The 72089-nt window shown below is 44.9% G+C and overlaps 5 protein-coding genes across 6 annotated transcripts; 1 reads left to right on the top strand and 4 right to left on the bottom strand.

The window, feature by feature from the left end:
• Positions 1-19098: 19098 nt before the first annotated feature.
• LOC125539422 lies at positions 19099-20007 on the top strand. Its single transcript, XM_048702871.1, has one exon. It carries the CDS (start codon positions 19226-19228, stop codon positions 19841-19843), a length of 618 nt encoding a protein of 205 aa, XP_048558828.1. The 5' UTR covers positions 19099-19225; the 3' UTR covers positions 19844-20007.
• Positions 20008-26284: 6277 nt separating this feature from the next.
• On the bottom strand, positions 26285-27976 carry LOC125533142. Its single transcript, XM_048696899.1, has 5 exons — positions 27842-27976; positions 27268-27765; positions 27016-27112; positions 26670-26938; positions 26285-26525 (listed from the first exon to the last, which is right to left on the bottom strand). The coding sequence occupies exons 1-5, from the start codon at positions 27964-27966 to the stop codon at positions 26285-26287; spliced, it is 1230 nt and encodes a 409-aa protein (XP_048552856.1). The 5' UTR covers positions 27967-27976.
• An 8-nt stretch (positions 27977-27984) lies between these two features.
• LOC125533141 (protein MAIN-LIKE 2-like) lies at positions 27985-29921 on the bottom strand. Its single transcript, XM_048696898.1, has 5 exons — positions 29777-29921; positions 29204-29273; positions 28494-29123; positions 28145-28405; positions 27985-28062 (listed from the first exon to the last, which is right to left on the bottom strand). Exons 2-5 carry the CDS (start codon positions 29270-29272, stop codon positions 27985-27987), a joined length of 1038 nt encoding a protein of 345 aa, XP_048552855.1. The 5' UTR covers position 29273; positions 29777-29921.
• A 9995-nt stretch (positions 29922-39916) lies between these two features.
• Positions 39917-41834, bottom strand: LOC125529712 (F-box protein At5g49610-like). Of its 2 annotated transcripts, none has more exons than XM_048694147.1 (2): positions 41530-41834; positions 39917-41422 (listed from the first exon to the last, which is right to left on the bottom strand). In XM_048694147.1, the coding sequence occupies exons 1-2, from the start codon at positions 41674-41676 to the stop codon at positions 40322-40324; spliced, it is 1248 nt and encodes a 415-aa protein (XP_048550104.1). In that variant the 5' UTR covers positions 41677-41834; the 3' UTR covers positions 39917-40321. The 2 variants fall into 2 exon arrangements, with proteins under 2 accessions (XP_048550104.1, XP_048550096.1); XM_048694139.1 differs by having other exon boundaries at positions 39917-41425; positions 41530-41832.
• A 4295-nt stretch (positions 41835-46129) lies between these two features.
• On the bottom strand, positions 46130-48243 carry LOC125539412. The gene is made up of 2 exons (XM_048702859.1): positions 47724-48243; positions 46130-47626 (listed from the first exon to the last, which is right to left on the bottom strand). Exons 1-2 carry the CDS (start codon positions 47816-47818, stop codon positions 46441-46443), a joined length of 1281 nt encoding a protein of 426 aa, XP_048558816.1. The 5' UTR covers positions 47819-48243; the 3' UTR covers positions 46130-46440.
• Between the last annotated feature and the right edge of the window lie 23846 nt (positions 48244-72089).

Here is a 72089-nt window from a genome sequence, read left to right as displayed (position 1 = left end):
CTTCAGTCTCCCACTTGCACTAGAGTCAATAATCTAGATTACACAGTAATGATTCTAACACCCATGGAGCTTTGGTGCTGATCATGTTTTGCTCATGGAAGAGGCTTAGTCAACGGGTCTGCTATATTCAGATCCGTATGTATCTTGCAAATCTCTATGTCTCCCACCTGGACTAGATCCCGGATGGAATTGAAGCGTCTCTTGATGTGCTTGGTTCTCTTGTGAAATCTGGATTCCTTTGCCAAGGCAATTGCACCAGTATTGTCACAAAAGATTTTCATTGGACCCGATGCACTAGGTATGACACCTAGATCGGATATGAACTCCTTCATCCAGACTCCTTCGTTTGCTGCTTCCGAAGCAGCTATGTACTCCGCTTCACATGTAGATCCCGCCATAACGCTTTGTTTAGAACTGCACCAACTGACAGCTCCACCGTTTAATGTAAACACGTATCCGGTTTGCGATTTAGAATCGTCCGGATCAGTGTCAAAGCTTGCATCAATGTAACCATTTACGATGAGCTCTTTGTCACCTCCATATATGACAAACATATCCTTAGTCCTTTTTAGGTATTTCACGATGTTCTTGACCGCTGTCCAGTGATCCACTCTTGGATTACTTTGGTACCTCCCTGCTAGACTTATAGCAAGACACACATCAGGTCTGGTACACAGCATTGCATACATGATAGAGCCTATGGCTGAAGCATAGGGAACATCTTTCATTTTCTCTCTATCTTCTGCATTGGTCGGGGATTGAGTCTTACTCAATTTCACACCTTGTAACACAGGCAAGCATCCTTTCTTTGCTTGATCCATTTTGAACTTCTTCAAAACTTTGTCAAGGTATGTGCTTTGTGAAAGTCCAATTAAGCATCTTGATCTATCTCTATATATCTTAATGCCGAATATGTAAGCAGCTTCACCGAGGTCTTTCATTGAAAAACTCTTATTCAAGTATCCTTTTATGCTATCCAGAAATTCTATATCATTTCCGATTAGCAATATGTCATCTACATATAATATCAGAAATGCTACAGAGCTCCCACTCACTTTCTTGTAAATACAGGCTTCTCCAAAAGTCTGTGCAAAACCAAATGCTTTGATCACACTATCAAAGCGTTTATTCCAACTCCGAGAGGCTTGCACCAGTCCATAAATGGATCGCTGGAGCTTGCACACTTTGTTAGCTCCCTTTGGATCGACAAAACCTTCCGGTTGCATCATATACAACTCTTCTTGCAGAAATCCATTCGGGAATGCAGTTTTGACATCCATTTGCCAAATTTCATAATCATAAAATGCGGCAATTGCTAACATGATTCGGACAGACTTAAGCATCGCTACGGGTGAGAAGGTCTCATCGTAGTCAATCCCTTGAACTTGCCGAAAACCTTTTGTGACAAGTCGAGCTTTGTAGACAGTAATATTACCGTCAGCGTCAGTCTTCTTCTTGAAGATCCATTTATTCTCAATTGCTTGCCGATCATTGGGCAAGTCAACCAAAGTCCATACTTTGTTCTCATACATGGATCCCATCTCAGATTTCATGGCTTCAAGCCATTTTGCGGAATCTGGGCTCACCATCGCTTCTTCATAGTTCGTAGGTTCATCATGATCTAGTAGCATGACTTCCAGAACAGGATTACCGTATCACTCTGGCGCGGATCTTACTCTGGTTGATCTACGAGGTTCAGTAGTATCTTGTTCTGAAGTTTCATGATCATTATCATTAGCTTCCTCACTAATTGGTGTAGGTGTCACATAAACTGGTTTCTGTGATGTACTACTTTCCAATAAGGGAGCAGGTACAGTTACCTCGTCAAGTTCTACTTTCCTCCCACTCACTTCTTTCGCGAGAAACTCCTTCTCTAGAAAGTTTCCGAATTTAGCAACAAAAGTCTTGCCTTCGGATCTGTGATAGAAGGTGTATCCAATAGTTTCCTTTGGATATCCTATGAAGACACATTTCTCCGATTTTGGTTCGAGCTTATCAGGTTGAAGTTTTTTCACATAAGCATCGCAGCCCCAAACTTTCAGAAACGACAACTTTGGTTTCTTGCCAAACCACAGTTCATATGGCATCGTCTCAACGGATTTTGATGGTGCCCTATTTAACGTGAATGCGGCTGTCTCTAGAGCATATCCCCAAAACGATAGCGGTAAATCAGTAAGAGACATCATAGATCGCACCATATCTAGTAAAGTACGATTACGACGTTCGGACACACCATTACGCTGTGGTGTTCCGGGTGGCGTGAGTTGTGAAACTATTCCACATTGTTTTAAATGTACACCAAACTCGTAACTCAAATATTCTCCTCCACGATCAGATCGTAGGAATTTTATTTTCTTGTTACGATGATTTTCAACTTCACTCTGAAATTCTTTGAACTTTTCAAATGTTTCAGACTTATGTTTCATTAAGTAGATATACCCATATCTGCTTAAGTCATCTGTGAAGGTGAGAAAATAACGATATCCGCCACGAGCCTCAACATTCATCAGACCACATACATCTGTATGTATGATTTCCAATAAATCTGTTGCTCTCTCCATAGTACCGGAGAACGGTGTTTTTGTCATCTTACCCATAAGGCATGGTTCGCAAGTACCAAGTGATTCATAAACAAGTGGTTCCAAAAGCCCATCAGTATGGAGTTTCTTCATGCGCTTTATACCGATATGACCCAAACGGCAGTGCCACAAATAAGTTGCACTATCATTATCAACTCTGCATCTTTTGGTTTCAACACTATGAATATATGTGTCACTACTATCGAGATTTAATAAGAATAGACCACTCTTTAAGGGTGCATGACCATAAAAGATATTACTCATGTAAATTGAACAACCATTATTCTCTGATTTAAATGAATAACCGTCTCGCATCAAACAAGATCCAGATATAATGTTCATGCTTAACGCTGGCACCAAATAACAATTATTTAGGTCTAATACTAATCCCGAAGGTAGATGTAGAGGTAGCGTGCCGACCGCGATCACATCGACTTTGGAACCATTTCCCACGCGCATCGTCACCTCGTCCTTAGCCAATCTTCGCTTAATCTGTAGTCCCTGTTTCGAGTTGCAAATATTAGCAACAGAACTAGTATCAAATACCCAGGTGCTACTGCGAGCATTAGTAAGGTACACACCAATAACATGTATATCACATATACCTTTGTTCACCTTGCCATCCTTCTTATCCGCCAAATACTTGGGGCAGTTCCGCTTCCAGTGACCAGTCTGCTTGCAGTAGAAGCACTCAGTTTCAGGCTTAGGTCCAGGTTTGGGTTTCTTCTCTTGAGTAGCAACTTGCTTGCCGTTCTTTTTGAAGTTCCCCTTCTTCTTCCCTTTGCCCTTTTTCTTGAAACTAGTGGTCTTGTTAACCATCAACACTTGATGCTCCTTCTTGATTTCTACCTCCGCAGCTTTCAGCATTGCGAAGAGCTCGGGAATAGTCTTATTCATCCCTTGCATATTATAGTTCATCACGAAGCTCTTGTAGCTTGGTGGTAGTGATTGGAGAATTCTGTCAATGACGCAATCATCTGGAAGATTAACTCCCAATTGAATCAAGTGATTATTATACCCAGACATTTTGAGTATATGCTCACTGACAGAACTGTTCTCCTCCATCTTGTAGCTATAGAACTTATTGGAGACTTCATATCTCTCAATCCGGGCATTTGCTTGAAATATTAACTTCAACTCCTGGAACATCTTATATGCTCCATGACGTTCAAAACGTCGTTGAAGTCCCGATTCTAAGCCGTAAAGCATGGCACACTGAACTATCGAGTAGTCATCAGCTTTGCTCTGCCAGACGTTCATAACATCTGGTGTTGCTCCAGCAGCAGGCCTGGCACCCAGCGGTGCTTCCAGGACGTAATTCTTCTGTGCAGCAATGAGGATAATCCTCAAGTTACGAACCCAGTCCGTGTAATTGCTACCATCATCTTTCAACTTTGCTTTCTCAAGGAACGCATTAAAATTCAACGGAACAACAACACGGGCCATCTATCTACAATCAAACATAAACAAGCAAGATACTATCAGGTACTAAGTTTCATGATAAATTTAGGTTCAATTAATCATATTACTTAAAGAACTCCCACTTAGATAGACATCCCTCTAATCCTCTAAGTGATTACGTGATCCAAATCAACTAAACCATGTCCGATCATCACATGAGATGGAGTAGTTTCATTGGTGAACATCACTATGTTGATCATATCTACTATATGATTCACGCTCGACCTTTCGGTCTCCGTGTTCCGAGGCCATATCTGTATATGCTTGGCTCGTCAAGTATAACCTGAGTATTCCGCGTGTGCAACTGTTTTGCACCCGTTGTATTTGAACATAGAGCCTATCACACCCGATCATCATGTGGTGTCTCAGCACGAAGAACTTTCGCAACGGTGCATACTCAGGGAGAACACTTCTTGATAATTAGTGAGAGATCATCTTATAATGCTACCGTCAATCAAAGCAAGATAAGATGCATAAAAGATAAACATCACATGCAATCAATATAAGTGATATGATATGGCCATCATCATCATCTTGTGCTTGTGATCTCCATCTTCGAAGCACCGTCGTGATCACCATCGTCACCGGCGCGACACCTTGATCTCCATCGTAGCATCATTGTCGTCTCGCCAATCTTATGCTTCCACGACTATCGCTACCTCTTAGGGATAAAGTAAAGCATTACAGCGCGATTGCATTGCATACAATAAAGCGACAACCATATGGCTCCTGCCAGTTGCCGATAACTCGGTTACAAAACATGATCATCTCATACAATAAAATTTAGCATCATGTCTTGACCATATCACATCACAACATGCCCTGCAAAAACAAGTTAGACGTCCTCTACTTTGTTGTTGCAAGTTTTACGTGGCTGCTACGGGCTTAAGCAAGAACCAATCTTACCTACGCATCAAAACCACAACGATAGTTTGTCAAGTTGGTGCTGTTTTAACCTTCGCAAGGACCGGGCGTAGCCACACTCGGTTCAACTAAAGTTGGAGAAACTGTCACCCGCTAGCCACCTTTGTGCAAAGCACGTCGGGAGAACCGGTCTCGCGTAAGCGTACGCGTAATGTCGGTCCGGGCCGCTTCGTCCAACAATACCGCCGAACCAAAGTATGACATGCTGGTAAGCAGTATGACTTATATCGCCCACAACTCACTTGTGTTCTACTCGTGCATATAACATCAACACATAAAACCTAGGCTCTGATACCACTGTTGGGGAACGTAGTAATTTCAAAAAAATTCCTACGCACACGCAAGATCATGGTGATGCATAGCAACGAGAGGGGAGAGTGTGATCTACGTACCCTTGTAGACCGACAGCGGAAGCATTAGCACAACGCGGTTGATGTAGTCGTACGTCTTCACGGCCCGACCGATCAAGCACCGAAACTACGGCACCTCCGAGTTCTAGCACACGTTCAGCTCAATGACGATCCGCGGACTCCGATCTAGCAAAGTGTCAGGAAAGAGTTCCGTCAGCACGACGGCGTGGTAATGATCTTGATGTACTACCGTCGCAGGGCTTCGCCTAAGCACCGCTACAATATTATCGAGGATTATGGTGGAAGGGGGCACCGCACACGGCTAAGAATATGATCACGTGGATCAACTTGTGTGTCTAGGGGTGCCCCCTGCCCCCGTATATAAAGGAGCAGGGGAAGGTGCGGCCGGCCAAGAGGAGGGTGTTGGGTTTCGTAGTAATTTTAAAAAATTTCCTACGCACACGCAAGATCATGTGATGCATAGCAACGAGGGGGAGAGTGCTGTCTACGTACCCAACGCAGACCGACTGCGGAAGCGCTGACACGACGTAGAGGAAGTAGTCGTACGTCTTCACGATCCAACCGATCAAGCACCGAAACTACGACACCTCCGAGTTCGAGCACACGTTTAGCTCGATGACGATCCCCGGACTCCGATCCAGCAAAGTATCGGGGAAGAGTTCCGTCAGCACGACGGCGTGGTGACGATCTTGATGAACTACAGCAGCAGGGCTTCGCCTAAACTCCGCTACAGTATTATCGAGGAATATGGTGGCAGGGGGCACCGCACACGGCTAAGGAATAGATCACGTGGATCAACTTGTGTGTTCTAGGGTGCCTCTACCTCAGTATATAAAGGAGCCAAGGGGGGAGAGGGGCGCCGGCCAGGGAGAGAGGCGCAGGAGGAGTCCTACTCCTTCCGGGAGTAGGACTCCCCTCCAATCCTATTCCAACTTGGATTCCCCGAGGGGGAAAGAGGAGAAGGGTGGCCGGCCACCTCTCCTAGTCCTAATAGGACTAGGGGAGGGGGGAGGTGCGCAGCCCCCTTGGGCTGCCCTTTTCTCCTTTCCACTAAGGCCCATGAAGGCCCATATGGTTCCCGGGGGGTTCCGGTAACCTCCCGGTAACCCGGTAAAATCCCGATTTCACCCGGAACACTTCCGATGTCCAAACATAGGCTTCCAATATATCAATCTTTACGTCTCGACCATTTCGAGACTCCTCGTCAAGTCCGTGATCACATCCGGGACTCCAAACAAACTTCGGTACATCAAAATGCATAAACTCATAATGTAACTGTCATCGTAACCTTAAGCGTGCGGACCCTACGGGTTCGAGAACAATGTAGACATGACCGAGACACGTCTCCGGTCAATAACCAATAGCGGGACCTGGATGCCCATATTGGCTCCTACATATTCTATGAAGATCTTTATCGGTCAGACCGCATAACAACATACGTTGTTCCCTTTGTCATCGGTATGTTACTTGCCCGAGATTCGATCGTCGGTATCCAATACCTAGTTCAATCTCGTTACCGGCAAGTCTCTTTACTCGTTCCGTAATACATCATCTCACAACTAACATATTAGTTGCAGTGCTTGCAAGGCTTTATGTGATGTGCATTACCGAGAGGGCCCAGAGATACCTCTCCGACAATCGGAGTGACAAATCCTAATCTCAAAATACGCCAACCCAACATCTACCTTTGGAGACACCTGTAATGCTCCTTTATAATCACTCAGTTACGTTGTGACGTTTGGTAGCACCCAAAGTGTTCCTCCGGCAAACGGGAGTTGCATAATCTCAGTCATAGGAACATGTATAAGTCATGAAGAAAGCAGTAGCAACATACTAAACGATCAGATGCTAAGCTAATGGAATGGGTCATGTCAATCAGATCATTCAACTAATGATGTGACCTCGTTAATCAAATAACAACTCATTGTTCATGGTTAGGAAACATAACCATCTTTGATTAACGAGCTAGTCAAGTAGAGGCATACTAGTGACACTTTGTTTGTCTATGTATTCACACATGTATTATGTTTCCGGTTAATACAATTCTAGCATGAATAATAAACATTTATCATGATTATAAGGAAATAAATAATAAATTTATTATTGCCTCTAGGGCATATTTCCTTCAGTCTCCCACTTGCACTAGAGTCAATAATCTAGATTACGCTGTAATGATTCTAACACCCATGGAGCCTTGGTGCTGATCATGTTTTGCTCGTGGAAGAGGCTTAGTCAATGTGTCTGCAACATTCAGATCCGTATGTATCTTGCAAATCTCTATGTCTCCCACCTGGACTAGATCCCGGATGGAGTTGAAGCGTCTCTTGATGTGTTTGGTCCTTTTGTGAAATCTGGATTCCTTTGCCAAGGCAATTGCACCAGTATTGTCATAAAAGATTTTCATTGGACCCGATGCATTAGGTATGACACCTAGATCGGATATGAACTCCTTCATCCAGACTCCTTCGTTCGCTGCTTCCGAAGCAGCTATGTACTCCGCTTCACATGTAGATCCCGCTACGACGCTTTGTTTAGAACTGCACCAACTGACAGCTCCACCATTTAATGTAAATACGTATCCAGTTTGCGATTTAGAATCGTCCGGATCAGTGTCAAAGCTTGCATCAACGTAACCTTTTACGGTGAGCTCTTTATCACCTCCATATACGAGAAACATATCCTTAGTCCTTTTCAGGTATTTCAGGATGTTCTTGACCGCTGTCCAGTGATCCACTCCTGGATTACTTTGGTACCTCCCTGCTAAACTTATAGCAAGGCACACATCAGGTCTGGTACACAGCATTGCATACATGATAGATCCTATGGCTGATGCATAGGGAACATCTTTCATATTCTCTCTATCTTTTGCAGTGGTCGGGCATTGAGTCTTACTCAACTTCACACCTTGTAACACAGGCAAGAACCCTTTCTTTGCTTGATCCATTTTGAACTTCTTCAAAATTTTGTCAAGGTATGTGCTTTGTGAAAGTCCAATTAAGCGTCTTGATCTATCTCTATAGATCTTAATGCCTAATATGTAAGCAACTTCACCGAGGTCTTTCATTGAAAAACTTTTATTCAAGTATCCCTTTATGCTATCCAGAAATTCTATATCATTTCCAATCAGCAATATGTCATCCACATATAATATCAAAAATGCTACAGAGCTCCCACTCACTTTCTTGTAAATACAGGCTTCTCCGAAAGTCTGTATAAAACCAAATTCTTTGATCACACTATCAAAACATTTATTCCAACTCCGAGAGGCTTGCACCAGTCCATAAATGGATCGCTGGAGCTTGCACACTTTGTTAGCTCCCTTTGGATCGACAAAACCTTCCGGTTGCATCATATACAACTCTTCTTCCAGAAATCCATTCAGGAATGCAGTTTTGACATCCATCTGCCAAATTTCATAATCATAAAATGCGGCAATCGCTAACATGATTCGGACGGACTTAAGCATCGCTACGGGTGAGAAGGTCTCATCGTAGTCAATCCCTTGAACTTGCCGAAAACCTTTTGCGACAAGTCGAGCTTTGTAGACAGTAACATTACCATCAGCGTCAGTCTTCTTCTTAAAGATCCATTTATTCTCAATTGCTTGCCGATCATCGGGCAAGTCAACCAAAGTCCATACTTTGTTCTCATACATGGATCCCATCTCAGATTTCATGGCTTCAAGCCACTTTGCGGAATCTTGGCTCACCATCGCTTCTTCATAGTTCGTAGGTTCATCATGATCTAGTAGCATGACTTCCAGAACAGGATTACCGTTCCACTCTGGCGCGGATCTTACTCTGGTTGATCTACGAGGTTCAGTAGTATCTTGATCTGAAGTTTCATGATCATTATCATTGGCTTCCTCACTAACTGGTGTAGGTGTCACTGAAACAATTTTCTATGATGAACTACTTTCCAGTAAGGGAGCAGGTACAGTTACCTCGTCAAGTTCTACTTTCCTCCCACTCACTTCTTTCGAGAGAAACTCCTTATCTAGAAAGGATCCATTCTTAGCAACGAATATCTTGCCTTTGGATCTGTGATAGAAGGTGTACCCAACAGTTTCCTTTGGGTATCCTATGAAGACACATTTCTCCGATTTGGGTTCGAGCTTATTAGGTTGAAGTTTTTTCACATAAGCATCGCAGCCCCAAACTTTAAGAAACGACAACTTTGGTTTCTTGCCAAACCACAGTTCATAAGGCGTCGTCTCAACGGATTTTGATGGTGCCCTATTTAACGTGAATGCAGCCGTCTCTAGAGCATAACCCCAAAACGATAGCGGTAAATCAGTAAGAGACATCATAGATCGCACCATATCTAGTAAAGTACGATTACGACGTTCGGACACACCATTACGTTGTGGTGTTCCGGGTGGCGTGAGTTGCGAAACTATTCCACAGTTTTTCAAATGTACACCAAACTCGTAACTCAAATATTCTCCTCCACGATCAGATCGTAGAAACTTTATTTTCTTGTTACGATGATTTTCAACTTCACTCTGAAATTCTTTGAACTTTTCAAATGTTTCAGACTTATGTTTCATTAAGTAGATATACCCATATCTGCTTAAGTCATCTGTGAAGGTGAGAAAATAACGATATCCGCCACGAGCCTCAATATTCATCGGACCACATACATCGGTATATATGATTTCCAACAAATCTGTTGCTCTCTCCATAGTACCGGAGAACGGTGTTTTAGTCATCTTGCCCATGAGGCACGGTTCGCAAGTACCAAGTGATTCATAATCAAGTGGTTCCAAAAGTCCATCAGTATGGAGTCTTCATGCGCTTTACACCGATATGACCTAAACGACAGTGCCACAAATAAGTTGCACTTTCATTATCAACTCTGCATCTTTTGGCCTCAACATTATGAATATGTGTATTACTACTATCGAGATTCAATAAAAATAGACCACTCTTCAAGGGTGCATGACCATAAAAGATATTACTCATATAAATAGAACAACCATTATTCTCTGATTTAAATGAATAACCGTCTCGCATTAAACAAGATCCAGATATAATGTTCATGCTCAACGCTGGCACCAAATAACAATTATTTAGGTCTAATATTAATCCCGAAGGTAGATGTAGAGGTAGCGTGCCGACCGCGATCACATCGACTTTGGAACCGTTTCCCACGCGCATCGTCACCTCGTCCTTTGCTAGTGCCCGCTTATTCCGTAGTCCCTGTTTCGAGTTGCAAATATTAGCAACAGAACCAGTATCAAATACCCAGGTGCTACTGCGAGCTCTAGTAAGGTACACATCAATAACATGTATATCACATATACCTTTGTTCACCTTGCCATCCTTCTTATCCGCCAAATACTTGGGGCAGTTCCGCTTCCAGTGACCAGTCTGCTTGCAGTAGAAGCACTCAGTTTCAGGCTTAGGTCCAGACTTGGGTTTCTTCTCTTGAGCAGCAACTTGCTTGCCGTTCTTCTTGAAGTTCCCCTTCTTCTTCCCTTTGCCCTTTTTCTTGAAACTAGTGGTCTTGTTAACCATCAACACTTGATGCTCCTTCTTGATTTCTACCTCCGCAGCTTTCAGCATTGCGAAGAGCTCGGGAATAGTCTTGTTCATCCCTTGCATATTATAGTTCATCATGAAGCTTAAGCAAGAATCAATCTTACCTACGCATCAAAACCACAACGATAGTTTGTCAAGTTGGTGCTGTTTTAACCTTCGCAAGGACCGGGCGTAGCCACACTCAGTTCAACTAAAGTTGGAGAAACTGTCACCCGCTAGCCACCTCTGTGCAAAGCACGTCGGGAGAACCGGTCTCGAGTAAGCGTACGCGTAGTGTCGGTCCGGGCCGCTTCGTCCAATAATACCGCCGAACCAAAGTATGACATGCTGGTAAGCAGTATGACTTATATCGCCCACAACTCACTTGTGTTCTACTCGTGCATATAACATCAACATATAAAACCTAGGCTCGGATGCCACTGTTGGGGAACGTAGTAATTTCAAAAAATTTCCTACGCACACGCAAGATCATGGTGATGCATAGCAACGAGAGGGGAGAGTGTGATCTACGTACCCTCGTAGACCGACAGCGGAAGCGTTAGCACAACGCGGTTGATGTAGTCGTACGTCTTCACGGCCCGACCGATCAAGCACCGAAACTACGGCACCTCCGAGTTTTAGCACACGTTCAGCTCGATGACGATCCCCGGACTCCGATCCAGCAAAGTGTCGGGGAAGAGTTCCGTCAGCACGACGGCGTGGTGACGATCTTGATGTACTATCGTCGCAGGGCTTCGCCTAAGCACCGCTACAATATTATCGAGGATTATGGTGGAAGGGGGCACCGCACACGGCTAAGAATATGATCACGTGGATCAACTTGTGTCTATGGGGTGCCCCCTGCCTCCGTATATAAAGGATCAAAGGGGGGGTGCGGCCGGCCAGGAGGAGGGCGCGCCAGGAGGAGTCCTACTCCCACCGGGAGTAGGATTCCCCCCCTTTCCTAGTTGGAATAGGATTCGGGAAGGGGAAAGAGGAGAGAGAGAAGGAAGGGGGGGGCGCCGCCCCCCTCTCCTTGTCCTATTCGGACTAGGGGGGGAGGGGCGCGCGGCCCAGCCCTGGCCACCTCTCCTCTCTTCCACTAAGGCCCACTAAGGCCCATATACCTCCCGGGGGGTTCCGGTAACCTCCCGGTACTCCGGTAAAATCCCGATTTCACCCGGAACACTTCCGATATCCAAATATAGGCTTCCAATATATCAATCTTTATGTCCGACCATTTCGAGACTCCTCGTCATGTCCATGATCACATCCGGGACTCCGAACAAACTTCGGTACATCAAAATGCATAAACTCATAATATAACTGTCATCGAAACCTTAAGCGTGCGGACCCTACGGGTTCGAGAACAATGTAGACATGACCGAGACACGTCTCCGGTCAATAACCAATAGGGGAACCTGGATGCTCATATTGGCTCCTACATATTCTATGAAGATCTTTTATCGGTCAGACCGCATAACAACATACATTGTTCCCTTTGTCATCGGCATGTTACTTGCCCGAGATTCGATCGTCGATATCTCAATACCTAGTTCAATCTCATTACCGGCAAGTCTCGTTACTCGTTCCATAATACATCATCTCACGACTAACTCATTAGTTGCAATGCTTGCAAGGCTTATGTGATGTGCATTACCGAGAGGGCCCAGAGATACCTCTCCGACAATCAGAGTGACAAATCCTAATCTCGAAATACGCCAACCCAACATGTACCTTTGGAGACACCTGTAGAGCTCCTTTATAATCACCCAGTTACGTTGTGACGTTTGGTAGCACACAAAGTGTTCCTCCGGCAAACGGGAGTTGCATAATCTCATAGTCATAGGAACATGTATAAGTCATGAAGAAAGCAATAGCAACATACTAAACGATCGGGTGCTAAGCTAATGGAATGGGTCATGTCAATCACATCATTCTCCTAATGATGTGATCCCATTAATCAGATGACAACACATGTCTATGGTTAGGAAACATAACCATCTTCGATTAACGAGCTAGTCAAGTAGAGGCATACTAGTGACGTTTGGTTTGTCTATGTATTCACACAAGTATTATGTTTCCGGATAATACAATTCTAGCATGAATAATAAACATTTATCATGATATAAGGAAATAAAATAATAACATTATTATTGCCTCTAGGGATATTTCCTTCAGGCCTGGCGTGCAGCAGCAGCGTACTACTTCGCCCTTCGTGCGTCTCCGCTTTTTGTTCATGCTAAGGCACGTATCCGGATTCGCCAAGTACACGACGCCCCCCGAAGAGTTCGCGGTTCGACAAGTTCGATGACGCTATTGTACAACCACGTTACCGAGACCGGCAAGACCGATGGAATGAGACAGCCAAGTACACCACCGACAAGACCTTGGATGTCCGAACGAGTACCGAACGAAACGCCAAGTACCACCACCGCCGAGTACGACCACTTCCACGATGATACGAGAACAACTACCATCGACCCTCGAAGCCTCCGTGGACGTCAAGTCCCTCGTCGTGATCCCGAACATCTATGAAAAATTATGCAACTAAGAACGTGAATGACTACCATCGCCGTGAACCACTACCATCGCCGATGAACGATAGGACGACTACTTCGACTACCGTCTTGTGAACCACTACTTCCCTCGACGTCCGAGAACGTCTACTTCCACTACTTCCTCTATGCCGACTCGAACCGCTCCGATAATGCACGCTTCAAAGGTATAACCACCGAGATGACCACCCGTGAACTAATGCATGTGTGATGTATGAGATGCTCGTGCTTGCTCTGTGCTCGAATTGTCGATGCATGTCGCCCCTCTTTTGCCTTGTTACCGTCGTCTCGTGGGACACCCGGAATCCGGGAGCGCCACACCATCTTTTGCACGCATCCGCACAATTCTCTTTGCATCGTATCTCAATCGAGTTACCAGAACCGGAACGCTGTCGTGGCACCGTTTTCATTATCTTTGCCGTGGCACCCCTTCCTTTCCACCACGGTGACAAATGCTTCCATAATGCTCTTATCAACATTTTCATAAAAATTGCATAAACTTGATTCATGCCATCTGCATCATGATAACAACAATTAGAATGTTTAAAATTGTTGTTTGCTTTAAATTGCTAATTGCATATGGGGTTTTACCGGAATTGTTGTTTGGCGTTCCGACCTCATTTAAACTTGCCTAAATAGATGATTTCCTTATGCTCTCCTCTTGCCATGTTTAGCAACATTTAATATTGTTGAGTACCTAAACGAGATCGAACTAAATAAGGCATGTGGTGTTCCGTCAATATGCAACTCATTGCATATTGAGCTCCACTTAATTTGTAGGATTGCTTGTGCACTTTGCCATGCCATGCATATTAAACCGGACATGCATCATACTTGGTTGTGCATCGTGCCATGCTTATGTGGTGGTTGTTTATTATGTTGTTTGCTCCTTTCCGGTGTTGCTTCTTCGGGCTAGTTCCGATAACGTCGCGTTTGTGAGGAACCGTTCGACTACGTCCGTTTGTCTTCTTCAGGGACTCGTTCTTCTTCCTTGCGGGATCTCAGGCAAGATGACCATACCCTTGAAATCACTTCTATCTTTGCTTGCTAGTTGCTCGCTCTTTTGCTATGCCTATGCTGCGATACCGACCACTTGCTTATCATGCCTCCCATATTGTTAAACCAAGCCTCTAACCCACCTTGTCCTATCAAACCGTTGTTTGGCTATGTTACCGCTTTGCTCAGCCCCTCTTATAGCATTGTTAGTTGCAGGTGAAGATTGAAGCTTGTTCCATGTTGGAACATGAATATTTTGTTGGGATATCACGATATATCTTATTTAATTAATGCATCTATATACTTGGTAAAGGGTGGAAGGCTCGGCCTTATGCCTGGTGTTTTGTTCCACTCTTGCCGCCCTAGTTTCTGTCATATCGGTGTTATGTTCCCGGATTTTGCGTTCCTTACGAGGTTGGGTTATAATGGAAACCCCTTGACAGTTCGCTTTGAATAAAACTCCTCCAGCAAGGCCCAACATTGGTTTTACCATTTGCCACCTAGCCTTTTTTCCGTTGGGTTAGGCCAGCCCAAGGGTCATCTTTATTTTAAATCCCCCGGGCCAGTGCTTGTCTAAGTGTTGGTCCAAACTAGAGCCCCTTGCAGCGCCACCTCGGGGAAACTCGGGGGCTGGTTTTAGTTGTACAGATTGCTTATCCGGTGTTGCCCTGAGAACGAGATATGTGCAGCTCCCATCAGGATGTCGGCGCATCGGGCGGTCTTGCTGGACTTGTTTTACCATTGTCGAGGATGTCTTGTAACCGGGATTCCGAGTCTGATCGGGTCTTCCCGCTAGAAGGAATATCCTTCGTTGACCGTGAGAGCTTGTGATGGGCTAAGTTGGGACACCCATGCAGGGTTTTGAACTTTCGAAAGCCGTGCCCGCGGTTATGGGCAGATGGAAATTTGTTAACGTCCGGTTGTAGAAAACCTAAAGTTGACCTTAATTAAAATACATCAACCGCATGTGTTACCGTGATGGTCTCTTCTCGGCGGGGTCCGGGAAGTGAACACGGTGTTGGAGTTATGTTTGACGTAGGTTGTGCTAGGATCACTTTTTGATCATAGCTTCTCGAACGTGCTTTGCCTTCTCTTCTCGCTCTCATTTGCGTATGTTAGCCACCATATATGCTAGTCGCTTGCTACAGCTCTACCTCATACCACTACCTTACCTTTAAGCTTAAATAGTCTTGATCGCGAGGGTGTGAGATTGCTGAGTCCCTGTGGCTCACAGATACTTCCAAAACCAGCTTGCAGGTGCCGAGGTTACCGTGCAGATGACGCAACCAAGCTCAAGGAGGAGCTCGATGAAGATCTTGTCCTTCATGTTGTTTCGTTTCCAGTTGATCAGTAGTGGAGCCCTGTCGGGACGATCGGGGATCTGTGTAGCTTTTGGGATAGTCTTCTTTTATTTTGGTTCCGTAGTCGGACCTTGATTGTATCTGGATGATGCAATGCTTTATTCATGTATTGTGTGAAGTGGCGATTGTAAGCCAACTATGTACCTCTGTCCCTTATGTATTACATGGGTTGTGTGAAGATTACCTCACTTGCGACATTGCTTTCAATGCGGTTATGCCTCTAAGTCGTGCTTTGACACGTGGGAGATATAGCCGCATCGAGGGCGTTACAGACGACTTCCCGATTGTCTACTACAACAATGTTTGCCCGGATCTGACGAGGGAAGGGCAATGATGGTGGCGCGCCTTCGGCTCGCTTTAGTGCTTGTAGTCGTCGCTAGATGGTTTATGGACCTAGATGTAAATTTTACTTCTAGTGTGTTTTGTACTACCTTGACTGTTGATGAATGGATTAAAAGTTTTCTCGTGAAAAATATTTTATTTATGCATTCCTTCCTCTCCCGCAGCAATGGGATGATCAAGCTATTACATCTTAGAAACCAGCAGTTTAACCGACAAACCAGGTGAACCAACAATCCAAACCGCTCATCGGTTCGGTTTATTTTATCACTATGCTCCCAACTAGCTATCCTAAACTGGCCCAACAACATGTGAATCCTTGCTCTTGCTTCCTCCGCAGTATGCAACACCATCTATCTCCTTTGAAAAACTATAACTGAAATCATCGCCTCCTCTTTCAAAAGTCGCTAAACATCTAAAAATCAATCTCGGCCAGTTTTCCTTTGTCCATCATCTTTCACAAAACTATGTTCATCCTTGTGGACATTACAATTGACGTTGCAACTGCCATCACCACATAACTTGCTTGGTCTGTCTCCACCTTCCTCTAGGCATACTCTGCCTTCCGCCTTTCAAGTTTCAACCCATCATTGAAAACCCTCTAAAACTATCTCAGTTGTTGGCGCACAAAAATCATAACTCAGGTTGTTTGACCTTACTTCCATCCTTTCTTGATGCCCTTTCTGTCCACATCATGTATGCTCTCCGTCTCTTACTAAAAAATGATCTAAGGCCTAGGCGTGATTTCTTCCAGGCGGGTGTGGAAACATGGATAGGGGAACTATGTTTAATTGTTTGAAAAATTATTGAAAACAAAAAGGTTTCAATGGTCTAGGCATCAAAGATTTTATTAGTCAAAATAATTGCCTCATTATGAATTTTGCGTTCAATGCTCCTAACATGCTAAACCTCCCCTGGGTGCAATGTTTCAACAGTCCTCGAATATTGCCACTCCCACCTCTCAACCCTTTCCTCTGGAACAATATAAACCAACATGATTCAGAGTATCCCAGAGACATCACACTAACTCACTATCAAGTCCAATTGGACCCATGACAAGGGCTTGTACACGAGACATACAAAGCAAGGTGACTTCACTCCTCTTTGAGCTCCCTATGAATTTGAATGAGACATAGCTGCTACCTCAATCTAGAACCCTATGCATGCTTAGGTGCAAAGGCAAGGACCGCGGATAAGCAAGAGGAGCGAACACTCAAATAAGAAGAAAAAGTGCTCCTGCACTACAACTTGATTGTTTGGGCCAGGGAGACGGATTATCGAGGCCGAGAGAAGCCCCAGATGAATCAACCGGAAATCCCGGTCATGCATGCGCCTCTGTCGATTCACCACTTCCGGACTGTTCGGGAACCAGTTATGACTATTCGGGCCGAAATCGAGAGGCCCCGGACTATCTTCGCGACTCCCACCAAATGTCCGAAGAACAAAAACCGAACTGTTTGACATGTTGAGTGGGCTGAGCCCATGTGCCTTTCTCCCACCTACTCCCCGGTCCTAGACTAAGTCGTATCCCCTTCCTAGATCTAGGGTTAGCAATGTATTATAGACAAAACTTGGAGAGCTTTGCTCATGCACCTCCTTAAGGGGATCTCCCCAAGTGGTGTCAAGGCTTCCATTTGTGGAGAACACTCTATTGAAGTAATCAAGACCTCTATTTGAGAAGATTTCTCCAAAAATTCCAATACCTCCTCTTCGGAGTTGGGGGAGGGGGTGGGGGTACCCTTCGCTTTCCTTTTCCCTTTGTTTGTTATTTGGATCTAAGATGCCCCTCTTGTATTGACTTTTGTGTTATAAGATGAGTACTTAGTGGTGAAACTTAGCCTATTTCTGCGTTCCTCTGGTGTTTCCCGCTTAGTTCCCCGTGCTCTTCATGGTCATCCTCACATCCACCTCCAATTCATGAAGATCGGGCCACCTCACATTGTTTACCACGTATTGCAACAACTACCCACCCTCAAACAAATATCGTTTGTCCTCACTAGCAATGGTAGATCTGCCTTCTTCTAGAGAAATACCTGGCCCTCTAGCCAACCCCTAGCCCCTTATCACACACCATCGATTCTATCATTTGTCTCACATATCAGGCAATTTTGGCTAGCTAGCTAACCTCCAAAATTGCTTAACTATGGTTGCCGAGATATAGTTGGATGTTGTTTTATCTGTTGCGGGATTTCAGCCAGGTCAAGACAATGACAATGCTTCCTCCTTCGTCCATGGGAAGAACTTCTCCACCCACAACACCAATAGATGACATCCTCATGCAGGAGGACCACACAGACCACAACGCCAAACCTAACTTGGTTCTCAAAAGTCCCATATCTTCGATTGGCTTCTATTTAGGCACAATCTCAATTACATGGCCAACCTCTTCCACAAGACCATCGCTCACAATAGCACGTTCCCTCGATAGGAACACGACGCAGAAGATACTACCCTTATTTTGTTGCACTGGCCACGCTCATAATGTCTGGGCTGTCACCAGCCTCTGGACCCCATTTTCTCTCAAGTTGGTTTGGGACTCGCCTGCCCCCTTTGGTCTCGACAACAACATTTGGCCATGGGTAGCTCTCACCATCCTTTGAGAGATTTGGGATTCCAGAAAAGCCAAGATCTTCCAAGGCGAGACTCACGCTCACCCCCTGTTGCAACAATATAAACAACATCATAGTGGATTTTAGATTTTACTCTTTAAGATCATACTAGGTTTCACGTACCTAGCCAAAAGGTCGCCGCCACGTCTTGACGGGAGTATATCTCCTCGAGCACCGGCACAACCGGTGTATTCCTAGCTAACTACTACTCCTAGATTGGCTCTTTGAGTAGCAATGCATTCACGCGGGACCCTCTCCCCGTACGTACGTGGTGATTGTTTAAAGAAACATCCATTTCAGCGTTCGTTGTCTCGATCAACTTTGAAGTCGAAGGCCGAGCAAGAGTGGAAGGCGTGTTCGTATAAGTATGCCCACGGACGGCTCCGAGTTGAGAGGAGCAGCTGAGCACCGCTCGTACTAGGACATGGCAGTACGTAGTTAGTTAGGGCGGGCGCGTGAGAAGAGAACCGAATGTTACAGTAGCTCTAGTAGCTGTAGCTAGAGCATGGAAGGCGCCGGCGACTTCACCTTCGCCGTTGCCGCGCCTCTGGCAGGCGCCGGCGGCCCACGGGTAGGCCCCGGTCTGCTGTACCCGGTCTTCGGCCAGCCGCGCTCACCGGCGCGCCAGCGGGCTCTGGAGACGGAGACGACGACGGCCACCGAGCGCGTGCCGCTCGGGCGGCTTCTGCTCGTCGACGCGTTCGGCTTCGGAGCAGGAGCGGAGCAGCAGCCGGATGGCGGGGACAAGCCGGCAAAGACGTGCTCCTGTTCGTGCTGCCCCGGTTCACCGTTGACGGCGTCATCCCCGGCGCGCTGCCGGAAGAGCGGCTCCACGGGGTCGGTCCTCCGGTGGAGCCAGCGGCTCATCGGCCGGAGCCACAGCGACGGCAAGGAGAAGTTCGTCTTCCTGGACGCCAGCCCTTCCAACTCCGCCTCCAAGCGCAAGGGGGTCAGGAGCGGCGGCACGGATGCTGCCGGCGGCCACGCGCACGTCTGGAGCTCGTACGCGCACAAGGGCGGCGGCAATGACGGCCGCCGGAGGTCGTTCCTCCCGTACAGGCAGGACCTCGTCGGGCTCTTCGCCAGCGCCACCGCGTTCCGGCGGAGCTATTACCCGTTCTGACGACGTACTGGATCCGTAGAGCATTTGGTCTGCATGCATCCTACTGTTTGAGTTTGTACTCTGCTTGTTTGCTTGTTGTACTATTTTATCATCATATTGTATTATTGGTGACCTGAGCATGTAAAATCAATTTCATATGTTCTTTCTTTTTCGGGTGAATTTCATATGTTCCTTGAACTTCATGCAGTACACTTTGTTCATTCTACTAGTAAATTATAATCTCGCAACCACATGGAACACCTGCTGGGCCAAACAACACATCAAGCCTAAAAAAAGGGAAACTAATGTCAACAACGGAAGCTTGACGAAGCGCGGATGACCCGCCACCACTGCCCCTCCGGAGTCGTCCCACCACACACTCCAAATACACCGAAACGCCACGTACCAAACAACACCTTCAAAAAAGAATGCGACGATGACGACACTACTGCCTGGACATGTCCTAGGGTTTTCCCCGACACACGAAGGAAAGTGGGTAATGGGTACATCTGACGCCCTTCAGGAAGGAATGACGGCACCAATAGGCGGCACCGCGTTGGTGCCAGATGAGCCAACAAGGATTTCTCCCGACCCCCAAAACCACTACCCAGATGATCCGTGGTCTTCCATCCAGTTTCCCACCCACCAGCATGCACCACCACGGTTTGCATGCCACTCATGCCCTCTCACCGAGATCACCATCGCGAGGCCTAGAGGACGGAATATGGGAGTGCAAGGAAATGGGGGTGGCAGCATCGAGGCCGCATGGGAGGGAACTGCCTCCATCCGCGGGAGGTCACTGCCTCCAGCGCCGTCGCGGTAGCCGGCCGGCCACGGCAACAGGAGCATAGCAGGCCTTCGGGCCCGCAAACCTCCGCCACCATGCCGCAACAAGCCGGCGACATCGCCACCACTACCCAGAATCCCGACTCACCACCTTCACCTCTAGGGGCTACATCATCGATAGAAGAGCTGCCAGCCCGCCTTTGCTCAGATGGGCCCCAAAGGGGCCCATATCTGGGTCGAGCGGGTGCCGCCAGCCCGCGCCTCCGCTTAGCGCCGCCACGCCATAGACCACCCTCGCCAACACCAAGTCGCACCGCCGCCGCACCGGATCGTCGCTGCGCTGCGCAGGAGCACCTCCGAGAAAAGCAGGGGGCGCCGGCGCTGTCCGGGTCTTGCCAGGTGACGCACCCCGGCCACGGCGGGAGGGGGGAGGGGGCAAGGCTCCGGGGGAGGCGGACGGTGGAGCAGCCGGTCGCCCGCGGGGGACAACCCGGTCGCGAGAGGGGGAAGAGGCTACTCCGTTGGTTTTTGAAGCAATTAACCAGATAATTAGTGCCCTTGCTAAATGAAAAACACTTCTCTCGTACAAAAAACAGCTTCCTTCGAACATGGAATTGTCCTCCACCATTTTTCCTTCCAAATCGAATTCAAACCAAATTCTTAGCTGATGAAACTATTACTATCGTACGTAGATGCAGCCTTCTTCTCTTGTTTTGTAACAAACTGTTAACCTTTTTGTTTTGTATTGCGGGGAGCATACGGTCAAACTTGATCAAATTGATAATGCAAGTTCAAGGGCCGTCTCCTTCGGGCACCAACTCTCCTTTCCCAAGCTTTACTCTTCGCATTAGTCGCACCAAAATTAAATTACATCATCCGATATGATCATATCATATCACGCGTCCGTGTCAGCCTTAATTAAGCCTAGCTGCGAAGCACGACCTAGCTTAGCAAGATTGTAAACGTTCCTTGCAGCCTACGACGCGTGCTGCCTCCGACATCGACCAAGCATACATATATAACTGCTGACACGCACGGATGCCTAGCCAGCAACGACACACACGTACATCTTGGTCGACATGTATACTGTTACTGCACAGTAGCAATACATATTTTTCCTTGACCCTTCACGTCACAACGCAATCAACCAGTAGATTTGTCTGGATATTTCCTTGGAGTGTATAATTGCCATGGCTAGGTCAAAGCTTATTGCGAGCAAGTTTAATTAACCGATGTGTTTGGAGTGGGACAAGACGGTGAACATGATCATCTTGTAGATCACCATAACACCAGCGAAAACGCCTGCTGAAGACTGGACACGTGATCACGTACGGGCCAAAGACGGGCACATCGCCTACACCGCCGAGAAATGTACTCGTAGCCATACAGCCATACAAGCAATGGTCGCTATTTCAAATATCACTTTTACCACCTTTATCATGAGATTGTTATCCTTGGCGAGATGTGGTGACCGATGCATCAGACTTTTCTGAGATAAGTAGCAGCAGCTACAGTGTCACGTCGAGAGCAACGTCGTCTCCTTCAGTTCTCTCCTCCTTATGGATGTCCCAATTCCACGACAGGCTCGTAGGATACATTATATTACGTGGCAGACAGCAACGCTAGCACTGTGTTTAATTGCACATTAGGACAACACATGACCTACGTCATTAATCGCTCGCGGCGTTCTGGATTAACACAAACTTGCATATTTGAAGTGAGGTGTGACATCAACCCGCACGCAGTTCTCAGCATGGCCCAGCCATAAATACAATGGAAACAAGGAAGACCATCTAACAACTGTTGTGTTGGAGGCAGAAATCACATATTTGACCTGAGGTCCAAATCAAATCACAAACTGATCTCATTCCGAAAAAATTTCACTCTGCTGACCCTTTCGTGTGGCGCCCGACAGCTGGGCGCCACACCCTACTATGCAGCGCCTCTCTCTTGGGCGCCGCACCTCGTGCCAGCGTGGCAGCCCTGGTCCAGTTGCGGCCCCACAGACATCACTGCAGCGCCTCAGGCTTAGGCGCCACACTTGTAATGTGCAACGCCTAGCTCTTGGGCGCTACACAGTCTGTGTTCCACTTAGGCTGGCCCCACCCTCTCTCCCATCCCACCCCCACCCCACACACCCCACCCCACACAAACCCTTAGCCTTGCGCCCCTCCTCTCTTCCCCTCTCCCCCTCTCAAATCCTTCTCAAATCTTGCAAATCCGAAGTATTTGACCGTGGATTTCGAAGCCAACCCCTCCCTTAAGGTAATCTCCTTCGATCCCCTCGTTTTCATCCATAGGAATTGTCACATTTGCTCAAATCTTGCTACTTTGGGGAAACCCTAGTTTTGGCTTGGATTTGCAAATTTGTATTGAATCATGTTATGTTTCTTTGCTAATTTGGGTTGGTTAGGCTTTCATAGTATGCTAGGGTTAGAGTTATGTGTGTTTGATGTTGGTGTTAGGGTTATGCTATGGTTAGGGTTGTGGTTATTGTTAAGTGGGGGTTAGGGTTATTAATTCATATATATGTTATGGCATATGTATTTTGTGCAAATATTTTTTGTTAAGTACTTACTTGATATATGTGTTTTATTATTATTGTAGGGATGGGGAGAACATGTGTTTATGTTCATCACGTGGATAAAGAGGCCTTTTTAAAAGGCAATGTTGAGCCGGACCCGGATGAGCTTGACATGGTGTTTGAGAGTAGTCCAAGCTATGCGGAGCTCTTGGACCAAGTGAGGAAGGATTTGAATTGGATGGACCCAAGTGACGTTGTTGAGTTCGTGGGAAGGCATAATGTTGGTTTTGGAATGCACATCCGTTGGAAGACAATGCGTGTGAACTCCGAGCAACGTTGGGTTGCATACAAGGAGACGGTTGCCGAATCTCTAGACAAGGCTCTTGAGTTATTTGCCTCCAAGAAGGTTGAGTCTACTTTGAATTTGGACTTGAACCGGAACCCCTCCCCGTTGGTTGCTAGCACTCCACCATCCATGAACCAAGATCAAATGAGTGAACCTCATTTCACGCAACAAGATTGGCCAACATTGAGCCCGACTCCAAACAACCAAAATGAAGGTTTTGAAGAGGAGAATGGTGAGTACGAGGAGGATGACAACGAAGTTGATCTCCATGACAACAATGTGGGTGATCTCGACCAATATCATGTGCAAGAGACAATGGACCAATCCATCCCTTTTTCCCGTGCATATGCATCAGACTCGGATGACGATGGTCCCGATGAAGAAGTTGATGAGGAGGGGTTCACACCGAAGGAGGCCCAAGCATTCAAGAAGGTATTCGGGCGGGATCACAAGACACCATTGTTCAAGGATCTTAGTCTCGCGGATGAAGCCATTGTGGATGGTGGCAAATGCATATCTCTTGGAGCTAGGCCAAGTTCTCACCGTGATTTGGAAGACGGCAAGAACGGGATATATCCCGGTTGTGAGTTTCAATCCTTCTTGGAATTGAAGATGTGGCTCGACAACTACTCGGTTACGCATTATCGTCCACATAAAGTGGCCAACTTGGACGTCAATGTGCGTTACACGGTCAAATGTGAAGTGCCAAGTTGTCCATGGATTGTGCGTGCAAGGCCATGGAAAGGAGGTCCCACTTGGCGCATAGTGAGTTGTCTACCAAATCACATGTGCCGGCACAAGAATGCGGATGGCAAGCTTGTGTACCAACAACACAGACAACTCACGTCCGAGTTCATCGCTTATAGGCTTTCCAACCAAATATCCACACTTCCAACAATGAGCATCAAGAGTGTCATTGACCTTGTGAAAGCCATCTTTCATTACAAGGTGAAGTACGGCAATGCATGGAAGGCAAAGCAAGCCGCATTCAAGATGTTGTATGGCAATTGGGAGGAAGCATACAACCGACTCCCTAGGTTGTTGTTAGCTATGGCCACCACAAACCCAGGCATGGTTCACGTGGTTGAGCCTCATGGGCACCAAACATTGATTCACAACGGGAGGACCGTCCGAGTATTTGACCGTGCATTTTGGGCCTTTGAGCAATGCATGAGGGCTTTTGAGCATTGTCGGCCCGTCATCGCCATTGATGGCACGTTCTTGACCGGACAATACAAGGGCACTTTATTGGTTGCAATAGCAAGTGATGCTAATAACCGGGTGTTGCCTTTGGCTTTCGCTTTGGTTGAGGTGGAGAACAATGATAACTGGGAGTGGTTCTTGCGTCAATTGAGAACAAGGGTATTACCGGCTGAAAGAGAAATTTGTGTCATATCGGATCGCCATCCAGGAATTCTCAATGCGGTGGTGGTTGACATTCCCGGACATAGAAAGTTGCACCATCGATGGTGCATGAGGCACTTTTGTGCAAACTTCTATAGGGCATGTGGTATCAAGGAGTTGGCCGATGATCTTCAAGATTGTTGTCTCGCTTTCACCAACAAGCGGTTTGCCACATTGTTCAATGCATTGCTCAGACACAAGAAACTTGACCCCGGTGGTCATGAATTTCTCACTAAGAACATTGTCGAAAGGAATATGTGGGCACGTGCTTTCGATGAAGATGGCCAGAGGTACGGTCAAATGACAAGCAATATGGCAGAATGCTTCAATAAGGTGCTCAAGGGTGTACGTGCATTACCCGTGACGGCAATAGTTCAATACACATTTGACAAGATGAATGGATACTTTTTGAAGTATTCAATGGAGACGGATAAGCAGATTGCTGGTGAGAACAAGGATAAGCACAAGTACTATTTCCCACCAAAGGTTGAAGAATGGTTGGACTTTCAATCACGAAAGGCAGACTCCCAAGAAGCTGTACTATATGACGACAACGAGTGGAAGTATGAGGTGAAAGAGCCTGGAGGAACCACAAACGATGGCCACCAACACGGAGGCCGCGCTTTCAAGGTCTCCCTAACACGGTGTGATTGCAGCTGCATGAGGCCATCGTTGCTTCATCTCCCATGCTCGCACTTGTTAAATGCAGCCCGTGTTAGGAATGTGGACGTCAATCACCCTCTTACCGTTAAGTGCCAGAAGATGTCAAAAAGGACCAATACCAAGATTGTCTTAGGCGGCAACGGCGGTTCGAAGAATCGTTTCGAAGAGGCTTGGAGGAAGAGCGTCGTCAGAAGGAGAGGATGGAGCGGAAGAAACGAGACGAGGAGAGGGCACGCCAAGCGAAACTTGCTCGTGAGGAGGAGAGGGCAAGAAAGCTTGCAAAGGCTCGCAAGGCGCAAGAGGAGGACTCGGCCCGTGACAAGAAGGGGAAATGGCCTCGCTCTACTCAGTAGGGACTTCGGTTCGATGCACTCGTCGTGAACTTGTGAGGGCATGTAAGATGTTGGTGAACTATTTTCTAGGGCAAGCTGCCATTTGTCATTTGTAATGAATGTGTCGTGAACCATGTCCTAGTTTGAATTGTCTTAAGTTATGAACTCGTCGGCATAAAATTTTCGTTTGTTCAAATTGTTGTGATGATGCAGTCATTGTAAGTATTATGATGTTCCGGTGAAATGAATGTGCTGTCAACTCTGTTTTTGCAGTAAACAACCGTGCAGCGCCCAGAACAAAGGCGCTGCACTGTTCTATGCAGCGCCGAACGGACGGGCGTCACACTGTAAAGTGCAGCGCCTTGCTCTGGGGCGCTGCATTATGACTTGGTAATTTTCGTGGATCGTCAGTGCTCAAAGCCTTCTGTGGCCCTATGGGCAGCCATGGCCAGTGAAGCAGCGCCTATGGGACGGGCCTCACCTAGGCTTTGGGCGCTGCATAGTACAGTGCAGCGCCTGACTGTCAGGCTCTGCAGTGCTGTTAACTGCCAAACTGCAGAAACAGATTCCATTTTGGCAAATACAAATACTGAACAATTCAACTGAACAAAGACAACATCATTTAGGACAAATACTGAACAAAGACAACTAATAATTTGAACATCACATCATTTAGGACAACACAAATACCACAATAGTAAGAGTTCACCAACATATAACATAACCCAACAAGTTCATCAACCTAACGAAACGGCTACAAGAGAGCACTTCCATAGTAACAAACACTAATGCCTTCCGCGCGTGTTCCTGGTGCCACGCTTGCAGGCAATCTTCTTCTTCCTGGATGGATGAGCCTCCTCTTCCTGCACTTCCTCCTCCGCCTCCGCCTCCACCTCATGATCCAAGCTAGCCATCCGCGAGGTCCCTACGACCACCTTTGGGTTGCCTCTGTTGTCAAAGTCGTTGGGTGTGTACCGGCGTCTGGGCTGCCTAGGCTTGAACACATATGGGGACCGAAGTTGAGCGTCCGCCAAAGTCATGTCATCATCAAGCTCATCACCCTATCACACAATCAAACAATATGGTGAAGACCGACGTCGTAATCAAGTGAGAATCACATATAAAGGATTAGTCATACCTCTTGGGTGACCGCACCCTCATCATCCTGATAAGCATATGAGGAACTCACATCGTCCCTCTGATGGTGAGATGAGGGGTCTGATGGTGTACCAGACCTAGAGGCAGATGGTTCATCAATTTCGGGATCACGACAACCGAGAAGATTCGATAACCGCCTTAACTTCCTGGCCTGACGCTGTAACATGAACAAGTGTGGAAGATATGAAACTCCGCAACATAGACTACCTCTCATAGTGAATGTGATTTGTACCTTGAGGAATGCTCATAGTGGACCATCATCATTGCCTTTTCCAACCGGTGTTTCCTCCAGAATAGACTGGCTCTCATCAGCTGCTTTCTTGATCTCGGTGCGCTGCGGATGAGAAAGAATGAACACGTTAGCCATTCAAACATGTGTAATACGGCCAACGGGAAAGTAAAGAAGAAACACTTTACCACATAGTTAATCACCGAAACAGCAGGGACTCCGTGCCCTACCCTGACATCTCTGTTGTACTTCCCCTTTGATAGATCCTCAAAGTTTACGGGTTCTTCAAGAATATCCTCATTATATGCCGGCGGGCATATCTCAACTCGAGTATTTTCAAGAAGCCATCGTATGTAGTTATCAAAAGCAAGTGGACTATGCTCATGAAGCTTGGCGCGTGCACTGCTACGAGCTTCCTCCACACAAAGCTGGAAGCGGGTAACATACGAAGCATGATGCTTGTCCCAGTCCTTTATCTTCCGCTGCCTTCTCCTGTCCAACCTGCATGGTACAAAACCAAACATTAGCAAAATCAAGGAGTGACGATGCTTAGTCAATATGGTTCATGCTATCTTACCTATGAAGTGCTTTGTCCGTATCCACCCATTCCGGCGGGTGAGGCTGGAACAGACCAAACTGACGACACACGCGATGTGGCAAATGAAACTCAACAGCCCAGTTGCATATCAGTGGGCACCGCATACGCCAGAGATCCATATCCTACAAGCACATCGGGTTGATGGTAAACTCCGGGGTGTACCCAAGTCTGTCATCGGCGCCATATGGCTGCCATTCCACCTATGAAATAGGGCAACAATGCAAAATTGGTGAATTTTTTTCAGGCAAACATGAGAAATGACTGAAGTAATGACCTCGTTACCTGCTCAGGCGTAATCGTGTCCAACTCGGCAATGTACTTCTGGTACATGAGATTGACATCGTTCGTCATCTCGGAAACCACATCCCACTTGTAAGCCCAAGTGGGGCACCGTAATTCGTCATCTTCATCTTCATACCAAGGATTAAACCTGACGCTCTTCGGGCGTCCAACAGGCAGACGCTCCCAGCTCCATACAGAAAGTAGAAGCATATTACCACCAATGCCTGCACTATCTGTGATCCTGCAACACGCATCGTCCAGCTGCATATGAAAGAAAAACAATGTTAACTTGACAGCAAGCTTGCATTGCTAATGAAGAAATGAGTTGATCACAAAACAGACCAACTACCTGTCGGTACAAGTAGGCAAGAGTCGCTGAACCCCAGCTCCATTTGCTATCGAAGACGGTCAACGCCTTCAGCCACATCCATGGAGCGTTCTTGCCAGTGGAGTCAGGAAACAAAGTCCTCGACACAACATACCACATGTAGACACGAGCATGTGTCTGGATCACGTCATCAGTGGCATCCGGAGGGCACGTCGCAAAGTGAGTTTGAATCCACGTGAAAGCAGCTCCGGCTGCTTTCCTTTCCTTCTTCTTCTTCTCTTCTCCCTCCTCTACATCAGCCTCAGCCTCGGTAGGATCCATACCGATAAGAGCAATCATCTGCTCGCGCCACCCATCAGAATCGGTGCTCATACAGAGAGGCATCCCGTCGATAGCAAGACCGGTGATCAACGAGACATCCTCGAGCGTCACGGTCATATCCCCAGTCCGAAGATGGAAACTATGCGTCTCAGGCCTCCACCGATCAGCAAGAGCGGACACCAGTGGAGCGTTCAGATTCGGCGTGGACCGGTTGACCAACTGAATCCACGGGAGTAGTCCTGCCTGCTTGATGTACGGTGTGTACCGCTCATCGTAAGGCATGGCAGGACCAGAGACCCCGTGATACCGAATCTTCAAAGGTTCAAGCTTCTGCAAAAAACAAGTAATGACAAATCTTAGGGCATGTAAATTTCAACTTAAGGCAAAATATTTAGATTACTCGTTATTACCATCTCCTTCTCGCGCATCATGTAGGCCCGGTGTTTCGTGTCGTAGACATCGTCGAGAAGCCAAACCATCCTTACAAATTTCAAACAATAAACATATATGAGTTCATCTCAAATATTGGTAAACACTCAACATTTCATATGTGTTCATCTAAACATCTCATATGTATTCATCTACAAGAATCTCAACATCTCCTTCTCACACAATGAATAAATGATTGTAAATTCTCATATATATCTAGTATGTCATATGTGTTCAAGTAAATCAACATCTCATATTTCAAATAAACTCAACATTTAATATATATCTAAAAAAATTCAACATCTCACATATAGCTACAACACTCAACATCTCATAATTATCTACAAAACTAGGCATCTCATATATATCTAAAAAATTTACAATCTAGGTTTCACTAACAAGAATCATATAGTGTGGGGGGGTCAAAGGTTCCACCTAATCTTGGGCAAACAAAGATCCAAACCAAGCAAATCAAAGGTTCCACCTAATCTTGGGCAAATCCCTAAAATTGCAACGCATTTACGGAGGAAAAGAAAGGGAACGGAGGAGTTTACCTAGTAGGAGGGATTGGAGATCGAATCCGGGCCTCAAAACTTCAGATCTGAGAGGGGTGTGGGGGGGATCCGAAGGGAGCGCCGCTGCCGCCGCTCTCTGTAAACAGAGCAACTGCTCAGAGGGGGAAGAACTGCTGGGAGGGGCTGGCCCAATGCGGCTTAATTCAATGTGCAGCGCCCAAGCCATAGGCGCTGCACATTACACAGTGTGGCGCCTATCCCTTGGGCGCTGCACTGCTGTCTGTGGGGCTGCAACCCAACCAGGGCTGCCACGCTGGCAGGAGGTGCGACGCCTAAGGCAGAGGCGCTGCATAGTGGTGTGTGGCGCCTAGCTGTCGGGCGCCACACGAAAGGGTCAGCAGAGTGAAATTTTTTCGAGAGCAGGTCATTTTGTGATTTGATTTCGCCCTGAGGTCAAATATATGATTTGCATGTGTGTTGGATGTATCACATACTCCCTCCGTTCGGAAATACTTGTCCTAGAAATGGTTGTATCTAGACTTGTTTTAGTTCTAGATACAACCATTTCTAAGACAAGTATTTCCGAACGGAGGGAGTACTACGTTACACACTGGGCTAAAATTTCAACGCCACATATATGGGCACCAAGTGAAGATTGTTGGGAAAGCTAGCAAGCTAAGGCCTACAGGTACGTAGTAGCCGAGTCCCATTCATTCTAATGCCTGAATAGGTGTCTCTCATGGTGTAATTTTACATATCGATTCAGCGAGAACTGAACCTTCAAGAACCAAACTCGTGGAACAGTCGTCGCGTTTGTCGCCAAGGGTGAGGATACAAAGCACATGGAGGAGGGACGGAGGGGGAGGGCTCCATGTGATATATGGTGGGCCATGAGCGTCCATGTCCAACGTGGCGGACATCCTTACTCCCCCAAACCTTCCCTTTTTTGACGTCTATTTGCAGACGTCAAAATCCTTTGTTGGTATTGTCCTTCCCCGTATTACTTGCTAGGTTTCATTCATACAATTAAAACGTACCCTCACAAAATCTTGTCTAACAAATATTGCTCAAAGTCACAAAAAACATGCACCTGAATACTAACATATAGGAATAGCAAACTGTAGACATATGGGTTACAACATATCCAAGTGATGTTGTGAAACTAGCAGAGTAAGCCCATGGCAACCACTGATCCTCAGTGACCCGTAGCCGATGGCAATTCCACAAAAAATGGAACATAATTAAAATAGATCATCCATGAATTCGGTGCAGATAACATGCACTTTCTGATTATCCATGTCGTACGACAATGTCATCTTCTCCTTGTTGGTAAGGAAAATCACATTACAATATGGATGAATTGCAAACATCACACAAGAACCATCATGTTTGTGTTGATGCCTTCCAAACAGCTCCAAAACGTTAACATTGTGCTTTAGGGTTCACTTTCCAGTACCATAATCCTCAAGAACCCAAATATAAAGTTGACAATCATGAGAATTATCAGTACCATAATCCTCAAGAACCCAAATATAAAGTTGAAAACCATGAGAATTATCTATCTTCCATGCATACAAGCGTCCTTGAGATTGTCCAACATCTCAACATCTTGGCAAGTCATCAGCTTACTCTGAACATAAGCCCACTGTCTGGTTTCTGATGAGTATATTGCCACTTTTCAAGCATCGTGCACACCAAGGATCTAAAGCGCGAACACCATGAAGTGGTATAGAACAACCATGTGGAATCCTAAGAAAGCGATTGGAATGTTTCGACCTGGATGTCCCGTCAGCACAGTCCATTCCTTGGTCGCAGAATTGCGCACAACATGATTGGGTCTGCTCACGAAAGTCAAGCAAGAACAAAGGAGAAGGCCGCTGCTGACTTGTTGGACAAAAATGTGCTTGTATGTTGTGTGCAAGAATGGGAGAGGGCGGACCTCTACCATTCAAATTACGAAAATGGAGACTCAACGCCATTGATTATTATGTAGAAGAACCTAGACAAAGTGTGTGGCGACCTCTTGCGGATATCCCGGGAGGAGTAGATGTGAGCCAGGGCTTGGACACGCACTTGAATCGACATAGCGACATGTATGGCACTCGCGAAAGGATCTTGACCAGGGCGTCCACGGAGAGGCTTGGCGTGGGCTGCTGCTTCTGCTTCTTCTCCTGTAAATGGTAGAAATGCCTTGCTAAGGTTCCTTGGAAGATGGGGGTAGTCCATGATTGGAAGAAGGTCATGCTCAAAGAAAGAAGAAGAAAAAAAGACTGAAGATGTGTGGAGTAAACCTCGCAAACTACTGGGACAAAATGGCGGGGAGTGGCTCCATCGAATGGTGCGGAGCGTCGTCATCATGGCAGGCGGTCACCAGAGGATGGCCCTCATTATGCAACCATGGTTTTTTCCATCTCCTGGCGGCATCGTCTTCTCCATGGCTCGCCGATCAGTGCCTCGACCTATAAGAAAACCAGATGCATTTTTGTGAAGCGTATAACCCTTTGGTCTAAACGCTCTTATATTAGTTTTTTATGAGGTGCTCTTATATTAGTTTAGAGAGGGAGTACAGATTAACTCGGTTGATATGCCTTGATTTATAAGCTAGCTATATACTCCCTCCGTTCGGAAATACTCATCGGCTTTCCTATAGGGTCAGTTAGTTTCCCCTCTCGTTAGGGTTTCTCTCTCCCCTCGAGCGACGGCGACGCCGGCACCGTAGGGATCTTCTCTCCCCGGCTGTTCACCCCCTTCCGGCGATCGCTGTGGCCCGTGGCCGCGGCGGTGTTCGGGGAGGGCGGGGACTTCCTTGGGACCTACCGCTCGCGGATCCCTACCCTCGAGCAAGCGCATGATGGATTCGACTGCATCTGGATCGTGTACGGCTGCGTTAGATCTGGCTGCGATGATGGAGGAACTTGGCCTGAAAGAAGATGATCTGGTTGATGTCGTGGTGGAAGACACCGAGCTACCGAAGGAAGAGACACGTTGGATGGCTCTGGCTAGGGTTCACACAGAGAAAACATACAGCCAATATTGGTTTTATAGGAATATGAGGGTGGCCTGGGACCTAGCTCAGGAGGTGAAGATTAGACCACTCGAAGATAATCTGTACTCAATGCAATTCTCCTGCCTGGGTGACTGGGAGAGGGTTATGGGGGATGGCCCTTGGAACTTCAAGGGGAAAGCAGTAGTTCTCTCGGAGTACGATGGCTTCACAAAGCCGTCGTCTATAGAGCTCAATAAATTGGACATCTGGATTCAGATCCACGACCTGCCGGATGGCTTCTTCTCTAAGGTCAAAGCTTTGTCGGCGACTGTGGGAGAATTCATATATGCTGAGCCTAGATCCCCAGATTTTGAAGGAAATTTTGCTAGAGTTCGAGTCAGGATCGATGTCACTAAACCCTTGAAGAACGCTGTCTCACTGGTAATAAGGAAGAAGGATTCGATGGAGTGAGTCATCTTTAGAGTTAAATATGAAAGATTGCCGGATTGGTGTGCGGTTTGCGGACATCTAGGCCACCAACACAAAGAGTGCGGGGATGGGGTCCATGCCCCAAAGACGCTGGTCTTCAAAGACATCAAGGCAACGTGGTTTAAAGGCCCCGGCAGTGGACCGGGCGAGAGCAGCAACGCAGGGAGAGGCCGCGGCAGAGGCCGTGGGGGAAGAGGAAGAGGACGTTCGTACAATAGTGCTGATTTGTACGACGAACAGTATCCCGAGGAACGGTTTCAGCGAGATGGAGATGTAGCAATGACGGAGGTGGATCGCAATAGGAAGAGAGGGGCCAATGATCCAAAAACCACGCTCCTAACCTCTTCAGTACAACAGACGAAGCAACTGTTTCTGCCATCACCTGCGGTGCCTCTTAGCCCTCCTCCCAAGCAGGATCTGAAGAGATCGAAGTCATCCTCGTCTAATGAGACAGCTCCAGAGAAGATTACATATTTCACCAAAAACCTTGATGCGCATTTGGCGGGCTCCCATGGGGAGTCTCGCCATGCGCAATGAGTCTACTATGCTGGAACTGTCGCGGAGCAGGCAAACCCGCGATAGTTCAGGAGCTTCGTGATCTCACGAGGCAGTTTGCCCCCTCTGTCTTATGTATATTGGAAACCCGATTAGAGGGAACTAGAGTTGAAAGTTTGGCTGGTACTTTAGGCTTTAATAGAAGTTTTGCTGTAAGCAGTTCTGGTAGAAGTGGTGGTCTAGGAATTTTTTGGAATGAGGAAATAAATCTTGAGATTGTTGGTTACTCGAAGTATCACATTGATGCAATGCTGAATGATCTTGTGGATGTTAAAACAAGGGTCACGTTTGTCTATGGTGAGGCTCAGGTCAATGAGAGATACAAGACATGGGACACTCTTAGGGGAATCGTAGGCACAAACGATATACCCTGGCTTGCCCTTGGAGATTTTAACGAGGTGCTGTATGCACATGAACACGATGGTGTTGGAAACAGAAGTCAAGCGCAAATGGACGCGTTCAGGGACGCTTTGGATACATGTGGATTAACTGATATAGGTTACGTCGGAAGTGGATGGACCTTTGAAAAGAAAGTGTCTGGGGGGACTTACACTCGAGTGCGACTTGACAGGGGAGTAGCTAATCCCGCTTGGTCGCTTGCTTTTCCGTCTGCTGTACTTGAACACAAAACTGCAGCAACTAGCGATCATCTACCTATTTACGTGCAGTACGTGCATGAGGAGCCATGCAGACGGGCCCCCAAATCATTTAAATATGAGCTTGCATGGGAGCGTGACCCGGGTCTAACACCATTGGTAGAGAATGCCTGGACTAGTGGACAAACGGAGTCAGTCCAGGAAATAAGCGACAAGCTGAGGTCGCTTTCAACAGACCTGGCCACATGGGACAGACAGCAGTTTGGGAATGTGCGGCGTGAGATCCGAAGCATGCAGAAGGAATTACAGGATTTGCGCGCGATCCCAAATCACTCCGGTCCAAATCATCTGGAAATTAAAATAGTTGACAGGTTGACAGAACTTTATCACAGGGAGGAAATATTATGGCGTCAGCGTGCTCGAATAGAGTGGCTCCAACATGGTGATAAGAATACATATTTCTTCCACCTAAGGGCGAGCCGACGCAGGAGGAAGAACCAAATAAAATCCCTTCAACTACCTTCTGGACAGATGACCGACAACTTAACGGAGATGGAAAATTTGACCAATGATTTTTACCAGCAGCTCTATACTTCTGAAGGGGTTCAGGACATGGACCAGGTACTAGAGACTGTTCCGGTGAAAGTGACACAAGCAATGAATGATATGCTAAATGCCCCATATAGTCAGAAAGAGGTTAAAACAGCACCTTTTCAAATGTACCCAGTGAAAGCGCCCGGCCCAGATGGTTACCCTGCACATTTTTTTCCAGCATCATTGGGATATTTGTTGTGAGGATGTTACAAGGGCAGTTCTGAGGATTGTTGACGGTACTGAATCAGCGGAGTGTATTAATGATACGGTTCTTGTGCTCATCCCGAAGGTAAAAAAACCCCACACTCCTCTCTCAGTTCCGCCCTATCAGCCTTTGTAATGTGCTGTATAAGATTGCCTCGAAAGTTATATCTAACAAATTAAAGTTAGTCCTTCCTGATATCATCTCAGAGGAGTAGTCAGCATTTGTTCCTGGAAGGTTCATAACCGATAACATCATAACAGCCTATGAGTGTCTTCATTTTATGAAGAGGAATAAGGCCAAGAAACATCAATCCTGTTCTCTAAAGCTTGATATGATGAAAGCATACGATAGAGTGGAATGGGACTACCTACAGGCAATAATGCTTAAACTGGGCTTCTCTGAAAGATGGGTCCAAATAGTGATGAGCCTGGTGACAACGGTGAGATTTTCAGTTTTGTTTAATGGAAAGAAATTGCAACAATTCATACCTTCCACAGGGATCAGACAAGGGGACCCAATATGTCCATACTTGTTCTTGTTAGCAGCAGAGGGCCTGTCGTGCCTTCTAAAATCAAAAAGTGAGTCATCCAACTTGCATGGCCTACAGGTAGCACCTACGGCGCCACCGGTAAACCATCTACTATTCGCTGATGACAGCCTGCTGTTTTTCAAGGCAAACGGTGCTGGAGCCAATGAGGTGTACCATGTTCTGAACACTTATTGTCAGGCAACGGGGCAACGTATCAACTATGCTAAATCTTCTATATATTTCAGCAAGGGAGTTCCAGACTCTATCAGACAGGAAATCAAGGAGACTCTGAACGTCCCCAACGAAACACTAAACGAGAAGTACTTGGGGATGTCGTCTGATGTTGGCAACTCTAAGAACGGTTCTTTCAAGTATTTGAAGGATCGGCTCTGGGGAAAGGTGCAGGGATGGATTGAGCGCACGATGTCTACTGCGGGCAAAGAAGTTCTAGTTAAATCTGTAGCACAATCAGTTCCAGTGTTTTCGATGTCTTGTTTCAAGCTACCTCGGGGCCTCTGTGAGCATCTAAACAAGCTGATAAGAAAGTTTTGGTGGGGGAGCAAAGAAGGGAAGAGAAAGCCCCATTGGGTTTCATGGAAAGCAATGACCCAACCTAAGGGAATGGGGGGCCTAGGTTTCAAGGATTTCGAATTATTTAACCTTGCAATGCTCGCGAAACAAGCTTGGCGCCTGCTGCAAACTCCTGAGTCTCTTAGCGCCCGAGTGCTCAAGAGCGTATACTATCCACACACAGATATCCTGCAGGCTCAGCTGGGTAACCACCCAAGCCAGATTTGGCGGGCAATCATTGAAGGGAGAGACATCTTGAAACAAGGTCTGGTTCGGCGGATTGGAAACGGAGAAACCACGGAAATCTGGAACCATAATTGGCTCCCCAAAGAAGAGTCTATTAGGCCATATGGCTGCCGCGTTCCCAACCCGCCAACGAGAGTTTCAGAGATTATCACGAGCGCGACGGCATCATGGGGCAGACAGCTGATCCAAACCACCTTTTTGCCAATGGACGCTCAAGTGATTCTTGGAATCCCACTATGTACAAGAAATATAGATGACTTCTGGGCTTGGCACTATGAGAAACACGGATCTTTCTCAGTCAAGTCGGCGTATAAAATGCTGGTGGCCACAAGGGCAAGACGGGAAGCATGGCTAGAAGGAGTTGCAGGCCCATCTAACGCCATGGCAGAGGAAAAATCATGGAAAACGCTGTGGAAGACCGAGGTCCCAGGGAAAATTCGAATGTTCTTATGGAGGCTCTCAAAACAGTCGCTTCCAACAAACGATGTTAGAGCACATCGTCATATGTCCGACTCCAGTCTTTATGGCATCTGTGGGGTACGCGATTCATGGCGTCACTCCCTCTTAGAGTGCACAACATCAAGAAGTGTTTGGACATTGGCTAATATGGAGGTCACGCAAAAAATCACATCAAATAATGAGCCCAATGCCAAACAGTGGCTCTTCACGCTGATGGAGATGCTAACTCATGAAGAATTTGTTGACATGGCCGTGACACTTTGGGCAATATGGCATGCTCGACGGAAGGCAATACATGAAGCTATTTTTCAGAGTCCCCAAGTGACCCACAGCTTCATAGAGAGGTATCTGAAGGATCTGTCCTTGATCAATATTAAACCGAACACTCCAGCTAGGAATGGCACATCTCTCCAAACAAACACAAGGCCAAAAAAACCACCGGCTGGACATTGCAAGATCCATGTGGATGGGGGAGTGCAAGGAAGAAGAGGAGGATCAGCAGCTGCAGTCTGCAGAGATTCGGAAGGGAACTTCTTGGGCAGCTCGGCCCTAGTCCTTGAGGGTTTAACTGATCCGGCCACTCTTGAAGCTATTGCATGTCGCGAAGCTCTAGCACTTGCTGAAGATCTACACATACAACATTTTGTTGTAGCATCCGATTGCAAGCAAGTCATCTCAGATATTCGGAGAGGCGGCAGAGGTGCCTACGGGGCGATCGTCAGCGAGATTATTAGTCATTCGAATTCCCTAAATTGTATTTTTTTTCCTTTGAGTGTCGTGCTGTGAACTATGAAGCACATGGTCTAGCTAAATTTGCTTTCTCTAGAGGTCCGGGGCGTCATGTTTGGTTTGGCACCCCGCACGGTTTGGCACCCCGCACGACCTGAGACGTATCCCACTTCATGTGGCATTTGATGAATAAATAAGGTTTTTACCCCTCAAAAAAAAATATTAATCTAGGAGCTGATGACTGTGAGCGTGTAAAACAGCTTGCAGCACCAAAGTCTAAGGTGAGAACATTCTGGGATACTTGTTGGCACCCAGTATTAGCTAGTTTTCGAAGCAATTAACATTAACAAGATTAAAAGGGCCCATGGTAGATCCATTAACAGCACTCCTCCTCCTGCCAAGAGCAAACCTCCTTCAAAATGGAATTGATCTCCCCTGTTTTACGCCCTTGGATATTGAATTCAGCTCAGTGACGGCCGATGCAGCCCGCGCCCTGCCTGTAAACCGTGCCGTCCCAGAGTCGCTGCTTGAAATATCATCTAAACGCTTTTTTCGGGATATTATCATCTAAACGTTTTCTGAAATGCCAGCGTTTACATTGTCGTGCCTCATTACACCGCGGACAGGGGCGCTAGCAATAATGCAACATCTCATTCAGTCCTCTCTTTTCGAGACACTTATGGATTTCGAAATCCCACGACAAGCTCATAAGATGTATCATTACACGGCAGACAGCAACACTGGTTTCGTGTTAATTGCAAATCGTAACATATAATCTAGTATCAAATTAATCACCGTCATGTTCCGGATTAACACAACGGCACCAGCTGCTAGCTCCCCTAACAAAAGTAAGCACAGATTCTGCCCAAAAAAGATTTGGAGTGATGTGTGAGGTCAACCGACAGTTTTCAGCATGGCCCGACGATAAACCTATTGTAAATAAGGATGTACTCCCTCCGTTCCTTCCTTTTTACTCCACATATAACATTTTTGTCTAGTCAAACTCTACAAACTTTGACCAAATTTGTATAAAAAAAAATTAACATCTACAATATCAAATATACATAATATGAAACTACATTCCATAATTAATCTAAAGATATTTATTTGGCATTGTACATGTTGATACTTTTTTTCCTATAATTTTTAGTCAAACTAGAGATACTTTGATTTCAGACAAAAATTATATGTAGACTAAAAAGAAACCAAGGGAGTATCAGTGTATCACACAGTATACACATATGAGCACCAAGTGAAAATTGTTGGGAAAGATATAGTAAGCTAAAGGTAGTAACTTTCTGACAGGCTGTGAAAATTGTTGGGAAAGATATAGTAAGCTAAAGGTAGTAACTGAACAGGTGCCTGTCATGCTGCAATTTCACAGATCGATTCAGCAAGAACTGAACCTTCAACCAATACAGCCGTGATAGGGAAACCACCCTTATCTTTACACTGATGCAGCAAATATTTCTAGTTATTGAGAGTTTACAGAATCTGGTTATGTGGGTCCTACTTTCTGACAGTCATTCGCCTGAGGGTTTACATATGTTCTACTGTACACTTGGAGCACTTGGCATGGGAAATACTCCGGTGCCTGGCATCCTGTAATCCCATCCTATGGCAGCTAATCAAAAGCGAGGCTATACAATTGATTCTACTTATTACAAAGAGTTTACAGAATCTGGTTCTTGGTCCTCATTTCGGACAGTCAATGCACCATGTTCATTCCGATGTGGTCATTATTATAAAAAGAACATTGTCATGCTCAGCTCTCTAGTAGAGAGCAGGACCCTACAGCAACATAAAGCAACCTAGAACTTTTAACAGTCTAGTCAGGATTCATGTAGGAGAATGATGAACTATATTAAAAACGCAGTGGGGAAGCATAAGTAAAAAACAATGGATGGTGAAGTTGTACCCGTATTACCCCAGTCTTACAACAAACATAGTAGTATCAGTAAGTGCTTCCCCACAAAATTTTAGCTGCCCAATTTTCTGAACAGCACCAATGGAAGTCCATGCGGGTTACACAAACTAATATTTCTTCACCCTACCTGTATATGCTGCAGTATAGAAAAGATAATCCACAGATAATATCCTCAACTCTTTCAAAGGCATAGAAACAGAGCTACCACCTATGGATAACAAGCTATAGATTGAAGATATTCACTTGCATAAATAAGTGTTAGTAAAGAAATGAAAGTGCAAGCAATGCCAAACATCAATAATGTACTCTCAGCATCTTATATTACCCCACATCAACAGCTAATGAGTGGCCACAATAATTAGTACTCCCTCTGTTCACTTTTGTAAGACGTTTAAGACAGCTGAAATTGAACCGTTTTGGGTGTTGTCTTAAATGCCTAAAACGTCTTACAAAAGTGAATGGAGGGAGTACTACATGACAGCTAATAGATTAAATGACTAGGTTCATTCATACAATGACTCATTAACCTTACAAATTCTTGGCTAATAAACATTATTCAAAGCAACAAAGACATGCACCTGAATACCAACAAATAGGAATACCACACTGTTGCCATGAAATTAGGAGTAGGTCCATAGCAACCACTAATTTTCACAAAAGGTGTTGTCCCATGCTGAGCACGTGATGCTGCACTCATATTCAATGCCCAGCTGATTGCAATTCTGCAAAACAGGGAGTATAAGGCAGACCCATCATGCCTTCAGTGCAGATAACACTCACTTTCTGACTATCCAAGTCGTATGACACTGTCATCTCCTTCTTGTCGGTAAGGAAAATCACATTACAATCTGGATGAAATGCAAACATCTCATAATATTGACCATCTTTGCGACAATGCCTTCCAAACAGTTCCAAAACATTGACAGTATGCTTCAGGGCCCACTTTCCAGTACCATAATCCTCAAGAACCCAAATATAGACTTGGCAACCATAATGATAACCCATCTGCCATGCATACAAGCGTCCTTGAGACTGCCCAGTGTTAAAAATAACAGTTTTTTTTGGCAATGGCATTGGAACCTCCCTCCAAACTTTGCCCTCCGCGTCAACAGTGACCATTGTATTATAGTTATAACGGGTAGACAAATGCATAGTGCCATTCAAGAAGACACGTATGCGTCTACTAAGATCCATGAGAGATTCGGATGCCCACTTAGTCTGCACATAAGTCCACTGTCCAGTTTCTGACGAGTAGATCGCCATTTCTCCAGAAAGAACACCAACATTGTGAGGGGTTGCAAACACCACAAAGCGGGATGGAACAGCGGCTTCGAAGCCCAAGTAAACACTTGGTGTGACGTCGTGGCTGCCCTCTTGATCCTGACCCAAAAATACCACAGGAGGTAGCACAATCCACTCTTGTGTGGCAGGATTGCACACAACATAATCACCTTCGCTTGGTAAACACGAATTCCAGCAGTTGCAGAGGAGAAGACTGCCGCAGACTTGTTCGACATGAACATTTTTGTAGCTGTGGCGCAAGAAAGGGAGAGATGGGTCGAGAGGCGGACCTCTCCCTTTCAAGTTGCAGAATCTGAGAGCATCGCCTTCATCATGGTAGAAGAAGCCGGAGAGAGTCTGCGGCGACCTCTTGCGGATGTCAGGGGCGGAGCAGAGGGCGAGCCACGGCTTGGACACGCACTTGAAGCGGCAGAGCGAACTGTAGGGCACCCGCGAAAGGATCTCGACGAGGGCGCCCTCGGGAACGTTCGGCATGGGCTGCTGCTCCTGCTCCAGATTCTCCTGTGCAACGGCTGGTTCAGATTCCTGATTCCTTTTCTTGGATCCAAGATTGGTGGGAGGTCTCGTTAGAAAAAAAAAGGAGATCGAAGAGGCGTGGAGCAAACCTCGGAAGCTACCGGAGGAACGTCGGAGAGCGGCGGCGTAGAATGGGGCGGGGCGTCCTCGTCGCGGCGGACGGTCGCCGGTGGGTGGCTCTGCACCGTGCTGCCATGCTCGCCTTCTCCTTCTCCTTCTCCACCTCCTGGCGGCATCGCCTCCTGCCCGGCCCGCGGATCCGTGCCTCGAGGCAGTCGATTCGACGGTCGCGACGCCGGCCGCCGCTGCTCGCTGATCTGGGGCTAGGGCTCGGAGTGGGGAATGGGGAATGGGGCGGCGGCTGTGGCTTGGGAGCGTGAGTGACAGGGGAGTGGACCGTGAGAGTCTGTACTCGGGCTCTAGGATTAGTGTGGGCTCTAGAAACGGCCCAATGGATCCTCATAGCTTCTCAGCCCTCTCAACTCCCCTGCCTTTTTGTTTCTCAAAAAAAAAAAAAACTCCCCTGCCTTTTTTTGCCTCAAAAAAAAACACCCCTGTTTTTTTTTGGAAAGGGTGTAAAAGAGCTTTGCATCAGCAGAATGTATATAGGAGCGATTTTGTATGTGCTGGTACTACATAGATTATGAATTTTATCAGTCTTCGAAGCAATTAGTAAGACGCTACTACTAACATGGATCATTGCTAGATTAATTAACAATACTTGTGTCCCCACGAAGAACTTGCGTAGTGAATTAACAATACGTTTGATTTGCATGTTAATATCGTGATGGCCTTTTTCAGTAATTTTAATATTCTTGCAAATTTTTAAGGGGGGTGTACCAAAGCACCTGTATTTTTTTCTTGGAAATCAAATCGTATTCAAAAGAAAATTGAGGAGAACAAATCGTATTCAATTAAGACGCAACCGATATAGCCCGCAACCTTCTTTCAGCAGCAGCTGAAAAACTTGATCAAATTCATATGGTGTTGCAAGTTTGCTCGAGTTCACCCACTCCCCCTTTCCAAACTTTACTCTTTGATTAGTTATTGCGATCATGTCGCACACCCAGTGGTCTTATATCAAACAGGTATGGTGGAACATACCAAAAACCGTTATGGATGCTACCATCGAAGGACCAAGCGAAAGTGAGATTGGAATCCATCTAGCAATATATGACAAACTACCTCCGCAAGCTGCTGAATACTCTGGTTGGCCCTGTTGGCATGAAAACGCCACCACCGGCACTACCTACTACTACCTATGTAACTTCTATAGGATGCTTTTAGAGTCTATTGCTCAATGGACAAGCTGGAGATCTCAGAGTTCAAGCAGCAAAGGTTTGACTCGCCGGATCGAGACATACCGGCCTCCACACTTCGTTGCCCAGACTGGAGGTGACGCCTTCCAAACAGTCAAAACTCTCAGACCTTGTCCGAACTCTCAAGCTCCCTTCCTAGTTTGACATGCTAATCATCTCACCTGCATGCAATTATTACGAGGCATGCTTCTTGTTATCTAGCTGAGCAGTATTGCCTTCTTTGAATTATTATGCTAGTGAAACATGATAATCAATCTAACCAGCTTCCTTGACACTTTTGTTTTCTGAAATACTAGCAGCTATACAGTAGGACGCAACATCTCATCCAGTCCTTGCATTCTGAGACACTTGTGGATTCTCTTCTCCTTTTGTCCGAATGGTGGACAACAACATTAGCATGATTTGAATTGCACATCACACCACATAACCAACACAACTGTTTGGAGGCAAAATGTTCAACGTCACACACCAAGTGAAGGTTTCAGTATAGAGCAACAACTGTTGGATCTATCACATACTCCCTCCGTTCCTAAATATAAGTCATTTTAGAGATTTCAATATGAACTACATACGAAGCAAAATGAGTGAATCTACACTCTAAAATATGTCTATATACATCTGTATGTAGATCGTATTTAAATATCTAAAAAGACTTATATTTAGAAACAGAGAGATTAGTACACACTAGGCTAAAATTTCAACACCACATATAGAGCACCAGGTGAAGATTGCTGGGGAAGCTGGTAAGCTAAAGCCTAAAGGTAGTAACTGAATCCCATCATAATGCTAGAATAGGTGCCTATCATGTTGTAATTTCACAATCGGTTCAGCGGGAACTGAACCTTCAATTTACCAAAGCCGTGATTGAAAAACCACCCTTATCTCTAGATTCCCGCGACAAATATTTCTACTTACTGAGAATTTCTAGAATCCGATTTTATGGGTCCTAGTTTCCGACAGTCAATGTGTCATGTTCTAGTGTACACTTGCAGGACTTGGCATAGAAATTAGCATATGATGGAGCACCTACTGACCTGCTAGAACAGGGGCTGACATGTTGTAATCCCATCCCTGCCTGATGGCAGCTAAACAAAAGTTAGGGGAATGCACCATGTTCTACTTACAAAAAGTTTACACAATGTTTGGGATCCTCATTACAGTCAATGTACCATGTTCTAGTGTACAACAGACACACAAGCGCAAGGAACACAGGTCTTGCTGGGGGAGCAGCACAACAATCCCCTAAAACAACCTCATGCCTGATTTAATCGAATAATCTGGTTTTTGGTTGCTATGTTTATCTACTAGCTGGTGACTGAAAGTGTGTAAAAGAGATTGCAGCACCGAAGTCTACACTGAGTTGGTTCCATATAACATTCTCAGTTTCCACTTGTTCTTTTGTGAGAGAAGACAGAGCTTTATTGATCACATAATATCGGAACACAAAGATTTCCGAATGCACTCCAGATCATAACTTGAAACAAAAGCGGAGCTAGGAACAACATAGGACCTAGCTAAAATGTGCGCCGCTTCATTGAGAGAATGACTAACGTGACAAAAGGCCACTGAAGAGAAGCCAGCCGCCATCCATCTGATGTCCGCCACCACAGAGCCGACGACGGATCCATCCTTTACTAGCAGACCTTCGTTGTAGCGAGCATCGTTACGTGCCTCCCATATATGCCAGCAGCCAACAGCCAGAAAGTCACACAGCCAATGTTTCGCAGAGGTGCATCCCTGACTATTCAGGCAAATACAAAAAACTATTTGACCTTCCGCCACACCTCACGAGCAAACTGGCAAAAAAGAAGTGTGTGCTCGATGCTTTCCTCTCTTCCACTTGTTGGCACCCAGCTTTAGCTAGCTTTCCAAGCAAATAACAAGGTTAAAATGACCTATTCTAGATCAACTGACAGCACTCCTCTTCCAAATGGAATCGATCTCCCCTGTTTTCGCCCTTGGAAATCGAATTCAGCTCAGACTCTGCGGATGCAACCCACGCCCTGCCTGCAAACCGCGCTATCCTGGAGTCACTGCTTGAAATATCATCTTAACGCTTTTGGGTGAGATAATTATCCTTGGCGAAACGTGGTGAGCATTCTGAAATACACTAGCAGTTACAATGGCGCATCTCATTACACGGTAGATAGGAACACCAGCAACCACGCAGCATCTCACTCAGTCCCCTCCCTCTTTTTTTAAACGTTGCCTCATATATTAATAATTAATTAAAAAGAGAGTAGAGTAATGCGTTACAGGACCCCAGCACAAAGTGAATCACTCTCCCGCTACAATTGTTCCCAATTTTTTTTTGCACCCGTGGCGATCCAAAGCTTGGCCTCCATTCGTCTCTTTATGAGACACTTACGGATTTCAAAATGCCACGACATGGCAGGCTCATCACATATGGCATTCAGGCAGCATTCAGACTTATGCTCACAAGAGTCTTGGCAGGCTCATCATTAGGTGGCAGGCTGCAACACTAGAGCATATGACTCATCACATTAATCACTAGTAACAAATGTCAGCACATGTTATCCCCAAAAGAGTTTTGAAAGTAAGGTGTGAGATCTTGGCATGGGAAATATATAGCATCTGCTGTAACACCTGCCAGGACAAGTGCCTGGCATCCTGTAATCCCATCATATAGCAGCTAAACAAAAGTCAAGGGAGAATGCCAACAAATATTTCTACTTACAAGAGTTTACACAGAATCTGGTTTGGCGTCCTTATTTCGGACAGTCAATGCACCATGTTCTGGTGTACAACACTTGGAATTGGAAATAACATCACATCTGCGATGAGTAGCAAATCTGTTGTCATGACAATTATATATAAAAAAACGCCGTCCTGCTCAGGTTCTCATATAGAGCAGGACTCTAAACAAAAAGTAGGCCAGAACTTTAACACTCTAGTCAGGATTCATGCATGAGAATGATGAACTAAGTCAAAACAAGAATTGAAAATGCACTGGTAGAGTATAAGTACTTTAGTGATGAATGGTGAACTAGTACATATATTACCCCAGTCTCTCTTACTACAAACATATCAATGAGTGAACCATGTTATCATTTTCCTCTCATAAAGTCCTCCCTCCTGTGCCAAACAAAGAATATGCAAAAATTATGATTTTGAGTTTTGTTTAGCTTCCAAATTCTGAACACCATCAATCGAAAGCCATGCGGGCTACACAAAAGAAAACCAATATTTCTTCACCCTTACCTCCATATGCTGCAATATTGAACATTTATTCCACAGATAACCATCTATTCTCAGCTCATACAAAGACACAGAAACAGAGCTAACTTTGATGGATAACAACCTGTACACTGAAGACATTTACTTGCATAAACAAGTGGAAATAAAAACGTGAAAATGCAAATGATATCAAAGATAGATAATACACTCCCATTGTCTTATATTACCCTACATCAAGAGCTAACGAGTGGCCACAATAATTATTATTACATGACAGCAAATAGATTAACTGACAAGGTTCATTCATAATCTAAGCAGTACCCTTATAGTGACTTTGCTGACAAATATTGTTCAAAGCCACAAAAGATATGCACCCAAACACCAACAGAAAGGTATACAAAACTGTAGACATATGAGTTCGAAAATATATCTAAGCAATGGCATGAAACGAGAAGAGTATGCCCCATAGCAACCACTGACCCTTTAGTGACCAGCTGATGACAATTCCTCAAAACAGGGAATATAAGGCACACCATATATGCCTTCAGTGCTGATAACATGCACTTTCTGATTATCCATGTCATACGACAATGTCATGTTCTTGTCGGTAAGGAAAATAATATCACAATCTGGATGAACTGCAAACATCTGATAGAATTCATCATCTTTGCGAGAATGCCTTCCAAACAGCTCCAGAACTTTAACAGTGTGCTTTAGGGTCCACTTTCCAGTAACATAATCCTCAAGAACCCAAATATGGAGTTGGCAATCATGGAGATGATCTATGTGCCAGAGATACAACTGTCCCTGAGACCGCCCAATGTAAACATCAGAGCTCATGTCATCAGTATCAGAGTCCATGTCATTAACATCAGAGCTAATGTAATCTGGCATTTGAATCTCCCTCCAAACTTTCCCCTCAACGTTGACTGTGAATATTGATTTACAAAGGGTAATCAAATGCATGGTGCCATTGAGGAAGACACGTGCGGATCTAGCGTGATCCACATAATCTACGGAAGCCCACTTACTCTGCATGTAAGTCCAGTGTCCAGTTTTTGATGAGTAGATACCCACTTCTTCAGAATCATAATCAACATTGCTAGGGGTTGCAAACACCGCAAAGTGGGACGGAACAGCAGCGTCGAAACCTAAGTGAACGAACGGTGTGACTTTCAACGGGTAGCTCCACACTTTATCATGACTTGGAAATACTACAGGAGGCAGCACAATCCACTCTTTAGTTGCAGGATTGCAGACAACATAATCCCTTTCTTCTTCCAAATACGAATTCCAGCAGCTGCAGAGGAGAAGACCGTCGCAGAATTGTTCTATATAAAAGTGTTGGTAGCTATTCCGCAAGAAAGCGAAGCGAGAGATGGGTCGACGACAGGCAAACGTCTCCCAGACAAATTGCGGAAATTGAGCCGTCTGTGTTGGTAGTAGAAGAAGCCGGAGAGGGTCTGTGGCGACCTCTTGAGGATGTTCCGGGCGGAGCAGAGGGCGAGCCACGGCTTGGACACGCACTTGAAGCGGCAGAGGGACCTGTAGGGCACTCGCGAAAGGATCTCCACGAGGGCGCCCTCGGGGAGGCTCGGCACCTGCTCCTGCTTCTGCTTCTTCTCCTGTAAAGGACATAAACGGCTTGTTCGGGTTCCCGATTCCTTTTCTTGGATCGAAGATGAGGGCTCAGTCAGAGAGATTGGAAGATGGCGCTGTTAAATAAAAGGAAGACTGAAGCAGCGTGAGCGAATCTCGGTACCTACCGGAGGATTGTCGGGGAGCGGCGGCGAAGAATGGGGCGGGGCGTCCTCGTCGCGGCGGACGGTCGCCACTGGGTGGCTCTGCACCGTGCTGCCATGCCTGCCTCCTTCTCCTCCTCCTCCTGGCGGCATCGCCTCCTCCCCGCCTCGCGGATCAGTGCCTCGAGGCAGCCGAGTGGACGGCTGCGACGCCGGCTGCCGCTGCTCGCCGGGGGGATGGGGCGGCGGCTGATTTGGGAACTCCGTGATAACGGGCTCTGGGAGACTACACGCCGGCTCAATCAAGAATTCAGGGCTGCTTGAAGAATGAAGCAAGCCGTCAGCGCTAACCAAGCCTGCCTCCAACTCCTGGCCTCATCGATGATTCCACCATGAATTTGTGAAACGGAGCTAGCCACTACCAAAAACAACCTCCTCCGAACGGAATCTCTTTTCCATTCAGACGCACCTGATGCAGCACGCAACCTTCTTTCAACCTTCGATCGAGTTCACATCCACTCCCCCTTTCCAAGCTTTACTCTTTCTTTACTTGTCGCCAAACCATATAACACATGCATGTCAGCTCTTAATTAAGCCTCCAACATCGACCGACCAACTGACAGTCATCGATATATATATATAGGGTCTGTCTAGGGCTCATCTAGATGTGACATAACAAAGTCACATCTAAGTGTGATGTTAGCACCACCTCACTGTTTATTTGTTTGATTTTGATTTGACAAAGCTCAAAACAAACAAACCAGCTAGCCCGCATCTCCGCCTGGTTGGGCCGGCCAATATGTCCAACCGCTCGTACATTTAGTAGGCCACCGACTAGCACAAAGCTAGCGATTAGTGCTAAAAAGATGAAGCTAGTGATCCAAATAATTGTGTAACGATCAGAATTTCTTTTTGAGGAAAAGCTAGCGATCAAATGTATCAGTGAAAATAAAGTAGCGCTACCACTGATTTGTTGTTTTTTTTGTTTTCCGTCATCTTTTTACAGGCTAGCTTGTAGTAGGTTATCGACATTTTTCTTTTGCCTTTTGGTTTTTGCGTTTTTAAAACTAATATTTTATACCTTAATTTTTAATAAAAGGCAAAATTTTGATCAAAAATATGTTCATGAATATAAATAAAAAATTTCAAATTACAAAAAAATGTCAATGAATATGAAATATGTTCTAACATACGATGAACAATTCTTTAATATATGATAATCATTTTCTGAATGCACACTAATTTTTCTATAATATACATTGAACTTCCTTGTCAATATATACAGTGACCTTTTTATATACAATAAACTTTTTTAATTATACACTAAACTTTTTTTAATATGCATTAAAATATTTTTAAATACACACTTAACCTTTTTTCAAATATATGGTGAACTTTTTTTAATATACGGTGAACATTGTTATAATATACACTAAACTATTTTGAAACACATACGGAACAATTGATCGTGCATTCAAAAAATGTTCGTGGATTAGAAAATATTCACGATAATCAAAATTTGTTCATGAATTTGTCGAGGGTGCACTTGCAACTGGATCAAACTAGATTTACAATTTCTATAGAAAAGGGTTGAGCCCAGTTGCAAGTCGACGGTGGACTTGCAACTGGGACTACATCAAAATTATGGGACCGGTTGCGAGTGAGGGTGGACATGCAACTAGGACAACTACGGAACTATGAGCCCAGTTGCGAGTCCAGGGTGGACTTGCAACTAGGATGAAACAAACTATGAGCCTATTTGCGAGTCAATGGCGGACTTCCAACTGAGACAATTACACAAAACTACGATATCATTTGTGAGTCAAGGGTGGACTTGTAATTGGGACAATAACAAATTACAACCCAGTTGCGACTTGAGCACGGACTTGCAACTGAGATGAAAAATATAACACATGCCCCGTTGTGAGTCGAGGGTGGACTTGCAACTAGTACAACTATGAGCCTATTTTCAAATCGATGGTAGACTTGCAACTAAGACAACTACGAATCTACGGGGCCTGTTGCGAATCAAGGGTCGACTTGCAACTAGTATGAAACAAATTATGGGGCCAGTTGCAAGTCAAGGGTGGAATTGCAACTGTGATGAAAAACAAAAACACATGCTCGAGTTATGAGGCAAGGGTGGGCTTGCAACCGAGACAACTATGAGCTCAACTACAAGTCGAGTGTTGCAACTGGGACAACTACAACGATAGTAGCCAAGTTTTGAGTCAAGGATCGACTTTTAACCAGGGTGAAACAAACTATGAGCCCAGTTGCGAGTCAAGGGTGGACCTGCAACTAGGAGGAAAAACAAAACATAGGCCGAATTGTGAAACAAACTACGTGTCTAGTTGCAAGTCGAGGGAGGACTTGCAACTGGAACAACTACACAAAACTACGATAGAGTTGCCCGTAGAGGGCGGACATGCAACTAGGATAACTACACAAAATTACAATACAAGTTGTGAGTCGGGGGCAGACTTGCATAATAAACTACAAGCCCAATTGCGAGTCAAGCATGGATTTGCAACTGGGATGAAAACAAAACGCATACCCAGTTGCGAGTTGAGGGTGGACTTGCAACTCGAAGAACTATGAGCATATTTATGAATCGAGAGTGAACTTGCAACGGGGACAACTACGAAACTACAAGCCTAGTTGCGAGTCAAGGGTTGACTTGCAACTAGGATGAAAACAAACTATGTGCCTAGTTGTGAGTCAATGTTGGACTTATAGCTATGATGAAAAAAATAAATTACGGGCCTAGTTGCGAGTTGAGGGTGGACTTGCAACTGGGACAACCATACTTAAACTACAATAGGAGTTGCGATTCTAGGGTGAACTTGCAAATGGGGCAACTATATAAAGCTATGATACGAGTTAGGGTCGAGGCTGAACTTGTGATTAGGATGAAACAAACAATAGACCTAGTTGCGAGTCAAGAGTGGACTTGCAACTAGGACAACTACACAAAACTATGATCCATTTACAAGTCGACGGTGGACTTGCAACTGGGATGAAACAAACTACGGGCCTAGTTGCGAGTGGAGGGTGGACTTGCAACTAGGACAACTACACTAAACTACGATACGAGTTGTGAGTCGGGGTTGGCTTTCAAGTTGCAACTGGGACAACTTCACAAAACTACAATACGAGTTGCGAGTCGAGGGTAGACTTGCGACTATGACAAAACAAACTACGAGCCTACTTGCGAGTCAAGAGTGGACTCGCAATCGGGACAACAACACAAAACTTTGACACCATTTACAAGTCGAGGGTGAACTTGCAATTAGGACAATAACGAATTGCGAGCCCAGTTGCGAGTCGAGCATGTATATGCAACCAGAATGAAAAACAAAACACATGCCCAGTTGCTAGTCGGGAGTGGACTTGCAAATTGAGCAGCTATGAGACTGTTTGCGAGTCGATGATGGACTTTATAAATTGTCCACTAGGGCACAAAACACTCGGATGAAACAAACTATGTGCCTAGATGCGAGTGGAGGTTTGACTTGCAACAGGTACAACTACACTAAACTACGATACGAGCTGTGAGTTGTGGGTGGACTTGCAAGTTGCAACTGGGACAACTACACAAAACTACAATACGAGTTGCGAGTCGAGAATGGACTTGCGATTGGGACGAAACAAACTACAAGCCTAGTTGCAAGTCAGGAGTGGACTCGCAACTGGGACAACTACACAAAATTACGATACCATTTGCGATTCGAGGATGAACTTGCAAGTGAGACAATAACAAACTACGAGCCCAGTTGCGAGTCGAGCGTGTATTTGCAACTGGAATGGAAAACAAACCCATGCTCGGTTGCTAGTCGAGGGTGTACTTGCAAATTGGACAAGTATAAGATCGTTTGCGAGTCAAGGATGGACTCTACGAATTCTCCACCAGACCACAAAAACAAATAGCAAAGACAAACAAAAGAGAAACAGGCCACGTCTAAAATAACAACATATATGGGCCAATGTGAAAATTAACGCGGGAACAAGCCGACAGAAAAAAAGAAAACAAGACAAAGAGGACACGTGTAAAAAAACAAGTTGACACAGGGCACACATGATCAAGTTCGTGCAAACACTAAAGCAAACAAATCAGACGGTTATAGACTTAGATAAGACATCATGCATATGAGATTTAGCAAATCCAAAAGAAGAAAAATAGTTACGCTCTTCTCTAGCTAAAACAAGGAATACAAAGACGTGGCCTCTGCAAAAAATCTAATGTCAAAAAAGTACACAAAACATATAAACGGCCCACTAAAAAAGTTATACTGGACCTCATTGCTTTACGAGGAACGAACAGAAAACACAACACAATGACAACGAGCACGACTCAGAAACACATATATCTAAACGGTATATGAGTTAAATAAGATATTATTTACTCTCATCTAAATGAGAATAAGCAAAACTGATCTGAAACAAGACCCCAGATCACGCCGTGAAAATGTCCCAACAAAAGACGCACGCACAAGCAGACTGATAAGTTGACACTAGACGCACAACGCCACACGGGCCATGCATGACAAAACAACCAACGGTCAAGGTTTGCACGACATTTAAAGCTAATAGATGGCATAGTGGAAAAATCATGAATTTAAAACAATAAAATAAGGAAAAGGGAAAAAAGAAAAAGAAAAGAAATGGAAAAGGAAAAAAATATGAATCAAAGAAAAATGCGAGCGGAAAATCACTTACTTTCACTGCTCCCTTCTCATATCCAATCCACTCGTCGCGTGAAGGACTGTATGAAAAAAAAGAGCAACCATAGGAACCTTTCCTAAATACGTACTCACTCTGATGAGCACCGCCTGCTCAGCTGTCACATCCCTTCTCTCTTACTATTCTCTACAACTGAGACAATCAGAAAAAAAACCCACAAACATCAAGTGACCCAGAATGGCCCGTGTTCGCAAAAAAATGGCCCGCCCCATCTCGTGTGGAAGTGGGCACAGACCCACGTGCGTGTCAACGCGCTAGCGCGGGAGGGACGATCACCTGGTGTGAGTTTTAAAGACAAACAAGATCTGACAGCCCTGAATTTAGATGTGACATCCTTAAAAATCATCCAGATATGAGTTAGCAATTCTGTTTTAAAAAATAAAAAAAATAAAAAAATATGGAAAAAGAAAAGACAATCTAGATGGCAATGAGCAAATCTAGAAAAATGAAAATAGAGATATTGAAGATAAAAGTAAAAAAAGAAAAACAAGATAAATCCAAATTTTTGTAAAACAATGAAAAAAGAAAAGGAAAAAAATAGAAAAGAAAGGGAAACAAATAAATTGAAAACTGGAAGACAGATCATCAAAAAAGCAAAGAGAAAAAAATGGTCGTAACCTTTTAGCCATAAACTGGGACATGAGAGGCGTATAAAAAGGCTGCACTCTTAAGTAAATGCCGTGCCACATCTACACTATTGTGAGAAGATGCCACATCTACACATCGTTGCAAAAGGAACAGCCCCCCAACAAAAACAGCCACACGAACAGACAAAATCAGCAGGTATCCACACCATTGTGCATGCCGGTGTAACAATCAGAAAGAAAAAATAAGACACCCCATGTAACAAATAGAAGCCCATCTTTGTGAATAAGAAAACAGGCCGACAGGGGACAGCGAGACAAGTGGAGAAAGCACGTGATCAACCTCTGCGCGAATTTTAAAGAAAATAAATCCAACGATTGTAGACTTAGATGTGAGATAACTAAATTTCATCTAGATATGACTTAGCAAATCCGATATATATATATATATATATATATATATATATATATATATATATATATATATATATATATATATATAGGGTCGCGTTATTCGTCATCTGGGGTGAGGAATAGTTATTCTTTACCCCCTTTATTTTACCATCAATGCACCGTAATTTTACATTCCGTAAGTTTTGTCTTATTTCCGACGCAAAAAGGACCGTAAGAAAATATATAATCGCCGTAAAAAATATTTTATATTATGTAATATTACAAACGTAAAAACATAGTCTAAAATACACATAAACTGCAAATTTTCTTGTCTTATGACCTATATTTTTATTTTCTTATGTCAAATTTTACCTAGTGAATCAATAGGAATGTAACTATTTTAATTCCAAATGTAATTTAATTATGAAATGATCGTAAGTTTACCTCGGGTGAAGGATAACTTATGCTACACCCTGGGTGATGAATATTAACACATGTACTACATGACATCATACTACGCAGTAGTTATCTGAATTTTTCTGGATGTATCACTATAACATAGTGTAAGTGGGTGACATGCACTACTAGGGAAAACCTAGTGGTAGCGTGGCTTTTGAGGCTACCAGCAGCGCGGGTAGCCGCACTACTGATAGGTCTCCAACGTATCTATAATTTTTGATTGCTTCATGCTATATTATCTATTGTTTTGAACATTATTGGGCTTTATTTTCCACTTTTATATTATTTTTGGGACTAACCTATTAACCGGAGGCCCAGCCCAGAATTGATGGTTTTTGCCTATTTCAGTGTTTCGAAGAAACGGAATATCAAACGGAGTCCAAACGGAATAAAATCTTCGAGAACGTGATTTTCTCACCGAACGTGATCCAGGAGACTTGAACCCTGCTCCAAGGAACAAAAGAGGCGGTCACGAGGGTGGGGGGCGCGCCCCCTGCCTCGTGGGCCCCTCGGTGCTCCTCCGGCGTACTTCTTCCTCCTATATATATCCACGTACCCCCAAACGATCGGGGACGGAGCCAAAAACCTAATTCCACCACCACAACTTTCTGTATCCACGAGATCCCATCTTGGGGCCTGTTTCGGAGCTCCGCCGGAGGGGGCATCGAGCACGGAGGGCTTCTACATCATCATCCAAGCCTCTCCGATGAAGTGTGAGTAGTTTACTTCAGACCTACGGGTCCATAGTTAGTAGCTAGATGGCTTCTTCTCTCTTTTTGGATCTCAATACAATGTTTGAAGGAAATATGCCCTAGAGGCAATAATAAAGTTATTATTTATTTCCTTATATCATGATAAATATTTATTATTCATGCTAGAATTGTATTAACCGGAAACATAATACATGTGTGAATACATAGACAAAAAGAGTGTCACTAGTATGCCTCTACTTGACTAGCTCGTTGATCAAAGATGGTTAAGTTTCCTAGCCATTGACATGGGTTGTCATTTGATAAATGGGATCACTTCATTAGGAGAATGATGTGATTGACATGACTCATTCTGTTAGCTTAGCACACGATCGTTTAGTATGTTGCTATTGCTTTCTTCATGACTTATACATGTTCCTATGACTATGAGATTATGCAACTCCCGTTTATCGGAGGAACACTTTGTGTGCTACCAAACGTCACAACGTAACTGGGTGATTATAAAGGTGCTCTACAGGTGTCTCCGAAGGTACTTGTTGGGTTGGCGTATCTCGAGATTAGGATTTGTCACTCCGATTGTCGGAGAGGTATCTCTGGGCCCTCTCGGTAATGCACATCACTTAAGCCTTGCAAGCATTACAACTAATGAGTTAGTTGCGCGATGATGTATTACGGAACGAGTAAAGAGACTTGCCGGTAACGAGATTGAACTAGGTATTGAGATACCGACGATCGAATCTCGGGCAAGTAACATACCGATGACAAAGGGAACAACGTATGTTGTTATGCGGTCTGACCGATAAAGATCTTCGTAGAATATGTGGGAGCCAATATGAGCATCCAGGTTCCGCTATTGGTTATTGACCAGAGACGTGTCTCGGTCATGTCTACATAGTTCTCGAACCCGTAGGGTCCGCACGCTTAACGTTACGATGACAGTTATATTATGAGTTTATATGTTTTGATGTACCAAAGGTTGTTCGGAGTCCCGTATGTGATCACGGACATGACGAGGAGTCTCGAAATGGTCGAGACATGAAGATTGATATATTGGAAGCCTATGTTTGGATATCGAAAGTGTTCCAGGTAAAATCGGGATTTTACCGGAGTACCGGGAGGTTATCGGAACCCCCCGGGAATCAAATGGGCCTTAGTGGGCCTAGGTGGAAGAGAGGAGAGGAGGCAAGGGTTGGCCGCGCGCCCCACCCCCTAGTCCGAATAGGACAAGGAGAGGGGGGCGGCGCCCCCTTCCTTCCTTCTCCTCCACTCCTTCCCCATCAAGTCCTAATCCAACTAGGAAAGGGGGGGGAGTCCTACTCCCAGTGGGAGTAGGACTCCTCCTGGCGCGCCCTCTCCCTTGGCCGGCCACACCCCCCTTGCTCCTTTATATACGGGGCAAGGGGGCGCCCTAGAGACACAACAATTGATCCTTTGGATCTCTTAGCCGTGTGCGGTGCCCCCCTCCACCATAATCCACCTCAGTCATATCGTAGCGGTGCTTAGGCGAAGCCCTGCATCAGTAGAACATCATCATCGTCACCACGCTGTCGTGCTGACAAAACTCTCCCTGAACACTCGGCTGGATCGGAGTTCGAGGGACGTCATCGGGCTGAATGTGTGAAAGTGCAACTATCCCTAGGTGGTTTTGGTAATTCATAACAACATATAGCTCATTGAGCTAATGCTATTCCAAGATGATTATTTCAGGAAAGCTCAATGATTGGCATGGCATGGATGTTGAAAGTGGATCCCTCAAAATGCTAAGGACAAAGGATTGGCTCAAGCTCAAAAGCTCAAGACTCTTCATTTTATATTTTAGTGATCCAAGATCATATTGAGTCTTTAGGAAAAGCCAATACTATCAAGGAGGGATGAGGTGTTGCTTAATGAGCCTCTTGCTTCATGTGCTTAGTGATATGCTCCAAAACCCTCAACTACTTTCCCATATCCACATTTGACCTAAACCCAAAGCCAAACTCGGCCCTACCGATTCTTTCAACCCGGCGCCACCGAGTTTCACTTGTCATAGCCATTGCCAAACCCTAGCAAATCGGTTCTACCGATAGGGATCTCGGTCTCACCGAGATGGGATTGCAAACTCTCTGTTTCCTTTTTGTAACTTTTCGGTCTCACCGAAAGAGCGGATTGGTCCCACCGAGATTGCAATGTAAACTCACTGTTTCCTTTTCATAACATTTCGGTCTCACCGAGAAGAGCGAATCGGTCCCACCGAGTTTGCCTGACCAACCCTCTGGTTAGCTTATTACCAAATCGGTCTCACCGAGTTTGTGTAATCGGTCTCACCGAGATTACGTTATGCCCTAACCCTAACCATATCGGTCCTACCGAGTTGCATGTCAGTCCCACCGAAAATCTCTAACGGTCACTAGGTTTACTATTTTGGTCCGACCGAGTTTGTTGATTCGGTCCCACCGAGATTGGTAAATTGTGTGTAACGGTTGGATTTTGTGTGGAGGCTATATATACCCCTCCACCTCCTCTTCACTCGTGGAGAGAGCCATCAGAACACATCTACACTTCCAACTCATATGTTCTGAGAGAGAACCACCTACTCATGTGTTGAGGCCAAGATATTCCATTCCTACCATATGAATCTTGATCTCCAGCGTTCCCCAAGTTGCTTTCCACTCAAATCTTCTTTCCACCAAATCCAAATCCTGTGAGAGAGAGTTGAGTGTTGGGGAGACTATCATTTGAAGCACAAGAGCAAGGAGTTCATCATCAACACACCATTTGTTACTTCTTGGAGAGTGGTGTCTCCTAGATTGGCTAGGTGTCACTTGGGAGCCTCCGACAAGATTGTGGAGTTGAACCAAGGAGTTTGTAAGGGCAAGGAGATCGCCTACTTCGTGAAGATCTACCACTAGTGAGGCAAGTCCTTCGTGGGCGATGGCCATGGTGGGATAGACAAGGTTGCTTCTTCGTGGACCCTTCGTGGGTGGAGCCCTCCATGGACTCACGCAATCCTTACCCTTCGTGGGTTGAAGTCTCCATCAACGTGGATGTAGGATAGCACCACCTATCCGAACCACGGGAAAAACATCTGTGTCTCCGATTGCGTTTGAATTCTCCAAATCCTTCCCTTTACATTCTTGCAAGTTGCATGCTTTACTTTCCGCTGCCAATATACTCTTTGCATGCTTGCTTGAATTGTGTGATGATTTCTTGACTTGTCCTAAAATAGCTAAAATCTACCAAGAACTAAAATTGGGAAAAGGTTAAGTTTTTATTTGGTCAAGTAGTCTAATCACCCCCTCTAGACATACTTTCGATCCTACAAGTGGTATCAGAGCTTTGGTCTCCATTTGCTTTGATTTCCATAGCTTTTGGTGGTCATAGCCTTGGTTTCACAACCTAGGAGAGTATGGCGTCTAGCGAGGGAAATTATCATCGTAGAGGTCCTTACTTGGATGGTACTAATTTTGCTAGTTGGAAGCATAAAATGAAAATGCATATTCTTGGACATAACCCCGCCGTTTGGGCTATTGTGTGTGTTGGTTTGCAAGGTGACTTCTTTGATGGGAGAGAACCAAACCGTGAAGCTACCGCGGAAGAGTTGAAGATGTTGCAATACAATGCTCAAGCTTGTGATATTCTCTTCAACAGATTGTGCCCCGAAGAATTCAACAAAATCAGCCGTCTTGAGAATGCAAAGGAAATTTGGGACACTTTGATTGATATGCACGAAGGTACCGACTCCGTCAAGGAATCCAAATTGGATGTGCTTCAAAGTCAACTTGACAAGTTCAAAATGAAGGATGGTGAAGGTGTCGCTGAAATGTACTCTAGGCTTGCTCTCATCACAAATGAGATTTCCGGCTTAGGAAGTGAAGAGATGACCGATAGATTCATCATCAAGAAGATTCTAAGAGCCTTGGATGGAAAATATGATACCGTGTGCACATTGATCCAAATGATGCCCAATTACAAAGATCTCAAGCCAACGGAGGTAATTGAAAGAATTGTTGCTCATGAGATGTCACTTAAGGATAAAGAGGAACTTCACAACAAATCAAGTGGTGCCTACAAAGCCTCATGTGAAGCCCCTACATCATCAAGTGAGAAACAAAACTTCAATGAAGAATTGAGCTTAATGGTGAAGAACTTCAACAAGTTCTACAAGAGTAGAAGCAAAGATAGAAGCTCCAAGTCAAGGTCCTACAATGACAAAAGTGAAGGAAATATGCCCTAGAAGCAATAATAAAGTTATTATTCATTTCCTTATTTCATGATAAATGTTTATTATTCATGCTAGAATTGTATTAACCGGAAACATAATACATGTGTGAATACATAGACAAACAGAGTGTCACTAGTATGCCTCTACTTGACTAGCTCGTTGATCAAAGATGGTTATGTTTCCTAACCATAGACATGAGTTGTCATTTGATTAACGGGATCACATCATTAGGAGAATGATGTGATTGACTTGACCCATTCCGTTAGCTTAGCACCCGATCGTTTAGTATGTTGCTATTGCTTTCTTCATGACTAATACATGTTCCTATGACTATGAGATTATGCAACTCCCGTTTGCCGGAGGAACACTTTGTGTGCTACCAAACGTCACAACGTAACTGGGTGATTATAAAGGATCTCTACAGGTGTCTCCAAAGGTACATGTTGGGTTGGCGTATTTCGAGATTAGGATTTGTCACTCCGATTGTCGGAGAGGTATCTCTGGGCCCTCTCGGTAATGCACATCACTTAAGCCTTGCAAGCATTGCAACTAATGAGTTAGTTGCGAGATGATGTATTACGGAACGAGTAAAGAGACTTGCCGGTAACGAGATTGAACTAGGTATTGAGATACCGACGATCGAATCTCGGGCAAGTAACATACCGATGACAAAGGGAACAACGTATGTTGTTATGCGGTCTGACCGATAAAGATCTTCGTAGAATATGTAGGAGCCAATATGGGCATCCAGGTCCCGCTATTGGTTATTGACAAGAGAGGTGTCTCGGTCATGTCTAGATAGTTCTCGAACCCGTAGGGTCCGCACGCTTAACGTTCGTTGACGATATAGTACTATGTGAGTTATGTATGTTGGTGACCGAATGTTGTTCGGAGTCCAGGATGAGATCACGGACATGACGAGGAACTCCGGAATGGTTCGGAGATAAAGTTTGATATATGTGATAATAGTGTTTGGTCACCGGAAGGGTTCCGGAAATCACCGGAAGGGGTTCCGGATGTTTCCCGAAATGTTTGGGTACGAGAACACTTTATTTGGGCCAAAGGAAAAAGCCCACAAGGTTTTTGGAAAGCGCAAAAGGAAGTTTTGCGGAGTCCAGGGGCCAGACGCCAGGGTCCCTGGCGTCTGGGTCCAGACGCCGGGAACCCTGGCGTCTGGCCCTGGAGTCCGAGAAGGACTCTTGCCTTTCGGGTGAAACCAACTTTGTGGAGGCTTTTACTCCAAGTTTCGACCCCAGGGCTCAAGATATAAATAGAGGGGCAGGGCTAGCACCAAAGACACATCAAGAAACACCAAGCCATGTGCCGGCAACCTCGTCTCCTCTAGTTTATCATCCGTCATAGTTTTCATAGTGCTTAGGCGAAGCCCTGCGAAGATTGTTCTTCACCAACACCGTCACCACGCCGTCGTGCTGCCGGAACTCATCTACTACTTCGCCCCTCTTGCTGGATCGAGAAGGCGAGGACGTCACCGAGCCGTACGTGTGTAGAACTCGGAGGTGCTGTGCTTTCGGTGCTTGGATCGGTCGGATCGTGAAGACGTACGACTACATCAACCGCGTTGATATAACGCTTCCGCTTTTGGTCTACGAGGGTACATAGACAACACTCTCCCCTCTCGTTGCTATGCATCACCATGATCTTGCGTGTGCGTAGGAATTTTTTTGAAATTACTACGTTCACCAACAGTGGCATCCGAGCCTAGGTTTTATGGTTTGATGTTATATGCACGAGTAGAACACAAGTGAGTTGTGGGCGATATAAGTCATACTGCCTACCAGCATGTCATACTTTGGTTCGGCAGTATTATTGGATGAAGCGGCCCGGACCGACATTACGCGTACGCTTAAGCGAGACCGGTTCTCCCGACGTGCTTTGCACATAGGTGGCTTGCGGGTGACAGTTTCTCCAACTTTAGTTGAACCGAGTGTGGCTACGCCCGGTCCTTGCGAAGGTTAAAACGACATCAACTTGACAAACTATCGTTGTGGTTTTGATGCATAGGTAAGATTGGTTCTTGCTTAAGCCCGTAGCAGCCACGTAAAACTTGCAACAAACAAAGTAGAGGACGTCTAACTTGTTTTTGCAGGGCATGTTGTGATGTGATATGGTCAAGACATGATGCTGATTTTATTGTATGAGATGATCATGTTTTGTAACCGGGTTATCGGCAACTGGCAGGAGCCATATGGTTGTCGCTTTATTGTATGCAATGCAATCGCGATGTAATGCTTTACTTTATCACTAAGCGGTAGCGATAGTCGTGGAAGCATAAGATTGGTGAGACGACAACGATGCTACGATGGAGATCAAGGTGTCGTGCCGGTGACGATGGTGATCATGACGGTGCTTCGGAGATGGAGATCACAGGCACAAGATGATGATGGCCATATCATATCACTTATATTGATTGCATGCGATGTTTATCTTTTATGCATCTTATCTTGCTTTGATTGACGGTAGCATTATAAGATTATCTCTCACTAAAATTATCAAGAAGTGTTCTCCCTGAGTATGCACCGTTGCGAAAGTTCTTCGTGCTGAGACACCACGTGATGATCGGGTGGGATAAGCTCTACGTTCAAATACAACGGGTGCAAAACAGTTGCACACGCAGAATACTCAGGTTATACTTGACGAGCCAAGCATATACAGATATGGCCTCGGAACACAGAGACCGAAAGGTCGAGCGTGAATCATATAGTAGATATGATCAACATAGTGATGTTCACCAATGAAACTACTCCATCTCACGTGATGATCGGACATGGTTTAGTTGATTTGGATCACGTGGTCACTTAGAGGATTAGAGGGATGTCTATCTAAGTGGGAGTTCTTAAGTAATATGATTAATTGAACTTTAATTTATCATGAACTTAGTCCTGGTAGTATTAGCATATCTATGTTGTAGATCAATGGCTCGCGTTGTTGCTTTCATATGTTAATTTTGATATGTTCCTAGAGAAAATTGTGTTGAAAGATGTTAGTAGCAATGATGCGGATTGGATCCGTGATCTGAGGTTTATCCTCATTGCTGCACAGAAGAATTATGTCCTTGATGCACCGCTAGGTGACAGACCTATTGCAGGAGCTGATGCAGACGTTATGAACGTTTGGCTAGCTCAATATGATGACTAATTGATAGTTTAGTGCACCATGCTTAACGGCTTAGAATCGGGACTTCAAAGACGTTTTGAACGTCATGGACCATATGAGATGTTCCAGGAGTTGAAGTTAATATTTCAAGCAAATACCCGAGTTGAGAAATATGAAGTCTCCAACAAGTTCTATAGTTAAAAGATGGAGGAGAGTAGCTCAAGCAGTGAGCATGTGCTCAGATTGTCTGGGTACTACAATCACTTGAATCAAGTGGGAGTTAATCTTCCAGATAAAATAGTGATTGACAGAATTCTCTAGTCACCATCACCAAGTTAGTAGAACTTCGTGATGAACTATAATATGCAAGGGATGACGAAAGTAAAGTCCCGAGCTCTTCGCGATACTGAAATTGACGAAGGTAGAAATCAAGAAAGAACATCAAGTGTTGATGGTTGACAAGACCACTAGTTTCAAGAAAAGGGCAAAGGGAAGAAGGGGAACTTCAAGAAGAACGGCAAGCAAGTTGCTGCTCAAGTGAAGAAGCCCAAGTCTGGACCTAAGCCTGAGACTGAGTGATTCTACTGCAAAGGGACTGGTCACTAGAAGCGGAACCACCCCAAGTATTTGGCGGATAAGAAGGATGGCAAAGTGAACAAAAGTATATTTGATATACATGTTATGGATGTGTACTTTACTAGTGTTTATAGCAACCCCTCAGTATTTGATACTGGTTCAGTTGCTAAGAGTAGTAACTCGAAACAGAAGTTGCAGAATAAACAGAGACTAGTTAAGGGTGAAGTGACGATGTGTGTTGGAAGTAGTTCCAAGATTGATATGATCATCATCGCACACTCCCCTATACTTTCGGGATTAGTGTTGAACCTAAATAAGTGTTATTTGGTTTTTGCATTGAGCATGAATATGATTTGATCATGTTTATTGCAATACGGTTATTCATTAAAGTCAGAGAATAATTGTTGTTCTGTTTACATGAATAAAACCTTCGATGGTCATACACCCAATGAAACAAGTTTGTTGGATCTCGATCGTAGTGATACACATATTCATAATATTGAAACCAAAAGATGCAAAGTTAATAATGATAGTGCAACTTATTTGTGGCACTGCCGTTTAGGTCATATTGGTGTAAAGCGCATGAAGAAACTCCATGCTGATGGGCTTTTGGAATCACGTGATTATGAATCACTTGATGCTTGCGAACCATGCCTTATGGGCAAGATGACTAAAACGCCGTTCTCCGGAACAATGAAGAAAGCAACAGATTTGTTGGAAATCATACATACTGATGTATGTGGTCCAATGAATATTAAGGCTTGCAGCAGGTATCATTATTTTCTGACCTTCACAGATGATTTGAGCAGATATGGGGATATCTACTTGATGAAAACATAAGTCTGAAACATTTGAACAGTTCAAAGAATTTCAGAGTGAAGTGGAAAATCATCATGACAAGAAGATAAGGTTTCCACGATCTGATCGCGGAGACGAATATTTGAGTTACGAGTTTGGCCTTCAATTAAAACAATGTGAAATCGTTTCACTACTCACGCCACGTGGAACACCATAGTGTAATGGTGTGTCCGAACGTCATAACCGTACTTTATTAGATATAGTGCGATCTATGATGCTTCTTACCAATTTACCACTATCGTTTTGGGGTTATGCATTAGAGACAACTGCATTCACGTTAAATAGGGCACCATCTAAATCCGTTGAGACGACATCGTGTGAACTATGGTTTGGCAAGAGACCTAAGCTGTCATTTCTTAAAGTTTGGGGTTGCGATGCTTATATGAAAAAGTTTCATCCTGATAAGCTCAAATCCAAATAGGAGAAATATGTCTTCATAGGATACTCAAAGGAGACAGTTGGGTACACCTTCTATCACAGATCCAAAGGCAAGATATTCGTTCCTGAGAATGGATCCTTTCTAGAGAAGGAGTTTCTCTTGAAAGAAGTAAGTGGGAGGAAAGTAGAAAACTTGATAAGGTAATTGTACCATCTCCCTTATTGGAAAGTAGTTCATCACAGAAATCTGTTCTTGTGACTACTACACCAATTAGTGAGGAAGCTAATGATGATGATCATGTAACTTCAGATCAAGTTACTACCAAATCTCGTAGGTAAACCAGAGTGAGATCAGCACCAGAGTGGTACGGTAATCTTGTTCTGGAAGTCATGTTACTAAACCATGACGAACTTGCGAACTATGAGGAAGCGACAATGAGCCCAGATTCCGCGAAATGGTTTGAGGCCATGAAATCTGAGATATGATCCATGTATGAGAACAAAGTTTGGACTTTGGTTGACTTGCCTGATGATCGACAAGCAATTGAGAATAAATGGATCTTCAAGAGGAAGACGGACGCTGATAGTAGTGTTACTATCTACAAAGCTAGAATTGTCGCAAAAGGTTTTCAACAAGTTCAAGGTGTTGACTACGATGAGAGTTTCTCACTCGTATCTGTGCTTGAGTCTGTCCGAATCATGTTAGTAATTGCTGCATTTTATGAAATCTGGCAAATGGATAAACAAAACTGCATTCCTTAATGGATTTATTAAAGAAGAGTTGTATATGATGCAACCAGAAGGTTTTGTCAATCCTAAAGGTGCTAACAAAATATGTAAGCTCCAGCTATCCATCTATTGACTGGTGCAAGCATCTCAGAGTTGGAATATACGCTTTGATGAGTTGATCAAAGCATATAGTTTTATACAGACTTACGGTGAAGCCTGTATTTACAAGAAAGTGAGTGGGAGCACTACAACATTTCTGATAAGTATATGTGAATGACATATTGTTGATCGGAAATAATATAGAATTATTTTGCAAAGCATAAAGGAGTGTTTGAAAGGAGTTCTTCAAAGAAAGACCTCAGTGAAGCTGCTTACATATTGAGCATCAAGATCTATAGAGATAAATCAAAATGCTTGATAAGTTTTTTCAATGAGTACATACCTTGACAAGATTTTGAAGTAGTTCAAAATGGAACAGTCAAAGAAAGAGTTCTTGCCTGTGTTACAAGGTGTGAAGTTGAGTAAAGACTCAAAGCCCGACCACGACAGAAGATAGAAAGAGAATGAAAGTCATTCCCTATGCCTCAGTCATAGGTTCTATAAAGTATGTCATGCTGTGTACCAGAACTATTGTATACCCTACACTATGTTTAGCGAGGGAGTACAATAGTGATCTAGGAAGTAGATCACTGGACAGCGGTCAAAATTATCCTTAGTGAAATAAGGATATGTTTCTCGATTATGGACGTGACAAAAGGGTTCGTCGTAAAGGGTTACGTTGATGCAAGTTTTGACACTGATCTGGATGACTCTAAGTCTCGATCTAGACACATATTGAAAGTGGGAGCAATTAGCTAGAGAGCTCCGTGCAGAGCATTGTAGACATAGAAAATTGCAAAATACATAACGGATCTGAATGTGAAAGACCCGTTGACTAAGATTCTCTCACAAGCAAAACATGATCACACCTTAGTACTCTTTGGGTGTTAATCACATAGAGATGTGAACTAGACTATTGACTCTAGTAAACCCTTTGAGTGTTGGTCACATGATGATGTGAACTATGGGTGTTAATCACATGATGATGTGAACTATTGATGTTGAATCACATGGCGATGTGATCTAGATTATTGACTCTAGTGCAAGTGGGAGACTGAAGGAAATATGACCTAGAAGCAATAATAAAGTTATTATTTATTTCCTTATTTCATGATAAATGTTTATTATTCATGCTAGAATTGTATTAACCGGAAACATAATACATGTGTGAATACATAAACAAACAGAGTGTCACTAGTATGCCTCTACTTGACTAGCTCGTTGATCAAAGATGGTTATGTTTCCTGACCATATACATGAGTTGTCATTTGATTAACGGGATCACATCATTAGGAGAATGATGTGATTGACTTGACCCATTCCGTTAGCTTATCACCCGATCGTTTAGTATGTTGCTATTGCTTTCTTCATGACTTATACATGTTCCTATGACTATGAGATTATGCAACTCCCGTTTGCCGGAGGAACACTTTGTGTGCTACCAAACGTCACAACGTAACTGGGTGATTATAAAGGAGCTCTACAGGTGTCTCCAAAGGTACATGTTGGGTTGGCGTATTTCGAGATTAGGATTTGTCACTCCGATTGTCGGAGAGGTATCTCTGGGCCCTCTCGGTAATGCACATCACTTAAGCCTTGCAAGCATTGCAACTAATGAGTTAGTTGCGAGATGATGTATTACGGAACGAGTAAAGAGACTTGCCGGTAACGAGATTGAACTAGGTATTGAGATACCGATGATTGAATCTCGGGCAAGTAACATACCGATGACAAAGGGAACAACGTATGTTGTTATGCGGTCTGACCGATAAAGATCTTCATAGAATATGTAGGAGCCAATATATATGGGCATCCAGGTCCCGCTATTGGTTATTGACAAGAGAGGTGTCTCGGTCATGTCTACATAGTTCTCGAACCCGTAGGGTCCGCACGCTTAACGTTCGTTGACGATATAGTACTATGTGAGTTATGTATGTTGGTGATCGAATGTTGTTCGGAGTCCGGGATGAGATCACGGACATGACGAGGAACTCCAGAATGGTCCAGAGATAAAGTCTGATATATGTGATAATAGTGTTTGGTCACCGGAAGGGTTCCAGAAATCACCGGAAGGGGTTCCAGATGTTTTCCGAATTGTTTGGGTACGAGAACACTTTATTTGGGCCAAAGGGGAAAGCCCACAAGGTTTTTGGAAAGCGCAAAAGGAAGTTTTGCGGAGTCCAGGGGCCAGATGCTAGGGTCCCTGGCGTCTGGGTCCAGACGCCGGGAACCCTGGCGTCTGGCCCTGGAGTCCGAGAAGGACTCTTGCCTTTCGGGTGAAACCGACTTTGTGGAGGCTTTTACTCCAAGTTTCGACCCCAGGGCTCAAGATTTAAATAGAGGGGCAGGGCTAGCACCAAAGACACATCAAGAAACACCAAGCCATGTGCCGGCAACCCCGTCTCCTCTAGTTTATCCTCCGTCATAGTTTTCGTAGTGCTTAGGCGAAGCCCTGCGAAGATTGTTCTTCACCAACACCGTCACCACGCCGTCGTGCTGCCGGAACTCATCTACTACTTCGCCCCTCTTGCTGGATCGAGAAGGCGAGGACGTCACCGAGCCGTACGTGTGTAGAACTCGGAGGTGCCGTGCTTTCGGTGCTTGGATCGGTCGGATCGTGAAGACGTACGACTACATCAACCGCATTGATATAACGCTTCCGCTTTCGGTCTACGAGGGTACGTAGACAACACTCTCCCCTCTCGTTGCTATGCATCACCATGATCTTGCGTGTGCGTAGGAATTTTTTTGAAATTACTATGTTCCCCAACAAAAAGATCTTCTAGTCAAGAGCGAAACTGCTACAATTGTGGAAGACCCGGACACTATTCCAATGAGTGTACGGCTCCCTACAAGAGAAGAGAAGACTCTCCAAAAAGAAGAAGCAAAAGAGAAGAATCACCACCAAGAGAGAGAAGGAGTAGAGATGATCGTTATGAACGAAGACACTCACGGAGAAGCAAGGATTCGGAAAGGAAGGAAAAATCATCAAGGAGCTACACAAAACGAAGACATCAAGCTCATGTTGGTGAATGGGTATCCGGCTCCGACTCCGACAACTACTCCGAGAGAAGTTATCACTCTGATTCCGAATATACTCAAGATGAAGGTGTTGCCGGTCTAGCACTTGTGTCAACCAACTCCTACGACATATTTGACTCACCAAATGAAGGAATTGGAAGATGCTTCATGACCAAAGGTCCTAAGGTAACACACCCCGAGTATGTTGATTTTAATAGTGATGAAGATGACTTGTTAGGTGATGATGATTTACTTGTTGACAAATCTAGTGATGAATACTATGATGAAACGTCAATTAATCATGCTAATCAAGATAAAACGAATGACAATGATAAGGAGAAGATTGAGGCTCTAACTAAAGAACTAAACACTCTTAAGTTAGCTCATGAAACTATCTTCGAAGATCATCGAGAACTTTTAAGAGCTCATGAGAAGTTACGCTTTGAAAAGCTCAATCTTGAGCAAGAGCATGAGTTTTTAAAGGCAATCAATGATGATCTCCACAAGAAAAGTTCTTCTTACATTGCCAAGCATTTACTCTTATCCACTTACATGCCTCAAGTCAAGTCTAGTAACAAGAAAAAGAAAGATTCTTCCTCTAGTAGTAACAATGATCATGCTAAATCCAATATTGTTGCTTCTAGTAGTTCTCGTGATTACACTAATGATTCTCTTAGCCAAGTTACACTTGAGCAAGAAAATAGGTTATTGAAGGGAATTATAGAGAAAGGAGTGTACAAAAGCCTTGCCGGGAGTAAGCAATTCGAGGAAATTGTGCGCAAGCAAGGAAGGCACCGGAAGAATCAAGGTGTTGGTTTTGAATGAAAGTTCAATGCCAATGGAGTTGAGTGGGAAGAAGATCAATACCCCAAGACAAAGTTTGTTCCTCAACAAGAGAAGTATGATACTTCCTTCAAGGGGACACAAGCTCAAGATGATCTTCCACCACAAGACTACAAGCAAAAAGGCAAGGACAAGCTTCAAGAGGAAATTGATGCATTTGAAGAAGCTCCTAAGACCTTAGTCAAGTGGATTCCCAAGACCACTTCAAGTTCCACTTCATCAAGTACGACTACAACTCCAAGGATTCCCATCAAGATGGTGTGGATCCAAAAGAAGAAGAACTAGAGAGTTCTTGAGGGTGACTCCGCCAACATACTTCACTCTTATCATTTTGGCAAGAACAAGTGCAATCAACTTCCACATCTTGCACTAGTTCAAGGAGTCACAAACCCTCTTGTTGGTAAGACAAGGGAAAAGTGCAATTCACTCAAATGGATAGCTCCAAGTGATCTACATCAACATTGAGCATCCACATCTTCAACATCTACATGAAGTCATCATCGACAAAACCCAAGGTTAGTTCATCCCTCTTAGGGGGATATCACATCTAGGGGGAGCTTTACTCTAAGACTTGAGCTAAAGCAACTCTAAAGATGTGAACACAATAATGCTTTATGTAAAAGTGGTAACCCCACTTGAGCTTAAACGATGAGTATGACCTATGATCAAGTGTTCTCACTTAACTCCTAAGTCAATATACTCATATATAGATGACCTAGTCATCGCCAATTGCTTGATAGATGCTAGAATTGGTTGTGCATGCTTTGTCACATATTTCAATTGCCATTTTATTGTGTGAGCATGTTGGTTGCATATTTTACTCATTCGAGGACATCCACTTGTTGTTTTGATTGTTTGGTTTTATTTCCTTTTGCCAAGTGGATGGACAAGAATGCCTAAGAACCTCCTCTAGCTATCTATGCTTTTCTCGTCTCAAACTCTATTCATGCTACATCACAAAATTTGATCAAGTCAGATTCGAACCACTCTGTGTGACGAGCACTCGGAGTCCCCAATTCGTCATAGACTTAAACTTCCAAAACCTCTTTGTGATTCTCAGTCTGACCGATATCCTACTTTCGGTCCTACCGAGATCATTAAGTTGATCTGAATTTTCGATCTCGGTGCAACCGATTTGAACCATTCGGTCACACCGAGTTGCAATAACTGTATACAGTTTTGCATCTCGGTGCCACCGAGTTGTTCCACTCGGTCACACCGACAGGGTCGGGCTATATATAGTCACGGGCAAAATTTGGAAATTTCTCCGAACCCCTTCGCCCACGCGATAGCTCGCTCTGCCAACGTGGTCTCCGGATTGTCTCCTCGCCGCCAGCTGCCTCCAGTCGCTGGTCTCCATCGCCGTCAACGGAATTCAACCCCGCCGTTGCCGCCGTAGCGAGTCTCCGCCGAACTAGGGTATGGACTCGATCTTTGTGCTATCCCCAATCTGATTCCTAGCACATTGTGATCATATTGATTCTAGCCACGTTTGAAACACTCCAATCCAGTCAATGCGTTCGTAGAATAGGATTGATTCGAAAATTTTAGGGTTAGGTTTCCGTCGAAACCATCCCGGACCCACCGAGTTGAAAAACTCGATCCCACCGATTTGGCTCATGCCATTGCACAAGTGAGACTCGGTCTGAACGAGAATTACTAATCGGTGTGACCGATTTTGGAACTTTGTGAAACCCTAGCAGTCTCGGTGCCATCGAACTGTGACTCGGTCTGAGCGAGTTCACTAGTTTAGGTTCCAAAACTGCTTCGGTATCACCGAGTTTAAAAATCGGTAGATCCGATATGATTTCAGTGGGAAACTAAAACTAAGATTTTGAATCATTCTTTTGCAAAAATCTCTGCATTTTGTGATGCTCATCTCTTCTACCTCATCTATAAACTGTTCACAGGGTCAGCAGTCAGCTTGTTCATCATGTCAGATCAGAGTGACAGCCAGAATGTGTCAGAACAGCAAGTGCACATGAGTGAGGGCACTAGTCCCTCCAGTTCTTCTGATGAAGGCAGCAGGAGCACCCCTAGCAACCTGCCAAAAGCTGCCACTAGACAAAGGAAGAAGAGAACCTCAGACTCAGAGGATGAGGACTATGTGGCAGAATAAGAAGCCACTTCCAAGAGAGTTATGCTCAAGAAGGAATATGGCCCAGCACAGAGCACAAAGCCAGGGATGAAAATCAAAAGGCCAGCAGGTAGACAACCTATGCCAAAGGCCAGAGCCTCAACTCAGATTCCTGAAAAGCCTGCACCCATAGAGCCAGTTGCTGCTGAAGGGAAGAAGAGGAAGGATAGGGTCAAAAAGACCACTGCTAGAGTGCTTGGGAGATCCTCAATCATGAGAGATTCCGAAGAGGAAGAGGAAGAGGAAGAGGAAGAAGAGGTTGCTGCACCAGCACCTAAGGCACCTAAGCTTATGGGTGATGCTATCAGGACAGGGGCTGCTGCATCAAAGCCCAAAGAAGCACCCAAAGCTGCCTCCAAGCCCAAGTCAGCACCAAAGAGGAATACAAGGAGCATACCTGCAACTGAGAAGAACAAGGCCCCAGTGCCTGAAGCTGCTGAAGATGATGATGAAGGACAAGTTCTGAGAAAACTCAAGCCCAAGATTCCAGACCACAATGATGCTCATCCTGTGGCTGAGAACATGAAAATCAGGAGAGATTCAGGGCTCAGGAAGTGGAGAGAAGCAGATCCATATGCTTCAAGGAGAAGAACTGCTGTTGACTATAGGTTTCACACAAAGGAACAACAGGATTTCTATGAGACAGTTTTGTTGGATAAGAAGCCTATCTTTGTGAAATGAGATGGGTTGATTGGAAATATATCAAGGAAAATGAAGAGCACTATCCTGGAGTGCAAGACAGCTTCGAGGCTTGTGGAGTAGCAGACTTTGTTGGGCAGAAGCTCACAAAGTGGAATGAAGAGCTGATCATGCAGTTCTACTCCACAGCACACTTCTATCCAGATGGCAGGATAGTGTGGATGTCTGAAGGTACAAGGTACCAATCAACTGTTGAGGAATGGGCAAAGTTGATCAATAATGCCCCAGAAGAGCAGGAAGATGACTTGGATATCTATGCCAAGAAGAAGATGGATCACAACTCTATGTCCAACATGTACAGGGAGATTCCAAACGAGGCACTTGATACTTTCAAGTTTGGCTCAGTGCATTATCTTCTGTCAGGGCTGCCAACCATTAACTGGATCCTTAGGCACACCTTATTGCCCAAGTCAGGTGATCACAAGATGATCAGAGGCCATGCAATAAATTTGTTTCATGTATTTGATGTGCCACAGAAGTTCAAGGTGATGAGCCTCATGGTAGAGACCATTAAGAGGACAGCAGCTGATCAGAAGAGGAGCTGTGGATATGCCCCACAAATTCAGGAGTTAATCAACTCAAAGATGGGCACAGGCACATACCTGCTGGACAAGGAACACCTTCCCATCCATCCAGACTTTGAGGACAATCAAGTTGTCATGAATGAGAATGAACCATCATCTGCACAAGCACAAGCAAAGAAGGAGAAGGCAAGGATGGATAAAGCTGCCAAGATGCCAACTCAAGAGGAGGCATCTGAGTACTTCTTGAAGACCAAACAAGAGCAGCTTGGTTACTTGATTGCATCCACACTGGGGATTGAGAAAGGACTGGCCACCCTCACTT

This window comes from Triticum urartu, chromosome 1, assembly GCF_003073215.2.
Source record: "Triticum urartu cultivar G1812 chromosome 1, Tu2.1, whole genome shotgun sequence".
Classification (NCBI taxonomy): Eukaryota; Viridiplantae; Streptophyta; class Magnoliopsida; order Poales; family Poaceae; genus Triticum; species Triticum urartu.
Note: the sequence above shows the minus strand (reverse complement) of the source record. Positions and strands in the feature narration are given on the sequence as shown.

Excerpts from the sequence above, each read along its gene's own strand:
- LOC125533142 (XM_048696899.1), bottom strand. The coding sequence starts at position 27,966 with ATGCGGTGCCCACTGATATGCAACTGGGCTGTTGAGTTTCATTTGCCA. Across the intron at positions 27,113-27,267 it reads CACTATGAGCATTCCTCAAG|GTCTGGTACACCATCAGACC; the intron begins GTACAAATCACA and ends ATCTGCCTCTAG. Across the intron at positions 26,939-27,015 it reads AGGGTGCGGTCACCCAAGAG|GGTGATGAGCTTGATGATGA; the intron begins GTATGACTAATC and ends ATTGTGTGATAG.
- LOC125533141 (XM_048696898.1), bottom strand. The coding sequence starts at position 29,272 with ATGGTTTGGCTTCTCGACGATGTCTACGACACGAAACACCGGGCCTAC. Across the intron at positions 29,124-29,203 it reads TGATGCGCGAGAAGGAGATG|AAGCTTGAACCTTTGAAGAT; the intron begins GTAATAACGAGT and ends TGTTTTTTGCAG. Across the intron at positions 28,406-28,493 it reads TTGCCTACTTGTACCGACAG|CTGGACGATGCGTGTTGCAG; the intron begins GTAGTTGGTCTG and ends TTTCATATGCAG.
- LOC125539422 (XM_048702871.1), top strand. The coding sequence starts at position 19,226 with ATGGAAGGCGCCGGCGACTTCACCTTCGCCGTTGCCGCGCCTCTGGCA.
- LOC125539412 (XM_048702859.1), bottom strand. The coding sequence starts at position 47,818 with ATGGCAGCACGGTGCAGAGCCACCCAGTGGCGACCGTCCGCCGCGACG. Across the intron at positions 47,627-47,723 it reads CGCTCCCCGACAATCCTCCG|AAAAGGAATCGGGAACCCGA; the intron begins GTAGGTACCGAG and ends CTTCGATCCAAG.
- LOC125529712 (XM_048694139.1), bottom strand. The coding sequence starts at position 41,676 with ATGCCGCCAGGAGGTGGAGAAGGAGAAGGAGAAGGCGAGCATGGCAGC. Across the intron at positions 41,426-41,529 it reads TTCCTCCGGTAGCTTCCGAG|GAGAATCTGGAGCAGGAGCA; the intron begins GTTTGCTCCACG and ends GCCGTTGCACAG.